Raw genomic sequence first — 72,089 nt, 5'->3', positions numbered from 1 at the left:
GTTAAAAAATATGGCACCGTTATGTTTAAAGCCACTGCTGATCCGTCCTCTTCTCGCCTCGTCTGCATCCCGTCCCTCTTTACTGTAAGCAGCGGGCCGGCTCTTCTCGTTCCTCCTCTCCTCCCCCCTGACATCTTCAGCCATCCCTTCTTACTGCACGGAGCGAGCTGATGACAGGTGACCTCGGCTCTTCTCTCTCCTTCTCTCCTCCCGCCTGATGTCTTCAGCCCGTTCCTCCTCAGCGCGCGGAGCGCGCTGACGTCAGCGGGATCCCTTCTCTCTCTCTCCTCCCGGATGACGAAAGAGCAGGTGAATACCGGTACACTAGGGAGCTGTATACCCTACGGTAAAAGGTATTTTCTATGGTACTGCACCTTATACAGTGCCAAGATGTCTTTCTCAAAATACCGTAATGACTCCTGAACTGACAGTTGGGGGGGGTGACAGGGGGACACAGAATCTTTGCAAAATTTGTACATTCCGTAAATAAATAAGCCCTACCCCAAAAGTAAGCCCTAGTGTGTTTTTTGTGGACAAAATTAATATAAGACCCGGTCTTACTTTCGGGGAAACACGGGTAGTAAAATAATTTTCAGGTCTTAGGGAACCCGTTATGGAATTTAATTAATTAAGGGAGAAAATGCCTACACTGGTAATCAGAAGAATAGAACACTAAGGCCCCATACACACGAGAGGATCCATCCCCTGGAATTGATCCGCGGACCGGCTCCAGCGGATAGATCCCCTGGTGTGTACAATCCAGCGGATCTGTTTCCGCGGATTTTTATCCCCTGGGATGGATTTCCAGCGGATAAAAATTTGAAGACATGCTTTCAAATCTATCCGCTTGAATCCATCCCAACGGATTGATCCGCTGGTCTGTACAGACTCACCAGATCAATCCGTCCGAATGAATCCCCCGCATGCGTCGTAATGATTCGACGCATGCGTGGAATTCCTTATATGACAGCGTCGCGCACGTCGCCGCGTCATCATCGCAGCGATGGCGCGACACGTCATCGCGATGGGATTTCAGCGCGGATTTAGATCCGATGGTGAGTACACTCCATCGGATCAAAATCCTCGCAAATCCTCGAGAGGATTTATCCGCGGAAACGGTCCGGTGGACCGTATCCGCGGATAAATCCTCTCGTATGTACGGGGCCTAACAGTTGTGGTCGGAATGCCATTCTTACAGACACTAAAAAAAGATCATTGGTGTAATGCCGCTAGCTTTGCCAAATGCCGTTGGCCTTGGAACCACGAAGGCAACATTAAATGGGAGGTCAACAAGCCACAATTCATGGAACACCTAGCAACCTCTGGAGGAACCCTGGTTAAGAACGGCTGGTCTAGAGTGACTGTAGTCCTTTCATAGACCCTGGTATCACTCTGGAGGGCTATGATAATGTTAATGTAACCACTGATGTAATTGTGAGCTGCTACAAGCAATATAGATATGTTTCCAGCTTTATTGGTATGATACTAGCCTCCATGTGCCAGTCCGGCATATCTAGGGATTGTGACCAAGGCAAACTAATGTTTGCACTACTTCTGTTACTTTACAGGTGTAGAATCAGACTTGGGCAATACTAGTAAACCGTGTAAAAAAAACAAAAAAAAGAGACGTGGTTGTTCATAATGTTTGCTGAATTAGGTGTTGGCATCACAAGGGAAAAGTACATGGATAATGGCCCACAGGCATAATTTGATATTGTTTTTATTACCATCACTTTCTTTTATATAATGAATTAAGTAGTATCAGCTACTGATATAACAGCTGATAATACTGCTTAAAATTATTAATAATAATGTACTCTGTGTGATAATACTGTTTATTGCATTACGCCCTTTGCCTATCTATTCCTATTATATGCTGTATCAAACAATAAGGGCTGATTTGCACCTATGCATTGCAGGAATGGACATGTTAATGAAACGTATGTTAAGTGCCCTGACACATTGTGACGTGATTCATTTTGAATAGCTCCCCAACTTAATAGGGCAATGCACATGAGTCATAATGCTCTAAAGCACATAAGAATGCACCAGGGGGCTTTGCATCAAAAAGTTTGTGGCAATCTCAATGTTTATTATTTAGGATGTTTTGGTGCTTTGGCAGTTGGTTGCATTCAGTGGGCTGGCTTAAAGTAGGGTGACTAGACATCCCCGGTTTCCGGGGACAGTCCCCGGGTTGAGGACACTGTTCCTGGACAAAGTCTGTCCCCGGATTGGATTTGAACAGGGCCTGGGGCAATTTCAAAGACAGTGGCCCGGATTCTCAAAGGAGTTACGCCGGCGTATCTCCAGATACGCCGTCGTAACTCTTAGGCCCCGCGGACCAGTTTCAGCAGACATGTTCGGTCGTCTGTACAGCCGAGCGGACATGTCCGAGCGGCCGCCATCCCTCGCATGCGTCGAATGACTTTGACGCATGCGTGGAAGCATTGAACTGCCAGGGCCGCGCACGTCGCCGCGTCATCGTCGCGGCGACGGCACGGTCTCGTCGCCGCGTATCGAGTACGCGCGGATTTCTGTATGATGGTGAGTACAGCCATCATACAGAAATCTCCGGGCAGACATGTACGCTGAAAACGGTCCGGCGGACCGTTTTCATCATACATGTTTGCTCGTCTGTACGGGGCCTTAGTGCGGCCCGTCGCAACTCGGCGCCTGATTCATAGAATCAGATACGCCTCACAGTTGCCTAGATACGAGCGGCGTAAGTCTCTTACGCCGTCGTATCTTAGGGTGCATATTTACGCTGGCCGCTAGGTGGCGCTTCCGTATATTTCCGCATTGAATATGCTAATTAGATAGATACGACGATTCACTAACGTACGTGCACCCGGCGTATCAAGATACGTCGTTTACGTAAGACATACGCCGGCGTAAAGTTACCCCTCATAAAGCAGGGGTAAGTCATGTTAGGTATGGACGTCGGAAACGTACGAACAGCGTCGTGTTTTACGTCGTTTGCGTAAGTCGTCCGTGAATGGGGCTGGACGTAAGTTATGTTCACGTCGACTAGGCATTGAGCGGGCGTAATTTAATTTGAAAATTCGACGTGATACTGAGCATTCGCGCGCATGCGCCGTTCGAAAAAAGCGTAATTTACGTGGGGTCATGATTAGTTTACATAAAACACGCCCCCCGTTCCTCATTTGATTTAGGCGCGCTTACGCCGGCACATTTACGATACGCCGACGTAACTTTGGACGCAACGGCTTTGTGAATACAGCCCTTGCCTCTCTAAGTTGCGGCGGCGTAGCGTAACTACGATACGCTACGCCCGCTTACATTTACGCCGCCCTACGAGAATCTGGGCCAGTCAGTGCAGAATAAAAAAAAAAAATCGGGAATACACACCCCCGCTCTATCTTGGGCAGGTAGGGGGGTGAATTTTTTTCTTTATCTGTGCCCCTTTCTGATGATTATGTGCTGGTTGAAGCGGAGGGAATATTTCTTTAGTTTCAGGTGCATGCTTATTCAGCTCCGCTCACATGCTCTTCTGCCTTGGCTCAAGTCCCGGCCAGCTGCCTGCCTATCTCCTTGCCTTATCTGTCCGAGTGATCTTCCTCCGCTCCCCACCCAGTAGTAGTTAGGGCCGGAGAGTACGACTTGACAGGCTGTGAGGCGGGCGGCGACGGGCAAGAGAGTTGTTGATTGCAGCCATTGCTAGTAAAAAACAAATATGTCCCCGGATTTCATTTAATAAATCTGGCCACCTTAGCTTAAAGCGGAGTTCCACCCAAAAATGGAACTTCCGCTTTAACAGGTTCCCGACTGGCTTCTGTACATATACGGTGGCAGAATGGCACAGCTGGGCAAAGTAACGTATATATACGTCACTTTGAAATTCCCACCATGCGGGCGCTGACAGCACACGCGTGTCATTGCCGCAAGCTCCGTGACCGCGGTACCCGCGGACTCGTTGTCCGCCAGTGTCCCGCGATCGGATCACAGAGCTGCAGAACGGGGAGAGGCAAGTGTAAACAAGCATCTCCCCGTTCAGCCTAGTGACACTGTCATTCATAGTCTGTTCCCTCTCATCGGGAACAGCGATTAGTGACGTGTCACTCGTAGCCATGCTCCCTAACAGCAAGAATCACTTCCTGGGACACACTTAACCCCTTCAGCGCCACCTAGTGGTTAATACCCTCAGTGCCAGTGCCATTTTCACAGTAATCAGTGCATTTTTATAGCACTAATCTCTGTAAAAATGACAATGGTCCCAAAAATGTGTCAAAAGTCTCCGATGTGTCCGCCATAAAGTCGCAGTCACGATAAAAATCGCTGATCGGTGCCATTACTAGTAAAAAAAATAAAAATATTAAAAATTCTTTAAACTATCCCCTATTTTGTAGATGCTATATATTTTGCGCAAACCAATCAATATACGCTTATTGCGATTTTTTTTGGTCAAAAATATGTAGAAGAATACGTATCGGCCTAAACTGTGGAAAAATTGTTTTTTTTTATATAGATTTGTTGGGGATATTTATTATAGCAACAAGTAAAAAAATAGTTTTTTTTCAAAATTGTCGCTCTATTTTTGTTAATATCGCAAAAAATAAAAACACCAAAAGAAATCTCTATTTGTGGGGAAAAAAGGAAGTCAATTTTGTTTGGGAGGATTTTTTTGGTGACACCAATGAAGGTGGGTGTATGGGATTATTTATTGCAGCCACTGAGCACCAATGGGGAAGGGAGTGGGATTATTGCTGCCACTGACACCAATAAAGGGGGGTATTTATTCCTGCAACTGAAGACAAATAAAAGGGGGGAGATTTATTGCTGCCATTGAACACCAATAAGTGGAGGGGATTTATTGCTAACACTGCCACTGAACACTAATGAAAGGGAAGCTATTACTGCCACTAAATACTTGTATGGCAACACATTACCATACAGGCTGTGGTGAGAAGGTGACACAGCGGCAGTATGCAGGTGAGTAGACAGGCCCTGGAGGATGGAGTGTAGCACCCACCTGACCCCCAGAGGCAAGTCAGCAACCTACCAGAGACCGTGCAGGCTAGTATTTCACCTCAGGGTTGAGTCCATGGGGGATAGTGGAATACTTTGGGCATCCATCATTTTTTACAGATGGTATTTGGCAGCAATTGACCAAAAGGAGCAAGGGTTTGGGGCATCAGATACCCAAAGCACAGCTCTGTGCACATACTCTATTCTCTGCTCCCTGCTTACAGAATCAATGCCTTTAAAGTAGTTGTATACCTGCAGTTTTTTTTATAATTTGTTTTTAAACCTGTAAGGCAAAAGGCATGCATTATGGCATGCCATACTAGCTCATTATGAAATACTTACCTTAGAATGAGGCGTTGGCAGGTGATCCCGGTCCACGCCGAGGTAGCTGACATTTTCCCTCGGCGTGACTTCCGGATATCGTGGCTCCGGCTCTGTCAGTGGCCGGAGCGCGATGTTGTCACTCCCGCGCATGCGTACGGGGGGCTTCTTTCCGTCAAGGTCCGGCGGCATCTGTTGGACCTTCAGCCGGGCATTCAGAGCGCATGCGCCGCTGACTTCAGGGGCTGGATGCAAAGGGAATATCTCCTAAACCGTACAGATTTATGAGATATTCTTTTCAGCTACAGGTGAGCCTTATTATATGCTTACCTGTAGGGCAAAGTAAAAAAAAAAAGGGTATACAACCGCTTTAAGCCAAGACCATAATTTTTGTAATTTAGCAGTATATTAGTGAGTAGAGAGTACTTTCTATTCTCCAAGCGAGTACCAGCTCTCAGCAAGGTCCCAGCTGCTCACAGCTATCCAGGACACCTCCACCAGCAGATGCTCTTCCCCGGGGACCCCCTAGCTTGTGTATAGCTTACTCCAGTGCCGGCCCAAGACATTGTGCTGCCTGGGACCAAGAATGAAATGCTGCCCCCCCAGAAAAAAAATCACGCCAACCAAAAGGCCCCCACATTCATTATTTTATATCATGATAACTAAGGCCGGGTACACACGAACAAACATGTACGGTGAAAGCGGTCCGTCAGACCGTTTTCACCGTACATGTCTGCCAGAGGGCTTCTGTACGATGGTTGTACACACCATCGTACAGAAGTCCGCGCGTAAACAATACGCGGGGCGTGTCCGCGTCGTCGCCGCGACGATGACGCGGCGATGACGCGGAGACGTGGGCGGGCCTGCCATTTAAAGGCTTCCACGCATGCGTCGAAGTCATTCGACGCATGCGAGGGACGGCGGGCGCCTGGACATGTACGGTAGGTCTGTACTGACGACCGTACATGTCCGAGCGGGCAGGATTCCAGCGGACGGTTTTAAAACACGTCCAGGAATATTTGCCCGCTGGGAAAAGGCTCGGCGGGCAAATGTTTGCTGGAATTCGGCCCGCTCGCGCCCACACACGACCGAACATGTATGCTGAAACTGGCCCGCGGACCAGTTTCAGCATACATGTTTGGTCGTGTGTACGGGGCCTTAAAGGGACCCGTCATGGCTCTATACATGTATAAAGGAGTATAAAGAGGACCTGTCATTTTTCTATACATGTATAGGAGTATAAAGAGGACCTGTCATGGCTCTATACATGTATAAAGGAGTATAAAGAGGACCTGTCATTTTTCTATACATGTATAGGAGTATAAAGAGGACCTGTCATGGCTCTATACATGTATATAGAGGACCTGTCATTACTCTTTACATGTAAAGGAATATCAAGAGGACCTGTCATGGCTCTATAAATGTATATAGGACTATAAAGAGTACTTGACATGGCTCTATACATGTATAAAGGAGTATAACGAGGGCCTGTCATGGCTCTATAGATGTATAAAGAGAACCTGTCATGGCTCTATACATGTATAAAGAGGACCTGTCATGGCTCTATACATGTATAAAGAGGACCTGTCATGGCTCTATACATGTATATAGAGGACCTGTCGAGAATCTTTACATTTAAAGGAATATAAAGAGGACCTGCCATGGCTCTATAAATGTATATAGGAGTATAAAGAGGACCGGTCATGGCTCTATACATGTATAAAGGAGTATAACGAGGGCCTGTCATGGCTCTATACATGTATAAAGAGGGCCTGTCATGGCTCTATACATGCATATAGGCATATAAAAAGGACCTGCCATGGCTCTATACAAGTATCCAGGAGTATAAAGGGACCTGTGAATTGCCGGCGGCCACAATGTCTTTTGCGCAAATTAATCAATGTACGCTAATTGTGTTTTTTATCGGTACCAAAAATATGTAGAAGAATACATATTGGCCTAAACTGACGAAAATTGTTTATTTTTCAAAATTTTGGGGATATTTATTATAGCAAAAAGTTAAAAAAATATATATATTTATAGCACAAAAAATAAAAACCGCAGAGGTGATCAAATATCACCAAAAGAAAGCTCTATTTGTGGGAAAAAAAGGACATCAATTTTATTTGGGTAGCGGAGCTGGCGGAACGGGCTGGCGGGCATCAGTATGCTGCCCCCCTAAAAGTGCTGCCTGGTACCCATGGTACCACCCGGTCCCATCATAGGGCCGGCCCTGGCTTACTCCATTTCAGGCAGGACGGCTCCAGACCTTTATTCAAGGCTGTCCTTCAAACACATAGGTAGGTTCTCCTCAGGCAGCACACCTAGAAGGACAGCAAGATTGACAGCACTCTGAAGCCTGCAGAGGAAAAGACCTCTCCTCAAAGTTAATCAGAAGATTGATATCATTCCCCAGCATGCAACACTGTTAACAAAACTCCTAATAGTTGGAGAAATCCACAAATATTCATAGTGCAGGTCTATTGCTTCTCATCTCTCTATTACCACTCTCTTATATTAGGTAGGAGTAAACAATCATCTTGAAATTAGGGATACCAAAGCCAACAGCGCCATCTATCAGTTAAGCACTACCTAGATACAGCCAGGCCGTATTAATTTTATCTGGTTTATCTGGTTTATCTGGTTTGATTTACTCAGTTTTGGTATACTGAAGGTGCGTTTACATTTGTGTTATTCACTTATTTTTAACCACTTGCCCACTGGGCACTTAAACCCCCTTCCTAACCAGACCAATTTTCAGCTTTCAATGTTCTCACATTTTGAATGACTGTAGCACCACTACCCCCGGAGGAGCTGCTGGTTGTTTTGGGTGGCACATTTACCTCGTGGCTCTTTTAAATTCCTAGGGGTGCATGATGCATTTAGTAGAAGTAAAGGAATGTCCGCAACAGGTGCTCTTTGCTGTGCTCTTTATCACCCAGCCGGGTAAAAAAAACAAAAAAACAATAAAACAGTAAAGTTGAAGGAAGAAAGGAGAATAGCAAATTCAGGCGTAATGATAGGGAAACAGTCCTGCTCCCAAGCGTAACACTTCTCTGCGCCACTCCTGCCGGAGTGGGATTAGCGTACCCGGACAGGCCTCTCTCACTGACCTGGCAGCCGCAGTATCACTCGAACATTTGTAGGATAAAGTCCCTGTCACAGACCCTTCTTAGTGAACTTGAACTTCAGGAAAAGTCTCTGCCACTGACCCTCCTTGGTGAACCTCAGGGAGACACCTCTGCCACAGGCCCTCTCTGATTATAAGGCCAGATTCATGTAGAAGTGATGCTACCTACTGCGCATGCTCCGTTTCGAAATTCCCGCCGTGCTTTGCGTGAAGTGACGTCATTTTTTCGAACGGCAACGTGCGTAGCGTACTTCCATATTCCCAGACGTCTTACGCAAGAATTTTTTTTTTGAATTTCGACGCGTGAACGGCGGCCATACTTTAACATGGGCTGTGTAAAGTTAGGGCAGCTAAAACGACGACTAACTTTGCGACGGGAAACTAGACTAGCAGCGACGTAGCGAACGCGAAAAACCGTTGTGGATCGCCGTAAGTACTAATTTGCATACCCGACGCTGGTTTACGACGCAAACTCCCCCCAGCGGCGGCCGCGGTATTGCATCCTAAGATCCGACAGTGTAAAACAATTACACCTGTCGGATCTTAGGGCAAACTATGCGTAACTGATTCTATGAATCAGTCGCATAGTTAGGAAGCCCCTAAAACAGAGATACGATGGCGTATCAGGAGATACGCCGTCATATCTCTTTTATGAATCTGGCCCATAGTTACAGAGGAGATCCTCCTTGATTACGAATTATGCCTGGGTCTCCTTCAACTTGTCACCCGGGTACCGACTGACAGGTGATCAATCCCTCAGTGTCCGGCTACCTTGATCCCCGGTGGTTTGTCAAGGCCCTTTTGGACCGCCAGCCTAGGGTGACCACGTGTCCCGGTTTGCCCGGGATCGTCCCGTAATTTAAATTTTTGTCCCGTGTCCCGGGAGCCTTCAAACCGGGACAATAGAGGGTCCCGGAATCAACTGCCTCACCTGCCAGTTTGCCACACTCACTGCCGCTGCTGCCACAGTGCCGCTTGTGATTTAATCCTTCTAAATCACTGGTTGCTAGGGACGCCCCGCTTGGCGTGTAGCAACCAGTGACGTCACCCGTGTCCTGCTCTCACTGACGCTCCGACTCCACCCCCACCTCCTCCTCCAGCGGCCAGCCACGGTTCTTGCAGCAGAGAGAGCAGCAGCGCAGCATCGTTAGGGCAGACCTCTTCCTCCCCCGCTCCAGGCCTCGGTTGTTCAGCTGCTGCAGCTGCTGGATTCGATCCGCCGTCCGTGACCGACCGACTCCCGCCCGCTGCCTGCGTCGACTCTCACACTCGCAGTCGCACATCTGCCGGTCTGACCAGGGCCCAGACACTGCAGACAGGCTCCTCCCGGCTCCCGCCCGAGCGGCCCGATTCACTGCCTCCTCAAGTCCTGACTCCTGACTGAGATTGGAATCAATATAGAAGACCACCAACGCTGGCTGAAGACTACCCTGTGCCACCACTCCATCTCCATACAAAAGGTGAGCAAATCGCGGCAATTAACAGTGACAGCATCTGATGGGGCACAGTAGCGACAATTTATGGGCACACTGGCATTTGATGGGGCACAGTAGCAACAATTCATGGGCACACTGGCATTTAATGGGGCACAATAGCGACAATTCATGGGCACACTGGCAGCATCTGATGGGGGCACAGTAGCGACAATTCATGGGCACACTGGCATTTGATGGGGCACAGTAGCGACAATTTATGGGCACACTGGCATTTGATGGGGCACAGTAGCGACAATTCATGGGCACACTGGCATTTGATGGGGCACAATAGCGACAATTCATGGGCACACTGGCAGCATCTGATGGGGGCACAGTAGCGACAATTCATGGGCACACTGGCATTTGATGGGGCACAATAGCGACAATTCATGGGCACACTGGCAGCATCTGATGGGGGCACAGTAGCGACAATTCATGGGCACACTGGCATTTGATGGGGCACAGTAGCGACAATTCATGGGCACACTGGCATTTAATGGGGCACAATAGCGACAATTCATGGGCACACTGGCAGCATCTGATGGGGGCACAGTAGCGACAACTCATGGGCACACTGGCATTTGATGGGGCACAATAGCGACAATTCATGGGCACACTGGCAGCATCTGATGGGGGCACAGTAGCGACAATTCATGGGCACACTGGCATTTGATGGGGCACAGTAGCGACAATTCATGGGCACACTGGCATTTGATGGGGCACAGTAGCTTCAATTCATGGGCACACTGGCATTTAATGGGGCACAATAGCGACAATTCATGGGCACACTGGCAGCATCTGATGGGGGCACAGTAGTGACAATTCATGGGCACACTGGCATTTGATGGGGCACAGTAGCGACAATTTATGGGCACACTGGCATTTGATGGGGCACAGTAGCGACAATTCATGGGCACACTGGCATTTGATGGGGCACAATAGCGACAATTCATGGGCACACTGGCAGCATCTGATGGGGGCACAGTAGCGAAAATTCATGGGCACACTGGCATTTGATGGGGCACAATAGCGACAATTCATGGGCACACTGGCAGCATCTGATGGGGGCACAGTAGCGACAATTCATGGGCACACTGGCATTTGATGGGGCACAGTAGCGACAATTCATGGGCACACTGGCATTTAATGGGGCACAATAGCGACAATTCATGGGCACACTGGCAGCATCTGATGGGGGCACAGTAGCGATAATTCATGGGCACACTGGCATTTGATGGGGCACAGTAGCGACAATTCATGGGCACACTGGCATTTGATGGGGCACAGTAGCTTCAATTCATGGGCACACTGGCATTTAATGGGGCACAATAGCGACAATTCATGGGCACACTGGCAGCATCTGATGGGGGCACAGTAGTGACAATTCATGGGCACACTGGCATTTGATGGGGCACAGTAGCGACAATTTATGGGCACACTGGCATTTGATGGGGCACAGTAGCGACAATTCATGGGCACACTGGCATTTGATGGGGCACAATAGCGACAATTCATGGGCACACTGGCAGCATCTGATGGGGGCACAGTAGCGACAATTCATGGGCACACTGGCATTTGATGGGGCACAATAGCGACAATTCATGGGCACACTGGCAGCATCTGATGGGGGCACAGTAGCGACAATTCATGGGCACACTGGAATTTGATGGGGCACAGTAGCGACAATTTATGGGCACACTGGCATTTGATGGGGCCCAGTAGCGACAATTCATGGGCACACTGGCATTTGATGGGGCACAATAGCGACAATTCATGGGCACACTGGCAGCATCTGATGGGGGCACAGTAGCGACAATTCATGGGCACACTGGCATTTGATGGGGCACAATAGCGACAATTCATGGGCACACTGGCAGCATCTGATGGGGGCACAGTAGCGACAATTCATGGGCACACTGGCATTTGATGGGGCACAGTAGCGACAATTCATGGGCACACTGGCAGCATCTGATGGGGGCACAGTAGCGATAATTCATGGGCACACTGGCATTTGATGGGGCACAGTAGCGACAATTCATGGGCACACTGGCATTTGATGGGGCACAGTAGCTTCAATTCATGGGCACACTGGCATTTAATGGGGCACAATAGCGACAATTCATGGGCACACTGGCAGCATCTGATGGGGGCACAGTAGCGATAATTCATGGGCACACTGGCATTTGATGGGGCACAGTAGCGACAATTCATGGGCACACTGGCATTTGATGGGGCACAGTAGCTTCAATTCATGGGCACACTGGCATTTAATGGGGCACAATAGCGACAATTCATGGGCACACTGGCAGCATCTGATGGGGGCACAGTAGCGACAATTCATGGGCACACTGGCATTTGATGGGGCACAATAGCGACAATTCATGGGCACACTGGCAGCATCTGATGGGGGCACAGTAGCGACAATTCATGGGCACACTGGAATTTGATGGGGCACAGTAGCGACAATTTATGGGCACACTGGCATTTGATGGGGCCCAGTAGCGACAATTCATGGGCACACTGGCATTTGATGGGGCACAATAGCGACAATTCATGGGCACACTGGCAGCATCTGATGGGGGCACAGTAGCGACAATTCATGGGCACACTGGCATTTGATGGGGCACAATAGCGACAATTCATGGGCACACTGGCAGCATCTGATGGGGGCACAGTAGCGACAATTCATGGGCACACTGGCATTTGATGGGGCACAGTAGCGACAATTCATGGGCACACTGGCATTTAATGGGGCACAATAGCGACAATTCATGGGCACACTGGCAGCATCTGATGGGGGCACAGTAGCGATAATTCATGGGCACACTGGCATTTGATGGGGCACAGTAGCGACAATTCATGGGCACACTGGCATTTGATGGGGCACAGTAGCTTCAATTCATGGGCACACTGGCATTTAATGGGGCACAATAGCGACAATTCATGGGCACACTGGCAGCATCTGATGGGGGCACAGTAGTGACAATTCATGGGCACACTGGCATTTGATGGGGCACAGTAGCGACAATTTATGGGCACACTGGCATTTGATGGGGCACAGTAGCGACAATTCATGGGCACACTGGCATTTGATGGGGCACAATAGCGACAATTCATGGGCACACTGCCAGCATCTGATGGGGGCACAGTAGCGACAATTCATGGGCACACTGGCATTTGATGGGGCACAATAGCGACAATTCATGGGCACACTGGCAGCATCTGATGGGGGCACAGTAGCGACAATTCATGGGCACACTGGAATTTGATGGGGCACAGTAGCGACAATTTATGGGCACACTGGCATTTGATGGGGCCCAGTAGCGACAATTCATGGGCACACTGGCATTTGATGGGGCACAATAGCGACAATTCATGGGCACACTGGCAGCATGTGATGGGGGCACAGTAGCGACAATTCATGGGCACACTGGCATTTGATGGGGCACAGTAGCGACAATTTATGGGCGCACTGGCATTTGATGGGGCACAGTAGCGACAATTCATGGGCACACTGGCATTTGATGGGGCACAATAGCGACAATTCATGGGCACACTGGCAGCATCTGATGGGGCACAGTAGCGAAAATTGATGGGCACACTGGCAGCATCTGATGGAGCACAGTAGCGACAATTCATGGGCACACTGGCAACATTTGATGGGGCACAGTAGTGACAATTAATCGGCACACTGGCAGCATCTGATCTGATGGGCACAGTAGCGGCAATTGATAGGCACACTGGCAGCATCTGATGGGGCACAGTAGCAACATTTCATGGGCACACTGGCAGCATCAGATGGGGCACAGTAGTGGCATTTGATGGGGAACACTGGCAGCATCTGATGGGGCACAGTCGCGACAATTGATGGGCACACTGGCAGCATCTGATGGAGCACAGTAGCGACAATTCATGGGCACACTGGCAACATTTGATGGGGCACAGTAGTGACAATTAATCGGCACACTGGCAGCATCTGATCTGATGGGCACAGTAGCGGCAATTGATAGGCACACTGGCAGCATCTGATGGGGCACAGTAGCAACATTTCATGGGCACACTGGCAGCATCAGATGGGGCACAGTAGTGGCATTTGATGGGGAACACTGGCAGCATCTGATGGGGCACAGTAGCGACAATTGATGGGCACACTGGTAGCATCTGATGGGGCACAGTAGTGACAATTCATGGGCACACTGGCAACATTTGATGGGGCACAGTAGTGACAATTAATCGGCACACTGGCAGCATCTGATCTGATGGGCACAGTAGCGGCAATTGATAGGCACACTGGCAGCATCTGATGGGGCACAGTAGCAACATTTCATGGGCACACTGGCAGCATCAGATGGGGCACAGTAGTGGCATTTGATGGGGAACACTGGCAGCATCTGATGGAGCACAGTAGCGACAATTCATGGGCACACTGGCAACATTTGATGGGGCACAGTAGTGACAATTAATCGGCACACTGGCAGCATCTGATCTGATGGGCACAGTAGCGGCAATTGATAGGCACACTGGCAGCATCTGATGGGGCACAGTAGCAACATTTCATGGGCACACTGGCAGCATCAGATGGGGCACAGTAGTGGCATTTGATGGGGAACACTGGCAGCATCTGATGGGGCACAGTAGCGACAATTGATGGGCACACTGGTAGCATCTGATGGGGCACAGTAGTGACAATTCATGGGCACACTGGCAACATTTGATGGGGCACAGTAGTGACAATTAATCGGCACACTGGCAGCATCTGATCTGATGGGCACAGTAGCGGCAATTGATAGGCACACTGGCAGCATCTGATGGGGCACAGTAGCAACATTTCATGGGCACACTGGCAGCATCAGATGGGGCACAGCAACAATTGCTGGACACACTGGCAGCATTTGATGGGGCACAGTAGTGGCATTTGATGGGGAACACTGGCAGCATCTGATGGGGCCTAGGGCCCTCTTTTGATCTTGCACACGGGCCCGCTGATTTCATGATACGCCCATGCCCCCAAAAATGTAAAAAAACATATATTTTTTAGGGGTGGGGGGGGGGGTGTCCCTGAATGGCAGTTTGGAAATGTGGTCACCCTACGCCAGCCCCTCAATGGCGCTCCTCAGACAGACTCCTCACCGAACAGCACTACCGTTTGGGATCCTCAAAGGTGGGAACCCAGCCGCTTACTGAGTCCCCGTCGCTGCTCAAATGTTCCTGGCCAACTTGGTCCTGGAACCAGGAACACCACGTGGCACGCATGCCCCGGCCAGGTAGGCCATAACACAGAGGTGCCGTTATGTGGCCACCCTAAAAGTGGGTGCCACACTGGACGAAGGAGAACCCAGAACCAATGGCGTCTGCCCCATAAATACCCCTTCCCAGCATGCACAGCGAGGCCAAACCCTCCTGATTGGCTGCTGGGGAAGAGCACCCAAATCTTGACTCCACTGCTGCCACATACTGCACAGGGGTGGCAAGAACACCCCAGGACAACAGAATAAGCCCACAGCACAGCAAAGCTGAGACAGAGACCCTGATTTGCACATAACCATTTGGATCAGAGTTTAACTACACTCTGATCTCCCTCTAAATTTATGTAAATTATTTGGTCTGTGTGAAAGTTATAGGCCCAGATTCACAGAGAGCGGGCGCACATTACGCCGCCGTAGCGCAAATAAAATACGCTGCGCCGACACAGCGCAGAGAGGCAAGCATGGAAATCACAAAGCCACTGCTCCCAAAACTGCGCTGGGTTTCGAAGGCGTAAGTCGGCGTAGGTGGAAGTGGGCGTGAGCCATGCAAATGAGGCGTGACCCCATGCAAATGATGGTCCGAGCGCCAGACAGATACGTATCACGAATTGCGCATGCGCCGGGACGTGGGCGCATCCCTCTGCGCATGCTCACAACTACGACGGAACAACTGCCTAATATACGCCGGATCACTGCATACGCCATGAATATAGTCTACGCCCAGCCAGACACATGTCCAACGTAAACAACGTAAAATACGCCGGCTTGAGTTCCCTGATGCAGACCTTTGCATGTCTGATGCTGGGTTACACCTGCTTTATGGGGCTTAACTTTACGATGGACATACAACTTACGCGCACATCGCGTAGCCTGCGTCAGGCGCACGTACGCTCGTGAATCACCGTATTTCCCTCATTTGCATATTTAAATGGCTAAACAATGGGAGCGTCCAGCCTAAATGTGCACCCACGCTACGCCGGCAAGTTACGTCGGCGATTTGAAGCCTGTTTTTAGGCGTATATTAGTTTGTGGGTCCGGCGCACAGATACAACGGCCATAGATATGAATCCGGGCCATAGAGTCTACAACTATGGTGCCAATCATTGATACTTGATCACACCTGATCTCACCTGAGCCATCCCTCCCCCTCGTTTTTTACTTTTTTCTCCAGCAGTAGCTGTTATAACTGCAGCCAAAGAGTTTAGAATTGTGTCATCAGCCTGTGATAGTACTTGGTCCCTTGTGCTTTTAGGTGGGTTCACAATGGTTTGCTGTGTTTTGGCCCATTGCTGTTGTATCCACAGTTTTCCTGCGTTTTACCCACAATCCTATTGATTTCTATTAGGTTGTGTGTTTTTTCTGCATTTTCTGAAAGTGCACCAAATTCCTGCATGCTGCATCTTTGGCGCACTGTCAGAAAATGCAGCAAAAACCTGCAACCTAATATAAATCAATAGGGCTGCAGCTAAAACTGCAGATACACAAGCAGTGCGTCCAAACTGCAGCACACCAGTGTGAGCCCAAAGACTTGAACACACAATACCCACCCTCTGTAGAACTTGGTCTGATCAATACTCCTGGCATTAATTTCACACACACAGCCATACCATCCCAGCTCAGGAGGAGTGGGGGCTCCAGGGATTTAGTTGACTATGCAGGCCCTGTTTCTTCTACCCAGAATCCTGGAGGGAGTGGCAGGCTGCTGGTGGCAAGTGGCACACTGTATCTGGTGGCAGGCTGCATGTGGCAAGTGGCACACTGTATCTGGTGGCAGGCTGCTGGTGGCTAGTGGCACACTGTAGCTGTGGCAAGTGGCACACGGTATCTGGTGGCAGGCTGCTGTTGGCAAGTGGCAGTCTGTATCTGGTGGCAGGCTGCTGGTGGCAAGCGGTACACTGTATCTGGTGGCAGGCTGCTGTATTATGGTGAGTTGAACTATTTCACTATATATTACAATGTAGTGAGTGAGTGAGTGAGTGAGTGACTTGTATAGCGCAACAAATGCGAACTTAATCGCCTCAAGGCGCTTGACATCCAGAGTCGTATCGGTCCTTCAGAAGTGGTGGGTCTTTAGTTTTTTCCTAAAGGCCCGATGGTTTTCCTCCAAGCGGATGGTAGTGGGTAGAGCATTCCAGAGCCAAGGTCCTTGGACCGAAAATCTGCGTTCTCCCTTCGATTTGTAGCGGGATTTAGGAATTTGGAGAAGGTTTTGATTGGTTGACCGGAGCATGCGCTTGGTGACGTAGGGTTTTATTTTCTCGCTTAAGTATTGGGGAGCGTTCCCCTGTATACATTTGTGGGTGAGGCAGAGTGTCTTGAATGTCACCCGATCCTGTACGGGCAGCCAGTGGAGGGACCTCAAGACCGGGGAGACTGATTCCCACGGCTTTTTACCAGTTACCAGTCTGGCTGCCGTGTTCTGGACGACTTGTTAACGTGACATCTGGTATTTCGGTAGTCCTAAATAGAGGGAATTTGCGTAGTCGAGTCGTGAGTCGATGATAGTTCCAACCACTACCGCTCTGTCCTCTTCCGGGATGAAGGGGATGAGTCTACGTAGCATGCGGAGGAGATGATGAGAACCGCTGACGACTGATCCTATTTGTGCATCCATCGTCATGTCTGAGTCAAAGATGACTCCGAGACTTTTGACTTTGTTGCTTGGCGCGATGGTTTGTCCGAGGATGGTGGGTGGTGTCCATGTGGTCCTAGAAATGGATTTCCTATTTGCGTGAAGGGTGAGTAGCTCTGTTTTGGATCCGTTGAGTTTGAGGGAGCTTTCAGTCATCCAATTGTCGATCAGTGTGAGGCATTTTCCAAGTTCATGAAATTGTTCTTTTTTGTTGGTGATTCGAAGGTAAAGCTGCGTGTCGTCAGCATAGGAGTGGTAGCGCAGGTCCTGTTTGCTGATGATTTTGAGGAGCGGGCGGATGTAGATGTTGAAGAGTACGGGTGAGAGGGGCGATCCTTGCGGGACTCCGCATGTAACGGTCCGTGTATCTGATGTAAAACCTCCAAGTTTCACGGTCTGAGTGCGATTTCCTAGGAAAGATGCGAACCACGGTAGGGCCGCGTCAGAGACTCCTGCTACTTCTTTGAGTCGTGTGAGCAATATGTTGTGGTCTACCGTGTCGAAGGCTGCGCTAAGGTCCAGCAGCACTAGGAGACAGGATTCTCCATCATCTGCTGCTTCGAGGGCGTCATCCCATATCTTGAGAAGAGCCGTTTCTGTGCCGTGGCCTGGGCGAAAACCTGATTGTAGAGGATCTAGGAGTTTGTGATCGTCCAGGTGGGGCTGAAGCTGTTGTACTACTGCTTTCTCCATGATCTTGGAGATCGTGTTGAGGCTTGTTACCGGTCTGCGCTGGTTTGGGTCTTTCGGGTCGAGGTTGGGTTTCTTTAAGAGGGGTTTTATTATGCCTTGCTTGAGGTTGTTCGGGACTATCCCTTCCCTGAATGATTGGTTTATGATGTGCGTTATGGTGGGTGCCAAGATGTCCGTGCATTCTTTCAAAAGTTTTGTAGGAATGATGTCATTCGGTGATGTGTTGTCTCGGAGGCTTCCGATGATGTTTTTTGTGGTGTCGATTGCAATTGGGACCAGCTCAAAAATCGTCGATCGTGGATTATTTATGTTGATTTCTTCTTCTTGTTGTATCTGAATGTGGTTGGTGTGTTTTTTCTGTTGAACTGTTGCCCGAATCAATTCGATTAGTAATTGAAATAATGGAATTTGATCATCCTAATGCCATATGAAGCATAGTGTTCAGGATGATTTTAAGTGTTAAAGGGGTTGTAAAGTCAAAAATATTTTCCTCTTAAATTAAAGTCTGCCAGGAGCTGATAAAGTAAAAAGTAATGTTTTGCATTGTAACTAGTTTGATACCTGTTGAAATCGAGCTTTTTTATTCACCTCCGTCACTCCTGAATCATTATTCTCACTGACTTCCTGGTTTGCGGTGCACATTCATTCTTGCTACATCACGGCCTAATGGGAACTACAGTTCCCATTAGGCTTAGCCTCCATGCCTGCGAGGGATAAGAGAATTTCTTCACGCAGTGCTGTAGTCATAGGGAGGGATGAGCACATTCTGCTTTCCACCATGCAAAATGGCTCAGATGCTGGTGGAAAGCAAGAAGAGGAGTGACAGGAAATGGCATTTTCAAACCTGAATTACTGTATTTTGGTGGTCAAAAAGAAAAACGAGGTAAGTGATATTTAAATGCTCTAGCTTACAGCAATCAATTGATCTAATAAAAAATGAACCTTTAGTGTTCCTTTAACACCAGCCTTTTTTGGGAAGGGGAGGGGGGGTTTGGCAGTTTGGAAATGTGGTCACCCTATTTTGCTGCTGGTGAGAGACCACATAGTAGGTGGTATTGGTGGTGTTGCTGCTGCTGAGAGGCTGCTCGGGTGGTATTACTGGTAAGTATATTTAAAGGAGCACTAAACATTTTTTTTTTGTAAAATAACAAACATGTTATACTTACCTCCACTGTGCAGCTCGTTTTGCACAGAGTGTCCCTGCACCCTGTCTTCTGGGGTCCCTCGGCAGCTGTCTCGGCTCCTTCTCGCAAGAGCTTTCCACCATCATGCGAGCTCTGCAGCACCAGGACAATGGAAATGCCCAAAAAATTACCCCATTTTGAAAAGTAAACACCCCAACGTATAATCTATGAGGCACTATGGGCCAGATTCTCAAAAGAATTACACTGGTGTATCTACAGATACACCGGCGTAATTCGAATTTCCCACCGGCGTATCATTGTTTTCTATCCAGAAAACATGATACGCCGGATTTACGATAAGATCCGACTGGCGTAATAATCTTACACCGTCGGATCTTAAATGTAATGTTGCGCCGGCCACTAGGTGGCGTTTAGGTCGATTTCTCATTTGACTATGCAAATGAGCCTGATACGCCGATTCCCGAACGTTTTTGCGCCGCCTCGTCGTCGTTTACGTTGTTTCCGTAAGCGTAAACTTACCCCTGCTATATGAGGGGTAAGTTTACGAAGGTCCGTCGTATGCCATGTTAAGTATGGCCTCGGGACAGCGTTGTCTTTTTCCGTCGTTTACGCAAATGACGCTCACGTTCATTGACGTTTTCCGACGTGAGTTGGAGCATGCGCATTGGGCTATTTTTACGGCCGGGGCATGCGCAGTTCAATCGGCGCGGGGGCGCACTTAATTTAAATACAAGCCATCCCCTTTGAATTACGCGGCCTTACGCCGGGCCATTTACACTACGCCGCCGCAAATTACGGAGCAAGTGCTTTGAGAATACGGCACTTGCAACAGTAAGTTGCGGCGGCATAGTGTAAATGGCTTACGCTACGCCGCCGCGGATTCTACGAGAATCTGGCCCTATGTGTCATTTTTTCCACAAGTTTTTGGAATATGTAAAAAAAAATGAAAACGCATTTTTTTTACACAAAGTTGTCCATTTATAAGATATTTCTAACACATAGCATGTACATAGCAAAAATTACACCCCAAAATAAATTCTGCTACTCCTCCTGAGTATGGGGATACCACATGTGTGAGAATTTTTCACAGTCTGGCCACATGCAGAGGCCCAACATGCAGGGAGAACCATCTAGGGACATACATTTCAAATCTAATTTGACTACCTATTACACTTTTGTGAGGCACTGTAGTAACACAAATGAGCACTGATGTGGCATGGATGTGACACGGATTACCACTGATGTGGCACGGGTGATCATTGATGTGGCAAAGATGACCACTGACCTGTCTGCAGCCTTTGACACCGTGGATCACTCCATCCTGCTTTCCAGACTCGAGTCCTCTTTCGGGCTGAGAGATACCGCCCTTGCTTGGTTCCGTGATTTTTTAACAGCTCGCACCCACCAAGTTAAGATGGGCTCTTTTCTATCCCCGATTACCACAGTGGAGAATGGGGTCCCTCAGGGATCAGCCCTGTCCCCCATTCTCTTCAACATTTATCTTAGGCCTTTACCCGACATTATTGCTAAACATGGTCTCTGGTTCCATTTGTACGCGGACGACGTCCAGTTGGTAGCCGATGATCTAACTTACCCTGACATGCCCTTAAGATTGGCCAATTGTCTGCGCGACATTTACCACTGGATGACCATCAACAAACTGTGCCTCAATGGTAACAAAACGGAGGTCATGATAGTCGGAAAAGGCAAGACTGACTTTCTTCAAAATTGGCCCACTGAGTTGGGCTTGACACCTAATCCGAAAGATAAGGTGACGGTCCTGGGGGTTATCCTGGACGAAAAACTAAGTATGATTCCCCAGGTTAGACAATCGGTTTCGAGAGCCTCCCATTTTCTACGACTTATCCGCAAGGCAAAACATCTCCTGACCCAAGACCGGAGGAAAGACTTAGTCCAGGCACTAATTATTTCTCGCCTTGACTTTTCAAATGGAGTCCTACTAGGCATTCCAATGAAATGGTCTAAGAAACTGCAGCTGGTGCAGAATCAAGCAGCCAGGCTTATCTACAATCTCCAAAAGCAAGACCATATCAGCCCTGTGCTCAAAGAACTTCACTGGCTCCCTGTTACAAAACGGGTCAATTTTAAAATCCTCTGTCTGATCTACAGGGGCTACCACCAGCTGGGCCCACAGTTCCTATCAGATCTGACTCCACACTATATACCTAGACGCTGTCTTCGCTCAGCCGACAAAGCTCTACTCATTGGCAATACTGACAGGCTAATTTCTATAGGAGGAAAACGGATTGGCTCCGCGGGGGCGACTCTCTGGAACCAAATCCCGCTTAACATTCGCATCTCCCGAAGCCTATATGCGTTCAGGAAGAAGCTGAAGACCTGGCTATTCTGCCAAGCATTTCAATCCTAGGCCAATTTTTCTTCGCTGATTTCTTTTTTTTTTCCTCTCCCTTCTCTTTTAATTATGCTCCCCACGCCAGAACATCCGGGCTATTTTGTCACAAAGCGCTTTGGCACCACCGACCGGTGGTATATGCGCGCTTCCCAAATAAATAGTAATAAATAAATAAATAATTTGGCATAGATGTGTCACGGGTGATCACTGATGTGGCACGGATGATCAATAATGAGTCATGGAATGGGGATGTATAAGCCATGGATAGAGCATGGATGGATGGATAAGCCATGGATGGGAGCAGGGCCGGCCTTAGGTGTTCAGGCGCCCTGTGCGAGCTAATCCTGTGGCGCCCCCACCATCTTCACCCCTCGCCCCCTGGTCACCAAAACATACACATAGAGGGAAAAAAATGCCACCGCGGGTGTAAAACAATCGTGGAGGGGGGTGCCGGTCTGACACCCCCCCTAGTGTGTGGTACCCGGGGGCGGCTCACCCCCCCTTAGTATGCCTCTGGGTGGCCGCATGGGGCCCCTGTTGCCAATGGCGCCCTGTGCGGCCGCACAGCTCGCACACCCCAAAGGCCGGCCCTGGATGGGAGCATGGATGGAGCATGGATGGAGCACGAATGGATGAATGTTCCATGGATGGAGCACAGATGGAGCATGGATGGATGGATGAGCCATGGATGGAGCACACATGCAGCATGTATGGAGCACAAATGGAGCATGGATGGATGGATGAGCCATGGATGGAGCATGCATGGATGGATGAGCCGTGGATGGAGCATGCATGTAGCATGGATGGATGTATGAGCCATTGATGGAGCATGGATGGAGCATGGCTAAATGGATGAGACATGGATGGAGCATGCATGGAGCACGGATGGAGCATGGATTGATGGATGAGACATGGATGGAGCACACATGGAGAATGGATGGATGAGACATGGTTGGAACATGGATGGATGAGACATGGATAGAGCATGCATGAAGCACGTATGGAGCGTGGATGGAACATTGCTGGAGGGATGAGACATGTATGGAGCATTGATGGAGCATGGATGGATGGATGGAAGACGCATGGAGCATGTATGCAGCACGGATGGAGCATGGATGGATGGATGAGACATGGATGGAGCATGTATGGATGCATGAGACATGGTTGGAGCATGCATGAAGAATGGATGGAGCGATGAGCCATGGATGGAGCTCACATGGAGCATGTATGGAGCATAGTTTGATGGATGAGACATGGATGGAGCACACATGGAGAATGGATGGATGAGACATGGTTGGAACATGGATGGATGAGACATGGATAGAGCATGCAGGAAGCACGTATGGAGCATGGATGGAACATTTCTGGATGGATGACACATGTATGGAGCATTGATGGAGCATGGATTGATGGATGGAACACGCATGGAGCATGTATGGAGCATGGATGGATGGATGGAGCATGTATGGAGCACGGATAGATGGATGGATGAGACATGGATGGAGCATGTATGGATGCATGAGACATGGTTGGAGCACGCTTGGAGCGTGTATGGAGCATGGATAGATGGATGAGACATGGATGAAGCACACATAGAGCATATATGGAGCATGGATGAGCCATGAATGGAGCACGGATGGATGATCCATGGCTGGGCACAGATCGGCGCTGTGGAAACTTCAGATCCAGACCTACAGCATTGCTGCACCCGGCTCACCCTGTCTCCTAACACGCTGCACTGATTGGCGTGAGGAGATGGGAGGAGGCGAACCGGACAATCTCCAGTTTTCTGGGGGGACGTCATAGTATGCCCTCCCAGGATTATCAAGCCGCTCCGTAGCCGTCATTCGGCTATGGCGAGGTTGTTATGTGATTAAATTAATTCTATTATTCTACACTTGCGCCTGATATTCTCTGTGACAGTTCACATATTTCTGGTCACACCTGATCCTGACGCAGGGTGACTACAGAATCTTCTTTAAATGGGATTATTCTTGTCATATGCATGGCTTTCTTGGTTTTATCTCAGTATATATGGCGGTCACCTTATTTTTTTTTTTTAAAGTGGACACCATTGGTTTTATTAAAGGGCTTGGATGCCAGTGAGGAATACTTTTATTTAAAGGGGGAATTTGGGATTTGTAAAAAAAAAACAAGCTAAGTAAGGCCTAATACACAACAAAAGCTTAAAGAAGTCCTTAATGCTCAAGGGGGTTATGAAGGGAGAATGTTTACATCAAAGCCTGTGACCTTTTGTATTTGTGTGATCATTAAAGCGGTTGTAAACCGCATATATAATTTTTTCTTTTTTTTTTACCTGCAAGGCAAAATGCATAATCAGCTAGTATGCACCGCATAATAGCTGATTATGAAATACTTACCTCAAAACGAGGTGAACAACACTTACCTGGTTCACGCCGAGCGAGATGTCATCTTGCTCCGGCGTTTTTTCCGGGTATCGCCGCTCCAGCGCTGTGATTGGCTGGAGCGGCGCCGCTCCAGCACTGTGATTGGCTGGAGCGGCGATGACGTCACTCCCGCGCATGCGCGCGGGAGATTTAAAATCGGCAAGGTCCGGCGGCTGCCGGATCTTCCGCCGTGGATCCCCCCTGCGCATGCGCCGCCCGCATTGCGAGGGGAATATCTCCTAAACCGTACAGGTTTAGGAGATATTCTTTTTACCTACAGGTAAGCCTTGTTATAGGCTTACCTGTAGGTAAAAGTGCAAATTTAGGGTTTACAACCGCTTTAAACTCTTAAATCTTAAAAGCACATCCTATCTTTTAAAAAAATATAAAAAAATTAAATGTACCCATGGTGAAAATAGGAAAACATTGCATGCAATAAAAAATTATAATTAATAAGTATTGCAACCGCGATTAGCAGATCTTGTGTGCAACGCACAACCTCCTGCAGACTATTCCTCCAGCCCTTAGTAATGGAGCTGGAGGATAGTATTAATAGACTATGGGCTAGATTCAGAAAGGAGTTACGTCGGCGTATCTCCAGATACACCATCGTAACTCCGAATGCGGCCCGTCGCATCTCGGCGCCTGATTCATAGAATCAGATACGCCTCAATGTTGCCTAGATATGAGCGGCGTAAGTTTCCTACGCCGTCGTATCTTAGAGTGCATATTTACGCTGGCCGCTAGGGGCGCTTCCGTAGATTTACGCGTTGAATATGCAAATGAGATAGATACGCCGATTCAGAAACGTACGTCCGCCCGGCGCATTGATTTACGTCGTTTACGTTAGTTTTTTTCCAGCGTAAAGTTACCCCTGCTATATGAGGCGTAGCCAATGTTAAGTATGGATGTCGGACCAGCGTAAAATTTTGCGTCGTTTATGTCGTTTGCGTAAGTCGTACGCGAATAGGGCTGTGCGTAATTTACGTTCACGTCTAAAGCAATGACTATTTGCGGCGTAATTTGGAGCATGCGCACTGGGGTACTTTCACGGACGGCGCATGCGCCGTTCCTTAGTAACGTCAATTACGTGGGGTCACGACTATTTTGCATACAACACGCCCCCTACCAGCCTATTTTGAATTAGGCGGGCTTACGCCGGCCCATATACGCTACGCCACCGTAACTTCGGGCGCAAGTTCTTTCTGAATACGGGACTTGCCTGTCAAAGTTACGGTGGCGTAGCGTATATGAGATACGCTACGCCCGCCTAAAGATAGGCATTTGTATCTGAATCTAGCCCTATGAGTGTGGAGACTTCACTGCACTTGCGCTCCATCTAGAACTACGAGTTCCTCTGCTGTGGTTGGAAGATGGGACTTGTCTTTGTGAATTGATAATATAGTTGTGCAGGTACAGCCATGCAGAGCCACAGCAAAAATGTATTTAATTCAAAGCCTGAAGGGAAAAGCACCCTGCAAATCAGGTAGAAGGGTGAGGCCGCGTACACACGGTCGGACAAAACTGATGAGAATGGACCGAGGTTCAGTTTCATCGGTCCAAACCGACCGTGTGTATAGCCCATCGGTCCAACATTTTAAAACATGCTTCAAAATCGAACCGATGGACCGCTGCCCGATCGGTCCAAACCGATGGTTAGCACACAAAAGCATCGGTTCAAAACCCGCGCATGCTCAGAATCAAGTCGACGCATGCTTGGAAGCATTGAACTTCGTTTTTTTCAGCACGTCGTGTGATTTACGTCACCGCGTTCTGACCCGATCGTATTTTGAACTGATGGTGTGTACACACATCAGACCATCAGGCCACTTCAGCGGTGAACCGATGAAAACGGTCCGTCGGACCATTCTCATCGGTTTGGACCGACCGTGTGTACGCGGCCTTACAGTTATAGTTGTGGTGGTGGGGTGCTGGGGAATATCACCATGTTACACCCTTAATATGGATGTAACACAAAATACGCTGCGATAGGTAGTCTTAACCTTCGAAGCTGAAGTTTAGGTATGCAAATTTTTGTAGCAGTGCCTACTACCGTGATTTCCAGCTACCATGGATGGGCCAGGTATGGCATGTGGATACTTACGTTGATCCAAGCTTGATAAATGTAACTGTGAAAAAATATGCCTACCTAAAGTTCAGCTTTAAAGACAAACTGAAGTATGCCTTAAAAGTTGGAATATTAACCCATGATTTAGTCTGTGCCTCTGTAGTCTGCGAACAAAGCTCATTGACATCTAGGGCAGGGGTGTGTTGGACAGCTGCGGATAGACTTCTGATATTCGTCAGATCTTTATCTGGAGCCTACTAAGGGCTTTTCTGTTGAATTGCCAATTTCGGCTATCCTGCTGGAACCCTGCATGTTATTTTAAAATACCAAAAATGCCCATTTTAATGGGAGGGCCCGTGGAACCCCAAATCCCTTAGAAAGTATGAGATACCCTTGCTTCACCTCCCCATGCACCTCTTTTGTCCAAATCACCCTATGTCTATAAGGCCGCGTACACACGATCAGTTAAACCGATGAGAAAAGTCTGATGGACCGTTTTCATCGGTCCAAACCGATCGTGTGTGGGCGCCATCGGTTATTTATCCATCGGTTTAAAAAAAGCCAACTTGTTTTAAATTTTACCGATGGATTCCTAACTGATAGAAAAACAACGATCGTTAGTAGGCATGACCATCGGTTAAAAATCCACGCATGCTCAGAATCAAGTCGACGCATGCTTGGAAGCATTGAACTTCGTTTTTTTCAGCACGTCGTTGTGTTTAAGTCACCGCGTTCTGACACGATCGTTTTTTTAACCGATGGTGTGTAGGCACGACTGACCATCAGTCAGATTCATCGGTTACCCGATGAAAACGGTCCATCAGACCGTTTTCATCGGATGGACCGATCGTGTGTACAGGGCTTTAGGGCCATAGGGTGACAGAGAAATTATATCTTGGAATACTTAAAATGGGACAGTAATATTCATTATATCTCTCAAGAAATATGAAGATGTTATTTGGGCATTCCAGTAAGTTCATTGTAACAGGCCGACCGTCTATTGCTTAAAGCGGGGGTTCACCCTAAAACATCTATATACCGTTACATCCAGCATATTGCTGATATCAACAGTATGCTGGATTTTTAATTTTTTTTTGCTGTACTTATGTTTTTTTTCGTTCTTTTCACCCGGCTTCCGGGTTCTCCGGGGAGTAGGCGTTCCTAAGACGAGGCATAGATGATTGACGTGCGGGTAAAGCGCGTCACGCCTTCCGAAAATATCCGAGATGGGACTCGGCACTTTACGGCGCCTGCGCAGTCAGCTCTACACGGCAGGCGCAGGCACCGTAAAGAGCCCAGTCCCCCTCGGATATTTTCGGAAGGCGTGACGCGCTTTACCCGCACGTCAATCATCTATGCCTCGAGCACAGAGCGTCTCCTGGGAGGATCAACACTGCTAATGTCATCACCCCCAGACACCTGTCTGTTGTCTGTTGTAATGTTAATGAATCCAGACTAACTTCTAAGGATCCTTTCATGGGGGCTTGGGCTAATTGACCCTGTATTGTATGAAAGGATTCCTGTGATAATGTGTATTGAAGTTCAGGAGACAGCCAGGCTGCTAAAAGGAATTAGGAAATTAGCATGTTAATTAGGTCTGGTCACAGGTGTATTTCCAGAGTAATATGATGCACCTCCTCTTTTAACTGTATAAAACATGTGGTCTTTTCAATAAAGATTGTCAGTCCTGCTTGGAACCTCAAGACAGAGCTTCGTCTCGTAATTGGGGGAGAATTATTCTTATGGGTCTTGTTCGCCTGAATGGAGTGTCTGGTAGCTGGCTTGGTGTTCGGGAATGGAATATCCTAAACAGCTTTAACCCCTTTCATACACGGGGTGTCGTTACACCCATGTAGTTAAAATGTATTTTTCATTAAGAAACAAAGACTACGTATATAACTTGCATAAGAAAAGTTTATTTTGTAAGTTGTGCAAAGCAAGAAAAAAAGTCCTTAATGTACAGAAGACACTGGTGACAGCAACACAGCTGTTGTTCACATCACTGGGAGATGGAGAATGTTGGCTCACACATATATGAACTTGATAATAATGTGATTATTCTTATAAATATCAGTTGTTCCCATCAAAATAAAACAGAACAATATTCTGATTCCAGATAAATAAGTATACAACAACTTTTGTTAATATACTCCATCTGACTATAAAACATTCACAAAAATCAATCACTATTGTTTCTTAATTGAATTCTCTTTGCTTGTTTGAGTAAGAGCACTTTACACGTCGCCATTCGTCTTGTGTACTGTGTTACCGAAAAAAACAGTATCGGTGTGTTTCCATCCCAATACAATTGTGAAGGACAAAGAAATAGTATATATTTTAAAGGACAGAGTGATATATAAAAAAAAAAGGCTTCCAGTTTGCTTGAGCAGTCCCAATCTCTTCCATTCCTTACAGTGTCCACGGTGTGTTTTATTTCCTTCCTGCAAAACATAAAACAGAATGTCGTCAGAAATCATCAAAATCTCGAGGCACCCCAGTCTAAAAAGTGGTGCACTGTCACATCAGAAGCCACCATTTCACATCATAGCCACCAGTCCATAGTCCCACACTTCCTACACACCAAACCTTCACCCCCCCACTTTCCCCCTTTCATATCACAATCTACAGACTCCCATCCCTTTCACATCAGAAAATTTAGCAGTGGGTAGGAGGCATAGCAAAATAAACAATTGAATCCTCCACCTCTGAATACTGTGGCTGGCTTAAATTCCTCCCACCTGATCTAGTGTCATGCTTTTTCATAGTGTTGGTGACTGGCCCAGAAACGGTGCAGTACCCCGGTTGAGAAACGCTAGCCTGGGATACCAATCAGCTACCTACAGCAGACCTCTAGGCAAATATAAATGACCCTTTATTTATAAGTCAATTCCTTCCTATTTCATAAAATTATTTAAAGTGGACCTTCATCCCATCTATGATTTCACGTGATTCCCTCTGTTCCCTGTTGCACAATAAGGTATCAACATTTTTTGTAGGGGTAAATTAGGTACCTTTTCAGCAGGTCCTAGCTCTGCACTATGGGGTTTTTCTCTGAGGCGAGAATGATGTCCCCGTCTCCTTCCCCTCTTCCTAACATTTCCTGGAAAGTCACACTTTCTAGAAGGTTTTGAGTACATTTTTGCTGTACTGAGCATGTGCCATCGTGGGCCATCTCAAAGAACTGGGAATAGACAGTCGGCTCCCTGATAACATCAGGCATCATGGCTAAGACGGAGGGGTGGCTTACACTAAACAATGCTAGTCTATTTTTTTGGGGGTACAACCCACTCCAATGGTGGCCCTATTGGCAGCCTATTACTCAACATCCCTCAATTGAAAAATCAAAGGAGCTGGATGTAAAATTGTCCACTAAAAGGCACCCGCAAACAGTAATTTTTTAGGTATTTTGAAAGCTGTCGGTGCTGGCTGTCAAAATACAATATTCACAGCAAGAGAATTTTGTACGCTGTGTTGCGTGCAAGCTAAGTGGAAAAAATCTATAAGTGCATGGCTAGCTTTAGTGGCACCCAGTTTACAACTGTAGGCCTTAAAAAGTGCATCTTAAGCCCCCTGTCCCAACTTTAGCAGCAAGCTCTGGATTTTAATAGCGGCAGTGCTATCAACTTTCCACTAATTTGGCATTGGCATAATCTGCTAAAGCCTTCAGTGTGCAGTTTTCAGTATAGTCTCTTTTTATCTTGCTTTACCTGTGTACTTGTAAACTATAAAGGTATCTAGCTAAACTGGAGGATGGTTTTATTCCATGTAGGCCAAAATAGAACTTGATCATGTATAAGAAAACATAATAAAACCTTCATGCATTTGTTTGCAGGTTTGGGAGGCAGAAATATGTCCAAGCAACACACGATTAGAATGGGAACCAGTCGGCTGCTCATAAGTAAGTGTATACTATATGTAAATTTGATTTATTTTTTATTGTTTCCAAATCTATCAATTTTCATTTAAATGTTTTATTAAAAAGCCTCTATGAATGTACATGACTTGCTGAACATTCGCCATAAAGCAATCAAGATTTCAAATCTATCTGTCAACCTCTTCTGTGTCTATTTAATAAAGCTTTTACCCAAAATGCATACAGCTTTTACCCAAGATTCCATAAAAAAAATTGTGTATCTTGGATGAAAGTGTGTGGATCTTGGATTCAAATTGTATTAAACAAATTCTTTTGTTTTCAAACTGTTTTGATTCTGGCAGGGATATACAAGTTAACCTAGACTACTCAATAATCACCTTGGGATGCTGGCGTGGTCGTAGGAGTGGTCGTAGAAGTGGTCGACGCTGTTGTTCCTTTTTGTGTGCTTGTTGAGCCACCTTGAACACTGTTGCTGCAGATAGAAAGCAGGTGTTTTTTTGTAATATATTGCCATTATAGACAAAACACTGATCATGACAGATTATAATAAATGGACATTGGCATATAGCTGTATAAAGACTCAGGCCTTTCACATTCAACAGCAGGGAACATTCAACATTTATGATTTTTGAATATGATTTTTGAAACACTGAATATGTTATTCAGTGGAATTATTGTATTTCACTGGGAGGGTTTGATATAATATATTTATATATCAATTAAAGCTGAACACCAAACAAAAACTATTTTGGACATTTGCACTGTAAAAAAAAAGTGGCCACTAATGAACACGTTTGGCTACTGCATGATCTCTATGAAGGAGGAGAAATTGTGACATTCATCTGTACCTCCTCCATTCACAGAATACCCTAAATTTTGTGAAAGGAATGCAAGACTTATTCTGAATGGAAGCATTACCGAGCAACCAACCTGCTATGGTCGGTGTACTAGAGCCATAGTTACATAGTTAGTCTGGTTGAAAAAAGACACAAGTCCATCTAGTTCAACCAATTAAAGCGGGAAAAAAATGATACAATCCTATACCCACAGCTGATCCAGAGGAAAGCAAAAAAAAAAAACAGCAAAGCACGATCCAATTTACTTCGGTTGGGAAAGAAAATTCCTTCCTGATCCCCCAATAGCAATCAGATATTCCTGGATCAACTGGATCAACTTTACCTATAAAGCCAGACCTGTTCCGGTTTCATTACCTACCAGTTTCAGTTGGTAAATCAATTGGCCGAAAAGTACAAACTTGAAAGGTAGATTGGGAGAAGATAGTTTTGATTCTACTTTAAGTGTTATGTATATTTCATTGAGTGATTAGACATACACCAATATTCTGCAACATAATAGGGTCATCTTTTTGACAGTAATATTGAGGACAGTGGTATACAAAGCTGTCTGGGTACATGCCACCTTTTGCAGTAAGTCTGGACCAGGTACCACAGTAGACAATATTCCCACCATTCTTCATTCGCAATGTAGTTTCTTACCTGTCATCCAAGAGTTTGCGGTATATTGCAATCTCGCTCTCTAATTTTGTCTTGGCATCCAGCAGATTATCATAGTCTGCAGTCTGGCACTCTATCTCTGCCCTGATATGTTCCAGTTGCTCCTCAATGGCAAGAATCTGATTCTGGAGCTGGGCAATCTTTGCACAGTATTGCCCTTCTGTTTTTGCTAAGGTTTCTTCTAGAGATTTTTTCTGTTGAATGAAAAAAAGAGCACAGATGAACCACTGACCTAAGGCTGAATTTGCATATGGATAAAATTATATCTGAGAGAAATAAATAAATAAATTTGATGTGAAATGTAGTTATGTTTCTGATATTTGTCCCAATAAAAGCCCATTGCTATAATTAAACCTCACAAACATTAAGGGCTGCCTGAGAAGAAATTATGTAACCTTTATCATTTCTATTGCCCATGCCTCTGATCTTCGCTCACTTGAATGGCAAAAGCATTCCGAAGAATCTTCAGCATCCAGGACTTTTAGGAGTATCAGATGCCTGGTCGCCCTCTGCGCTTTGTGGTTTCACCCATTTGCCTACTGGGCCCAGTAGTAGCATAGAGCCAACATAAACACAATACGAACCAAACATCCAACACAACTGGAAATGGTGGATGCTGAAGATTCTTCTGCAGTAGTAGCTCTTTGGCAGACCAAAGATCAATGAAGCAGGGCAGGGTATTAAGCATCTTGATTTCAAGTTTTTTATTATGGCAATAGTTTCTATGATCACTTCCCTTCCTTTTTCAATGGTTAACAGAAACAATTTGGCCAAATGTTAATACACTATGAAATATTTCAAGGTATCCCACAATGGTGGAAATACAGAAACTGTGAATATGGTGAATATCCCCAGCGTGGACATATACAGCAATTAAAATATAATGGGTGTCTTAACCTTTTTCAGGTAGAGACTTTTTTTATGATTCATTACTCCTTATATCTTCTGACTAAATAATTAATTTCTTTTAATTCTTTACCATGGCAAGTTGTGACTGAAGCTCAATCTCCAAGGCTTGAAGTGACTTCTTTAATTCAGAAATCTCACTCTTAGTGGTCGACACTTGTTGTTGTCCAACTACTATTTCCTTCTTCAAACCTTCACTCTAGGACAGCAATGAAAATTAACAATTAAATGCATTTTTCCAAAATCATTAACCAGAGTTACACAGGTATATTCTTTACTCACAGTTCTTTTTTTATACTCCCATCACTCTTTTTTGAGTCCATTTTGCATCCTATAGTAGTCAGGACCCCAGAATATTAGCTATAGCATTAAAAACCTTACCTCTTGGAGTGCCCCACTGACACAAGTTCCCCAAAATGAAAAGAAGATGGACAACGCCATTACATAATAAAGTAGCTATGTAACATGGCAGTTGAATGGCAATATGGCCTGTAGCAATCAGACCCTCAGCTATGCTCTAGACAGGTCTCAAGGCCCATTCAACACAAGGCAACACATCCTGCAGTCAGTAGTTTTAGCATGTTGTATTATGCTACGTATGCTGATAATGTGCTGCATTGCTTATACATGGCCCATATTGAAAGCATGCCAACCAACAACAACTTCTATCTTCCTCATCATCATTATCCTAATGAGGTCTACAGAAATGGTAAGTTAAGCAGGTACCTCTACACTTTTTTTTGCTTGGCCATTGCCAGATGTTTCAATGCAAACCTGAAAGGTCTGTTTAGTATATATGTACATAAGATGTCCTAATTCGCTACTCCTTAGATCCCTAATACCTAAGCTTTGGCTTAGGGGCTCCATGCCCACTTTTAGAGTTTGCCACCTGGGCCTTAGACCCCACAGTTAGTAGTCTAGGAGTTTCAAGTAACATATCTCCTACAGCATATTTCTAGTCATAACTACATCTTTCACATGCCAACTGACCATTTCCTCTAATAAATTTGCAGACTCTATCAGTTTTCTATAGCATTACATATACTTAGCCAGATTCAGGTACGTTTACGCCGGCGTATCAGTAGATACGCCGTCGTAACTCTTAATCTATGCCGGCGTTAATTTAAGCGTATTCTGGAAACCAGATACGCTTAAATTAGGCTAAGATAAGAGCGGCGTAGGAGACTCCTACGCCGTCGTATCTTAGGGTGCAATTTTCCCGCTGGCCGCTAGGTGGCGCTTCCGTTAAGTTCGGCGTAGAATATGTAAATGACTAGATACGCCGATTTACGAACGTAGGTGCGCCCGGCGCATTTTTTACGTCGTTTACGTATGGCTTTTTCCGGCGTAAAGTTATTCCAACAAATAGCTGGCCTAGCCAATGTTAAGTATGGCCGCCGTTCCTGCGTCGAAATTTAAGAATTTTATGTCGTTTGCGTAAGTCGTCCGTGAATGGGGCTGGACGTAATTTACGTTCACGTCGAAACCAATACGTCCTTGCGGCGTACTTTGGAGCAATGCACACTGGGATATGTACACAGACGGCGGGTCACCAAACATTAACATAAAACACGCCCCCATCCTCATTTGAATTAAGCGCGCTTACGCCGGCCCCATTTACGCTACGCCGCCGTAAGTTAGGAGGCAAGTGCTTTGTGAATACAGTACTTGCCTCTCTGACTTAAGGCGACGTAGCGTAAATACGATACGCTACGCCACCTTAAAGATACGCGCCCCTACCTGAATCTAGCTAACTGATTATAATGCGTGACCCCTTGGTGACATGTCATAACATGGGTCACTTTTCAGTATCTCTATACCTCACAGTTGACAACCACTGCTTTCGATCTATTTAAAATAAATTGAATTAAAATATAAAATATTTCTTACATTTTTCTTAAATTGATCTTCTGCCTCCTTGCGATTTTTCTCAGCCAAAGCCTCATACTGCTCTCTGAGTTCGTTCATTTTCTTTAGCAGATCAGTTCCTGGAGCAGCATTCATTTCTACACTGACATCACCAACAGTGGTTCCTGTTTGTCCTTTAACCTCCTACAGATTGATTAAAAAGAAATATGTTTATTTTTTTTCATTATCATTGCATCATTACAAAAACCAACAAATCTCATTAGTATTGGTGAGACTTCTTTAAAACTTACATCCTCATGGTTCTTCTTAAGAAAAGCAATTTCTTCAGTAAGGCCTTCAAACTGAGATTCCAGGTCAGTTTTGGACAGGGTCAGGTCATCTGCTATTTTGCGTAGGCCAGCAGTATCGGCTTCTACTGATTTGCGCATAGCAAGTTCATTTTCGTACCTGACAAGAGGAACAAATGGAGCTCAATGCAATACAATGCAATGTTCTGTTGTAAAAATATTAAAACAAAAAGTTATTTACAATGTATTTTAAAGTGTTGTTACTGACCCAAACAGAACTATTTTTCATGATATAAAGTAGGGATGAGCTTCGTATTCGAGTCGAACTCATGTTCGAGTCGAACATCGTATGTTCGATCGTTCGTCAAAATACGAACAAAATGGGTCACCAAATTCGAGTTACGTTTCACAGACCATAATTCACTGCGGCATCGTTGGCTGATGATTGGCCAAGCATGCACTATGACCCACATGCTTGGCCAATCACAGCTTGCAAAAAACGGAGAGCCATAATTGGCCAAAGTCAGGGTGGCTTTGGCCAATTATGGCTTAGGGGGTTTAGTACACGCCCCACACTATAAAAGGCCGCCTGCAGGTCGGCCTTGTGTAGTGTGTTTCGGTGGTTAAGAGGACAGAGAGAGTGTAAATTTTTGCAGGTAGATAGAGCAGGCAGGCAGGCTACTCAGTTAATGTTACAGTGTGTAGAGGATATATATACATCCCAGGTGTTGTACATATATTTATACACTGTATAGTTTAGCTAGATCAGTTCTTCCTAATTTACTGGCAGGCAGGTGATTGTGCTAGCTGCAGTACATGGTTTATGGCCTGTGTCCTCTGTAGTTTGCACCTAAAGCTACTTGGTGTGTACTGGCCGTGTGCTCTGTAGTTTGCACCTAAAGATTCAGGAGCAGTGGTTTTTATGATGCTTAAATGAGAAAAAAAAAAATAATGAAGAATTAATTTAAATATTGTACCTGCTGGGTGTCTATAGTATACTATAGACACCCAGCAGGTACAATATTTTAAAGGAATTTTTCATTTTTTTATTTTTTTTTCATTTAAGCATCATTAAAATCACTGCTTCTGAAAAAACAACCGTTTTTAAAAACTTTTTTTCCATTGATACATGTTCCCTGGGGCAAGACCCGGGTTCTCAAAGACGTTTTACAACAATAACTTGCATATTAGGCTTTAAAATGAGCACTTTTGAATTCGAACGTTCAATTCCCATAGACGTCAATGAGGTTCTAAATGTTTGTGCGAACGTTCGGTCTGTTCGAAGGTTCTGGTGCGAAACGAACGGGGGGGTGTTCGGCTCATCCCTAATATAAAGGTGGTATTCCTACTATAGTAGCTGAGGTTTTACCTTCAAGATTATTATTTATTATTAGATGAAACATTAAATTGCATGTTCTATCTCGTCAATGTGTGGACCTGTACTTTGTTGACTGTGAAGAACAGAAGACCAACCCAGTATCAATTAATAAATCTCTAGAAACTTTATTGTATCTGCACATTAGTCGTTTCATTTTGGGCATCATTGAAATACTGGGATGACGACCTCTCATTTTCGGGTTAACATTATGTTTCCTCTCCCTGCAGTGGCAGCACTTCCCGCGATGGTGACTTTCCTGGCTGCCAGTATCACTTGGGGTTTCTTAAAAATTGAAAGTAGCCTGCTTTATTTCTGAATACATGTTGCCACGTTAGCTGTCATTGTGAGGATCTATAAAATCAGCACTACCATGGCAGCATAAACAGAAACAAGCAGAATGTGGGTGGCTAATCTGTATAGCAGGCAGACAAGAAAATAAAGTTAAAGCGGAGGTCTGACGATTTTTTTTTTTAAAAGTCAGCAGCTACAAATACTGCAGCTGCTGACTTTTAAAATAAGGACACTTACCTGTCCAGGATGCCCACAATGTCGGCACCCCGATGCCGACCTACCGCTCGGCTCTAAGATGCCGCCGCCGCCCTCTTTGGTAAGGGATTCAGGAAGTGAAGCAGCTACTGCGCATTCACGTGTCGCGCTGCGCGATCTGACTGGTCCCTGCTGTCTTCTGGGACCTGTGTGTTTCCCAGAAGACAACGGGGGGGGGCACCGGACGTGGCGTAGATACCCGCAGATAATGCGGCTATCTTTGCCCGGAAGCGGGTGCAGATACCTGTTTTAGGTATCTGCTCCCCCCTCCCCCCTGAAAGGTGCCAAATGTGATACCGGAGGGGAAGAGGAATCCGCACAGTGGAGGTTCTATTTTTGTGTGGACCTCTGCTTTAAGACAAAAGTCAATGGTGGCGCTGCCATTACAGTGCCATGGATTTCAGATCAAAGCTGCCTTACTAAAAAATCTGTACAAAGGAAGAATAGAAATACAAGTGATGAGGAATAATGAGGCATGCCTAAGATGCTACCATGTTTATTTCAAATATATTTTTCTAGTGCTGTTTTAGAGCCTAAATCTCTGCACCCTGCCCAACTATCACCACCATCACTTTTATACATCCCCCTTCCCTCCACAGCATATTTTATGCTTTTTTTTTCTATACTCTTTGGGCCTGCTATGTGTTGTACAGGGTTCTCCTTCTCTGGGCGTGGGCAGTCCACAATATTGCAGAGAGTGGCAAGGTCATCATCATGTCAGCACCGCCCTCTGCACTGTAAGTGCAGGGAACTGTGGTGACACTCCTCAGGGGAGGTGACTACATGACATGCCGACCAATGATTGTGCTAGTTTGACATTTATTGAACTAAACTTACTTCAGCTTGAAATCATCTGCTGCCAATCTGGCGTTGTCGATCTGCAAAACTATGGTATGGTTATCTTTGCAGGCTGCAATAATCTGTAAAAAAAAAAAAGGAACACCATAAAAACTTGTACTTGTTAAATAATATGTTACCCTAAAAATAAATATTAATGTTTTTCTAACATGATTAGAATCACTCAATACAAGCAGAATGTGAAGTTTAACATATGTGCTTTCGGAACATTCTTCCTTTTTTTTTTTGTACAAGCAAAAATATTATATTGCTCAATGTATTAGTCCTTAAATGTGGTGGCTGCATTCATTTTCTGTTTACAGGCTCTTTTCCATTTATTTTCTCCTGGTGGTCATGCCAGAAACATGCATCCTGGCCCATGGTTGCAATGCTCACTTGCTGTACTGTATCTATGGAGGAGCAGCATTGTCACTTCTAGGGCATGGTTCCAGAACACCTCGCCCTCTCTTCTTCTCAATAACATAGAGGGTAGGTGTTTTGTAGTCCACACAGTAAGCTGGGAATAATGTAACTGATAAGAATGCAAAGCAGACAGATAGCACAGGAAGTTATCTGCTAACAAGATTTCTGACAGGATCAACAGGAATATTTTTGCGCTTATCAAACAGATATAGCAAAACATATTAATTCTTCATTGGATCAATAATAACATTTTGTAATGCGCGGTGTGGCTAGTGGGATTTAATAAAGTCGTCAATTTAACCAATAAGCTGTCACAGCTTGTATTAGTGTGATAAGAAAATTATATAATTGATTCTTTAAAAAAAAAAAAAAATCAGTTTATTGCCTTGAAATCTCAGTTCACATCAAAGTTGGCGTACTATTCGCATAATTCCAAATTTGGCTCACTGAACAACAGGGGTTTCAAACTGGCGGCCCTTCAGCTGTTGCAGAACTTCAATTCCCATGAGGCATTGCAAGGCTGACAGTTACAAGCATGACTCCCATGGGACTTGTCGTTCCCCCAACAGCTGGAGGGCCACCAGTTTGAGACCCCTGTTGTACAATATCAACTAAAAATATGGCTAGTAGGTTATTATCGTTTCCTAAATTTCAATTTAAAGCCCACCTCTAATAAAAAAATATATATATATATTTTTTTAGCTTTGTAGACAGCGAAAAGTAAGAATTGCTCATCTTTATTCTTTTTTTAAGTGAGTAACTCAAAGTACTAAGACCCAAGCATCGCCATGACAGCCAGATAGCTAGCATTTTTAGAGGGAAAGTACAACAATGGAAGCCTACATATTTCTTTCATGACATATGTAATGTAAAACACTCAACCTTAGACATGAGAAGAACTGAAGAAAAAAAATGTTTGTATTATTTGTATCTATAGTGATAGTACTGCTATGGTTAATTTACTTTATATTCCTTCTAAATTACATTAATTTTATCGTTGCCAGTTTATTAAAATGAGAATTCACTTCTATGGCAAACTTACTTTAGCCTTCAGATCTTCAATGGTCTTAAAGTAAGGGGAGTAGTCTTTTCCTGGTTCTCCTTTGCTGCTACCACCTCTTTGCTTCTCTAGGAAGTCCTTAATCTTTTGTTCAAGATCAACATTTGATTGCTCTAACTGTCGGACTCTATCCAGGTAAGTAGCCAAGCGGTCGTTAAGGTTCTGCATAGTTTGTTTCTCATTCATGTTGGAAAGCCCATCACCACCTCCATAACCACCACCTGCACCACCACCAAAACCTCCCCCGGCAGCACCACCACCAAAGCCTCCTGCTCCTCCAGCCCCAAAACCTCCAGCTCCTTGACCAAAACCTTGGCCAAAGCCACCTGCACCACCACCTTGGCCATATCCACCACCCTGGCCAAATCCACCACCCTGGCCAAATCCACCACCCTGGCCATATCCATCACCACCTTGGCCAAATCCACCACCTTGGCCAAATCCACCACCTACTTGGCCAAAGCCACCACCACCACCACTACCACCCACACCACAGTATCCACCAGCACCAGCATTCATGCTTCCAGTGCTCGTCATCTGAGAAGATTGTTGATAAAAAGACATGTTCAAGCAAAGGACTCCTTATCCAGAAAAAAACAGAACAGCTCCGATAAGAGAGTGATATCTGAACACATTTAATTCTTTATATATGGAATCTAAGGGTGTGTCCTAGATGAATATTTATGTATTTATTAAACAATCCTTGGATGGCTTGTCAAGTTATGTTTTATTTTGCAAGCAGTAGATAGGTTGCCAAGTTATTGCCAATTTTCATCACTTAAATCAATAATTACTAATGATCAGATTGCATGATTCTACGTGTTGGTCTTCTCAGGCTTTTTTGTTTGCAGCGTTAGCATGATTTTTGGGTGGAGTACTGGGCATGGTCAGGACATGAGCACAAACAGTAACAGTAATAATTGCAATGCCGCCCATGTGAAAGTGCCCTTAAGTTAAACTTTTTAACCTTGATGGATTGCAGTATTTAAAAAAAAATGTCTATATAAAGCCCAAATCTACTTTCAATATCAGACTGCAGGAGGCATTGCTATAGACTGACAGGCAGCCCAATGAAAAAGTATGCACAGCATATTACCAACACTGCTGCTAATTGTAGGGCAGTGGCAGGGCTGCCGATAGGGGGGTACATGTAGCCCTATGGAGCCTAAGGCCTCACACTCTTCCAGCAGGGCCTGGGGCTGCACACAGAAGCATCTTCCAGGCAGCTCTGTGCAGTGGTAGTGTTCAGAGGTGCAGAGACAATGGATAGCACCATGTAGGACCAGCACAGGGGACAGCAGGCGGCTGTCAATCACAAATCCCTGCAGATAGGGCCCAGGGAACTCTGTACTTGTCTAGGTGGGTGATGGCATCCTCCCTGCCAGTGACCCTGTGTAATTCATCATTACCAGCATCACACCTTTTCCCCACCTCAGCTCTGTGGTACTGTCTAAACTGACAGCTCTCTAAAAAGCGATCTGCAGGTACGGCGTTATTGGATCAGAGTATACAACTTCATTTACTCTCTTACCCAGGTCAATCTAGTGAAATCCCTGAGACAGGCACTGCTGGGTAGTGTGATAGAGACGGCATCAAAATCTCAGAGGCGTCTTATATCATTAATATTTATTTCAGCCAAGATTATTATTGCAAAATCCTGGAAGATGGCGGCTTTACCATTCGCGCATCTTAAGAACAAGCTTTCCTGGATTATGCTAAACGAACGTATGTCTGCACTATTGCAAGATAAAATGCAAATGTTTGATAGAGTTTGGGACCCCTGGGTGAAATACCTGACGGGGGATCCGAGATTCTTGCCTGAGTAGGGCTGTCTCGGGGTGGTGGGGTTGGAGCACGGGGTCACTTTCTTCTTCCTCTATTCTCTTTACTTTCTCTTATCTTCTTTTTTTCTTTTCCCTTTCCCTTTTTCTGTCCTTTCCTTGTTATTATAATGAAGTGAGAGTCATCTAATTTTTTGCTCCCTAACCTCTGCGTAGTGAGTATTTCTACGGAATGTATTCTGATCTCAGGGAGTGGGGGGGAGATCTTACCACACAGCCACTTACCCCGATTTGCTTATATATGCAGCAGTTAGTTGATGGGTCTAACATATATGTTTGTCTAAATAATTCTTTAGGGATGACTGTTGTTGATCTTTAACGGTTGGAGGATCTATTTCTAAATGTCACAAGGTAGTGGATCCAGCCCATGTGTAAAAATTTAAATGAGCTTTGAAGTCATTGTTAAAGATGAGGATGTCTTACTTACTCCGCTTCATAATGATTCTAGCTTGTAACTTGGCTGTAATGGAGGTTTCCATTCATTGTTAGGATGACTAAGGACTTTACTTACATTTTGTATTTATTTTCTTGGTAAAAACTTCAATAAAAAACATTGAAACAAAAAAGCGATCTGCATTCATAACGCTTTTAGAGGTGTTTGACAGATGGTAAGGAGGTAATGTCATACCTGCTCACCACCTGTTTAAACCCCATTTTGCTCACCACACTTCCCTACCCCCTTCTCTCTCACCCTCACACCCTCTCTCCCCTTCTATTTCCCTCTCCCCCCCACTTCCCCCTTCCTCTTTCTCTCTTATCTCGCCATCTCCCATTTCTCTCTCCCCTTCTCTCTCCCTCTCACTTCTCCCTCCCTCTTTTTCTCCTATCTCTCCATCTCCAATTCTACCTTCTCTTTTGCTCACCCCCCTCTCTTTCCACTTCCCTCCCCCCTTCTTTCGTCTCCCTCCTCACTTCTCCCTCCCTCTTTCTCTCTTCTCTCTCCATCTCTCATTTCTCTCTCCCCCTCTCACCCTCACACCCTCTCTCTTTGCACTTTGTGAGTCTGGTCAAGGAACACAGGGAGGACTTGAAGGTATGGCATACTTTTTTGGAATCCTTTAATGGCCAGGCGTTGTGGATGTCTGGGCCAGTGAGCAATTTTGACCTAGAATTGTTCACGGATGCTGCTGGCTCCTCTGGTTTTGGAGCGTTTTTCCAGGGTCAATGGAGTGCGGGTCCGTGGCCATGGTCATGGGTGGAGGCCGGGTTCACTAAGAATTTGGTACTGCTGGAACTGTTTCCAGTGGTGCTGGCGGTGGAGCTATGGGGGGCGTCTTTCAGGGATCTGAAAGTTCGTTACCATGGGGACAACATGGGAGTGGTGCAGGTCATCAATAATTTCTCGGCTTCTTCTCCGCCTGTTATCAGGCTGTTACAGCACTTGGTTTGGCGCTGTTTGCAGCTTAATGTATTCATGTATGCAGTACACATTCCGGGGGTTGATAATGTCATAGCTGACGCGTTGTCTAGCTTCCAGTGGGACAGGTTCCGAGAGTTGGTGCTGGAAGCGGAGCAGCAGGGGGTACCTTGTCCCGAATGGTTGTGGGAAATAGCATTGACTTTGTAGCGGGATGGATCCAGAAGTCGGTGAGCGTGGCTACTTGGTCGACTTATACGAAGGTATGGCGGGAGTGGCTGGTTTTTGTTCAGGAGACGGGTGAGGAGCCCGAGGGGGACCAGGTACGCTGGCTGGTGTTGTATTATGTTTGCCAGGTTACTGGAGGGGGGGCTTCTGCTTCTGGTGTGAATAAAACGTTGTCTGGTCTAGCGTTTTGGTTTAAATTACAGGGGCAGACTGATTTTACTAAGGATTTTTGGGTGCGCCAGGCGATGAAAGGGTACAGGCGGGCGGTGGTCCGGAGGGATACCAGGAGGCCTGTTACATTTGAGGTCTTGGGTGGCATTGTGGAGCAGCTGGTACATGTGTATTTGTCTGTTTATGAGGTCGCTTTGTTTAAGGCGGCTTTTTTGTTGGCATTTTTTGGGGATTTTCGTATAGGGGAATTGGTCAGTCCTTCTAAAAAGGTTCAAGGGGGCATTGGAAGGCATGAGGTAGTGTGTGGAGAGGAGGATTTACTGTTGTTTTGGAGGCGGTCAAAGACGGATCAAGCGGGAAAAGGGAGGTTGGTGCGTGTGTTTGCGGTGCCAGGTTCTAGCTTATGCCCAGTGGGGGCGGTTAAGGCGTTTGTGGGCTTATGTCCGCAGATGTCTGGCTCCTTTTTGGTTCATTCAAACTGATCTCCCCTGTCATGTTTCCAATTCGTGGTGGTTTTCCGGAAATGTTTGGGGGGCCTGGGTTTGGTTGAGAAGGAATTTTCATCACACTCGTTTAGGATAGGGGCGGCGACGGAGGCAGTCAGGAGTGGTATGGATGGGGAGGGGGTTAAAATGATTGGTCGGTGGGAATCCGGAAGGTTTCAGTTGTATGTTCGTCCTCACTTTGTGGTGGGGTTATGAGGCGGTTTGGGAAAATGTAGTGGGGGTGCATTCTTTTGATTGTGAATTGTTTGAGCAGGTTGTCATAGTATGCTATTTGTCCTATTTTACTTTCAGGTGGAGTGACAGGTCAGGTCTGGATATTGGGCCACTCATATGTGTGCTGGGGGGCTCGGAGAGGTGATGCTAGACCTGAGGGCAGGCAGTTGGGATTTTCCAGACAGGAGGCCTGTGTTATATGGTTGGGTGTCCCGGGTATGCTTTGGGGGAGGATGTTTCCCGAAGTGCAGCGCTTTGCGCAGAGGGATAGGCCGCCTGACGTCTTGGTTTTGCACATGGGGGGCAATGATTTGGCATTTTTTTTTAAAACTGCTTTGCGGTGCCTGCAGCTGCCACTGCCGAGTCTCTCACTCTCTCTCATCACCAGGGCCGGACTGGCCCAGCCTGGTAGGCTGCCTGTCCTGAGGCAGCTTTGAGCTGTAGCTGACTGCAGCGCTCCCCCTCTCTCCTGCGTGTATGACACTGGGCATCTCTCGCTGTGTGTGAGAGCTGGGTCTGTGTTCAGCTGTGCTGCCTGTGCTAGACCTGCTTGTGTGATAGTAGATAGTGATGGAACACTGATTGAATCAGTGTTTTGTCTATCACACAAGCCCGTCTAGGGGGGGACCTTGCTAGAGCACACTGCCCTGCCGAACACAGACCTACAGCTCCTGTTTGTTCTATGACACACATTGGGAGAGGAGATACCTGCTGTGTGTGATCGAGGCAATGCCATGGTGAGTGCCATGCATAGTGGGGCTTCATTCATATACAAAAGTGGGGCTGCATTAATATACAAAGTGGGGCTGCATTAATATACAAACTGGGGCTGCATTCATATACAAACTGGGGCTGCATTAATATACAAAGTGGGACTGCATTTATATACAAAAGTGGGGCTGCATTTATATACAAAAGTGGGACTGCATTCATATACAAAAGTGGGGCTGCATTCATATACAAAAGTAGGGCTGCATTTATATATACAGCGGGGCTGCATTCATATACAAAAGTGGGACTGCATTAATATAAAAAAGTGGGACTGAATTTATATACAAAAGTGGGACTGCATTTATATACAAAAGTGGGGCTGCATTCATATACAAAAGTGGGACTGCATTCATATACAAAAGTGGGACTGCATTCATATACAAAAGTGGGGCTGTATTTATATATACAGTGGGGCTGCATTTATGTACAAAAGTGGGACTGAATTTATATTCAAAAGTGGGACTGAATTTATATACAAAAGTGGGACTGCATTTATATACAAAAGTGGGGCTGCATTAATATACAAAAGTGGGGCTGCATTCATATACAAAAGTGGGGCTGCATTTATATACAAAAGTGGGGCTGCATTTATATACAAAAGTGGGACTGCATTTATATACAAAAGTGGGGCTGCATTCATATACAAAAGTGGGACTGCATTCATATACAAAAGTGGGACTGCATTCATATACAAAAGTGGGGCTGTATTTATATATACAGTGGGGCTGCATTTATATACAAAAGTGGGGCTGTATTTATATACAAAAGTGGGACTGCATTTATATACAAAAGTGGGACTGAATGTATTTACAAAAGTGGGACTGAATTTATATACAAAAGTGGGACTGCATTTATATACAAAAGTGGGGCTGTATTTATATACAAAAGTGGGGCTGCATTCATATACAAAAGTGGGACTGAATTTATATACAAAAGTGGGGCTGTATTTATATACAAAAGTGGGACTGCATTTATATACAAAAGTGGGGCTGCATGTATATACAAAAGTGGGGCTGTATTTATATACAAAAGTGGGACTGCATTTATATACAAAAGTGGGACTGAATTTATATACAAAAGTGGGACTGCATTTATATACAAAATTGGGACTGCATTTATATACAAAAGTGGGGCTGCATTCATATACAAAAGTGGGACTGAATTTATATACAAAAGTGGGACTGCATTTATATACCAAAGTGGCACTGAATTTATATACAAATGTGGGACTGAATTTATATACAAAAGTGGGACTGCATTTATATACAAAAGTGGGGCTGCATTTATATACAAAAGTGGGACTGCATTAATATACAAAAGTGGGGCTACGTTCATATATACAGTGGGGCTGCATTCATATGTACAGTGAGGCTGCAATGATGGGCACTGATGAGGCTGCATTGATCTCTTGTACCATGTCTTCAGTCTCTGACCATCTCTTGTACCATGTCTCCAGTCTCTGACCATCCCTTGTACCATGACCATCCCTTGTACCATGTCTGCAGTCTCTGACCATCCCTTGTACCATGTCTGCAGTCTCTGACCATCTCTTGTACCATGTCTGCAGTCTCTGACCATCTCTTGTACCATGTCTGCAGTCTCTGACCATCCCTTGTGCCATGTCTGCAGTCTCTGACCATCTCTTGTACCAGGTCTGCAGTCTCTGACCATCTCTTGTACCATGTCTGCAGTCTCTGACCATCTCTTGTACCATGTCTGCAGTCTCTGACCATCTCTTGTACCATGTCTACAGTCTCTGACCATCTCCTGTACCATGTCTGCAGTCTCTGACCATTCCTTGTACCACGTCTGCAGTCTCTGACCATCTCCTGTATCATGTCTGCATTCTCTGACCATCTCTTGTACCATGTCTGCAGTCTCTGACCATCTCTTGGACCACGTCTGCAGTCTCTGACCATCTCTTGTACCATGTCTGCAGTCCTTGACAATCGTCTACAAAATAGATTTATGGCATTTATGTTTAAATATTTTTGACTAGTAATGGCGGCGATCATTGATTTTTTAGCGGTACTACAACATTGCAGCGGACACACCGGACACCTAATTGAGTTCTGTAAGCAACACCTTATTTTCTGGCAGTGCCCCTCCCGAGACTAGACTCTGGATCCGCCCTTGGTGCGATATCAAAGTTGATGTGGGGCGGCTGATGTCAGAATTTCCTGGCATGGTCATCGTCTGGTCGGACATGGTGGCGCGGACGACATGGAGGATGGCCAGGTCTGTTGAGGGCGTTAATAGGGCCAGGAAGAAGATAAATAGTGAGGTGAGTAGGTTTATTGTGTGGAACGGGGGTTTGGCTGTTAGGCACCTGGAATTAGAACGGGAGACTTGGAGGTATCTTAGGAGTGATGGGGTTCATTTGAATGAAGTGGGTATTGACTTTAGGGTGTTGGGGTTGCAGGATGGAATTCAGAGAGCCATTCGAGTGTGGGAGGGGCGCCCAAGGGTAAGGTGGTTCCCCTTTTGTGCAGTGGCGGGTGTTGGTCTTGACAGGAGAGGGAAGATATTGCAGAAGGAGGAGTTTTGGGGACCCATCGTTGTTATGGGTCTCGATAATGGTTTCCAGCTAACGGAGGTTAGCTGGGAAGTGGTAATGGGGCACTGCGGTCAGTGGCTGTCTCTGAGCCAGCTTGTCGGCTTGAGGCCTATCAATACACTGGGAAGGTACCGCAGCGCATTATGGTTTTTCCCCACATAGGGGTATAGAGTTCCTGCTTAGACCAACACTAGATAGATTTATAGTTTGTTAACAGAGTTTAAGTTATTTATGTTATTTGGTTATTTATATATCTTTATATATATTTGTTTTAATAAATAAGGCTGCTACGGCCTTTTATAACTCCAACACTGGTGTGGTCTCAATTAATATACTGTAGTTAAGAAGAATGGTATGGGTTAGAGTAAAGTGTGTATAATTCCATCTGTTATACAGCAGTCGTGGGCATTCCAAGCCCTTTAGGGACATAAATTACACATTTAATTTCTTGACTACCTATCACTTTTTTGAAGGCCCAAAAAATTACCCCATTTTAAAAAGAAAACACTCCAATGTATAATCTATGAGGCACTTAGGCCCGGATTCACATACATCGGCGCATATTTATGCCGCCGTAGCGTATCTCCTTTACGCTACGCCGACGCAGCGCAGAGGGGCAATATATATATGGCGGTCACCTTATTTTTTTTTTTAAGTGGAACATGTAAAAGATATTTGGTTGTTTTAGCTATGGTGGATACAAAGGTGGCTCCCTTGGGCCCTTAAGTTGTACACCATTAGTTTCATTAAAGGGCTTGGATGCCAGTGAGGAATACTGTTATTTAAAGGGGGAATTTGGGATTTGTAAAAAAAAAACAAGCTAAGTAAGGCCTAATAACACACAACAAACGCTTGAAGAAGTCCTTAATGCTCAAGGGGGTTATGAAGGGAGAATGTTTACATCAAAGCCTGTGACCTTTTGTATTTGTGTGATCATTAAACTCTTAAATCTTAAAAGCACATCCTACCTATAAAAAAAATGAAAAAAATAAATGCACCCATGGTTAGGGTTGCCACCTGTCTGGGATTCACCGGGACAGTCCGGTTTTTACATCCTCTGCCCGGGTTTCTGACTGCCTGTCACCCGGACAACAGCCACCTGGGAACCCTCAAAAATTCTTATAACACCCACATAAAAACGTAATCAGGATTCAGGATCCATAACCTGTATAAGAATGTGACCTATCTTTACATATATTTAACTGTCTTGATGGAAACAGCCCTAATTACAAGGGACTTGTTTCTCCAGGCCGCATAAGTCGATGCATAAGTCGATGCTCTGCTTCTAGTCCCGGCTACTGGAGCCCTGCCAGGACTCTTCACTGTTTACAGAGAGAGCTGTGAGTGAGTGGGCGGGAAGAGGAAGGAGCTGCACGGTGTGTGAGGGGACAGCAGGACAGAGGGGGGAGAGAAGCTGGCCTGGCTGCACATTACCAAATTATTCATGTAAGTATTCCTCTCACAGTATGTTGTCAAGTGTATTTATGTCTCTTTGTGTGTATCTGAGTGCATGTATGTATCTCAGTGTGTGTGTGTGTGTATATATGTGTGTGTATCTGAGTGCATGTATGTATCTCAGTGTGTGTGTATATATGTGTGTGTATGTATATAATTGAGCACATGTACAGTATATATATATATAGTGTGTATGCATGTACCTGAGTGTGTATATAGGTATGTATGCATGTTTCTTAGTATATATATCTTAGGCCCCGTACACACGACCAAACATGTCTGCTGAAACTGGTCCGCGGACCATTTACATTGCGCGCGCTTACGCCGGGCAATTTTGCCGGCGCGCCCTCGCAATTTACGGAGCTACTGCTCCGTGAATCGAGGGCAGCGCAAAATATTTGCGGGGGCGCAGGGCAAAATCGTTGCCCTGCGCCTCCGCAAATAGAGCGCAGATCTCTTTGAATCCGGGCCACTGTGGGTAGACTGCGGGTAATGCGTCACTTCCCGGCCCCCCCCCCATTGTGTTCTGGAAAACACGTGGCTCCCAGAACACAGCGAGGACCAGTGAAAGACACTTAGCGCTGATCACGCATGCGCAGTAGGGAATCAGGAAGTGAAGCCGCAATGCTTCACTTCCTGATTCCCTCACCCATGACGGCGGTGGGGGCAGCAGAGTGATGAGCGATCGCTCGTCTTCTGCTGCTGACGGCGCTGGACTCCTGGACAGGTAAGTGTCCTAATATTAAAAGTCAGCAGCTGCAGTATTTGTAACTAATGGATTTTAATATTTTTTTTACAGTGGAGCTCCGCTTTAAGGTTAAGTTAATCTTTTGGAAAAAAAAAATTAAAATGACAATTTTTTTGCAGGTAAAAAATTTGCAAATATTTTTTTTCCTAAGAAATCTGTGAATAAAAGACACTGAGCCTTGTGGACGCCCACTGTCATGGGGGGGGGGTTATTGGGGGGAGAGGGGGTGGATGCTGAACATGTTACATTTTATGCCCTAAATACAGGTGTAACATGTAACTTGTTCAGAAGGGTGAACTCAGCCATTCATTTTAGTGACCAGGGGGTAGTAAAACCAGTGCTAGGGGAAGAGGGCTGTGCTGGGAGAAAGAATTTGGTGGGAGAAGGATTTGTGCTAGGAGGAGGAATTTGGGCTTAGGCGAAGGATTGGATGGAGAGGATTTGTGCTGGGGTGGGGGCATTTGTAGGGGAAGGGCTTGTGCTAGGAGGGAGATTTTGGGGGGAAGGATTTGTTCTAAGGTTGATTTGGGGTGGGTGGGAAAATATTTGTGCTGGGGGTGGGGACTGGGAGGGGGTTGTACTAGAAGGTAGAATGTGGGGGAGCTACAGCTGCTGATTAGCATTTTCTTACAGGGTCTAGTGCTGCTGTCAGAACAGGACTTCATTTGCTTGGATCGAGTTCATTTTTTTTTTGTTCAGCCCACTGGCTGAATAAAAAGTAACTGTGTATGGTCAGCTAACAGACTCCTGCACTATTCACACTATTGTACATTACATACTTCTGACCAAAAGTGATCATTGTCTCCACAGTTGCTGGTTGCTAATCAGTCCCTGGCTTTTTTAACGACGGTCTTCTTTAAAGTGGAGTTCCACCCATAAATATAACATTACATCAGTAGTTTAAAAAAAATGTCATTAGTCCTTTACGAAAAAATTTTTTTTTTAGATGCCTTCAAAGTGTTGTTGCTAGGCAGAATAGTTAATCTTCCCACTCCCTGCACCTAGGTGCTTAATGCTTCCTAACCTACACCGCACAGACTCCTGGGAATGTAGTGGGTGTAACTTTCCAGGAGTCTGTGCACTCCCCAGTCTCAAAGAATCATGTGACTTGGACAGCACAGGTGCTGAAACCTGATCTGACACTGCTTGTGCAGCACTGAGCATGTGCGAGATTTGCAAGGCTGAAATCCAGGAAGTCATACAGTCTGGCTTCATGATGCCCACACTTAAGATGGCCCCAGTCAATTTCTATTTTATAAAGTCTCTAAATGCTGTAACAACCTAACAAAACGGACCTTAGTTTACAGACTAACTTTACTAGAATACATTAAGCTTGTGTATTACAGGGGTATTTATATTTAAAAAGTGAAATTGTGGGGGCGTGGCCTGGACATGGCTGAGTGAAGCTGCTTTTCTCTTGAGCTCCCGGCCTTGTCCTCCCCTATACCGGCTAAAAACGCAGAAAAGTCGGCATGCAATCAGCCAAAAAGCGCAGCATTAAAGCCAACACCCGGGTGACCAGATCCAACACACCGGCGAGGGATTTACACCGATATTTCAAGCCGCAGCAGCAGACTTCACCTGGAGCCAGGGAGACGACACCACGAGGCACAGCTCGGGCAGCCCTGGCCGCCGCGCGGGAGAACGACGAGTGGGCCCTGTCCCCTACTGATCCAGACCCTCCATCCGGGCCGGTGGTGATACCGAGACCCCCAGATCTACATATGGATTCCCCACCCTCTTCCCCGGGAGGCTCTTCGGCGGAGCGGGAGATCAGAGCCCTGCTGCAGGCCCTACCCACGCGGTCTGACATAGAAGCCCTGATTCTAAAGTTGGAAGAGACTCATCGACGTGATTTCCAGGAGGTGAGGGCGGAGGTGTCCTCCTTGTCGGAAAGGGTGATGTCGGGCGAAGTGTCGTTCACGGCCCTAGAACAGCGGGTTTCGGGCCTGGAGCGGGCGAGAGACCACTATAGAGATGCGGCGATCGCCCTGCAGCTCCACCTGGAAGATGTGGAGGACCGGAGCCGCCGCAACAATCTGCGGCTCCGGGGAATACCCGAGACGGTCGGAGCAGAGGACCTGGACGGGAGGCTCCAGGAGCTGTTCCGCGAGGTCCTGGAGGAACCGCTGGCAACGGTGGAAATAGACAGAGCGCACCGCGCCATGGGCCCCAGAGTGGAGGACCAAGATAGGCCCCGAGATGTGATTTGCAGGCTGTTGAGATATGCCCAGAAAGACCGCATCGTCAGAGGGGCATGGGAGCGCGGCACGGTGTCGGTAGATGGGGCCCCGGTCACAATCCTACCAGACCTCTCCAGAGCAACTCTCCGTCGCAGGGCGATGTTGAAGCCTGCGTTGGAACTCGCCAAGCAACTGGGCTTCACCTATAGATGGGGCTACCCGCTCGCGGTGACATTCAGGAAGGATGGCTCGGCCTACACACTACAGTCCCCCGCGGACTTGCCTGGATTGTTCCGGTTCCTGGGAGCGGAACCGGTGCCGATACCGGACTGGCTGCAGATCCTGCCGCGTGCACCAGGAAGATCTGGACCCTCCAGCTACAGAGTGGCAGCACAACCTCGCCAGAGAAGACAGGGCAGACGACGACAGCGGGCACCATCGGGAGACGCTCTACAGGGGTAACGTGAGTAGGCCTTGAGCCGAAGCCCGCCGTTCACTTTCCATTCCCATACCCCTGTACACAAGACACATTACCCCTGACATTGCCAGGAGACACCTGAACTCCCCCTACATATAAGTTGGCAGCCTTGCCCGTTGTGCCATTTGGCTGTAACGCCCCCCCTATTCTTTATTACATGGCACCTTTACATCAAACTGACTGTGGATGGCGGGTAGCACCCGCAGGCACTGTATATACTAGATTTGCCCCCCATCAGGAGCCCGCATTTGATGCGGGTCAGAGGGAGGGGGTGGAGGTTGGCAACTACCCTTGTTGAGTGCCTTAGTAGGCCCAGATTGTGCCGGGCCCTCGCCCATTTGGAATGGGCACTACCTATGGAGGTGAGCGGTTCCCGCGCTACAGGGGTGCACCGGAAGGAACCCGTACATGATGGAGATGATCTGCCCCTGCGACATGTCTCTGGGTGCACCGGAGCCCACTGCCACCAGATAAGGAAGGGATATGAGTGCCAAGCTGAACAGTGTTCTAGGGGTCCCCCCCCAACCCCACTGGCTTGCGGCTGCTCTGAGACACCCCCCGAGATTACGGGAGAGAAACGGGCGGCTCGTATATGAGGACTTAAGAAGCAACGCACTATGTCGCTTTAGAGGCTGGGGCCTGGACTTTGAGTCCGGTGGGGTGGGGGGGTTATAGCATAATGTATGGAGACTGAGCAGTGGCACTGAGAGACGTGGGGGGGAGGATGCTTACTGGAAATTGTCTGATACAGGGTCATGCATAAATGTTGGGGACGGTGGTACATGGGGGCGGGGGGGAGGGGAGATGGATGGTACGGCTGCTTGTTTAAACGATCTCACCCACTAGATATGTTAGTGATTTCGTGGTGTTTCACATCGGTTCTTCCTCCAGCGAGGGGGAGCTAATTAGCACCCCTTGTTGGGAGACATGTTGGGCTATACCACCAGTTCTGAGTTGATAAATGCCTTATGGCCCTCTGCTTAAATGCTTTCTTGTCTTATCTCCCTAATATCGCCTTCCTATAATTGATATGTTTACCTGGGCATGTGTATTATATGTGATTGCAATGTAGACTTGAGCCCCAACAGCATCAGCAGCCGGGGGGGGGGGGCGGGGACCTGGGAGCTCGCTTTACTGGTCCTGTCTACCCACCTACCCACCTAGGCCTGCGCTCAATTCCCAGTGTTTCACTGGTGAGTGCTTTTAGCTGTTTGAGCTAAATTAGTTCTGTTTCTCCGGCCACACACACTTGTGTAGGCCTCCTAATCTAGATATCTTTCTGTCTCAACCCGCTCTTAAACCCCCTGTTCTCCTTATTCCCCCAGTCACACGCAGACGCGAAGACTGACCCGACCCCCCCGACCCCCCCTTATCCACCCACACCAAGGGGCTTGCCCCACACTGACTCGCGGTCATGGGCAGACTAACCGTGGTATCGCTGAACGCTAAGGGATTAAACATCCCGGAAAAGAGGAGAATGCTCCTGCACGATATGCGACGCCTGGGGGCGGACGTGATTATGATCCAAGAAACACATTTTAGAGAACGAAATCTGCCCTTGCTGAAAAATAGACACTACCCCACGGTTTACCACTCCAATTATGCGAAAGCAAAGTCGCGAGGGGTTTCTATACTTCTCTCAGCCAGGGTTCCATGGCATCACGGAGACGTTGAATTAGACATAGATGGGCGCTACGTATTTTGAAGGGCAAAATTAGTCAAACGCAGGTTACCCTTGCGAACCTATATGCCCCAAATGACCACCAAGACTCATTCATATCCAGACATCTGAACAAACTACTACGCTTCGCGGAAGGCCAGTTAATTGTGGGAGGAGACCTTAACATCCCCCTGATCCCGACAGAGGACACATCGACGGGTACCTCTTCTAGTTCCAGAGAAACTCGGAAACGCATACACGCGGCGTTGCATTCGGCCCAACTTATGGACGCTTGGCGTCTTTTTCATCCTGGGGAGAGGGACTATACCTTCTACTCCAGGCCCCATGGGTCCTACTCGCGGATCGACTACCTTTTTGTACCCCACAGACACCTAGACGCGATTAAGGAGGTAGAGATCGGATCTATTACTTGGTCAGACCACGCCCCAATTAAGCTGGTGTATGCCTTGGCAGCGACCCAATCAACTCAGAGACGGACTTGGCGACTCAATGAGAGTCTACTGCAGGATTCAGACACCATGACTGAAGTGATCAGGGAAGTAGGACATTATTTTGAAACTAACGCTACTCAGGATAGTGATGCAGGGGTGGTGTGGGAGGCTCACAAGGCGGTCGTGCGGGGGCTCCTTATTAAGCATGGAACTAGATTGAAGAAACTGAGAACTGAACAGCTTAATGCACTACTAGCTAAACTGCAGCTACTGGAAGCCCAACACAAACAGGCCCCAACACCCCAAGTAGGCTCGGAACTGAACACCATCCGTCGGCAGATCACTGACTTATTACACTATAAAGCCAAGGCAGCGATGCAAATTTGTAGGCGAAATGTCTATGAGTCAGGGAATAAATGCGGAAGCATGCTGGCTCAAGCGATCCGCGCGCAAAACATGGCGTCGTACATCCCGCACATAGTCACACGAGAGGGGAAGAAGGTCTCAGTCCCACAACAGATTTCACAAGAATTTAAATCCTTCTACTCTAATCTTTACAACCTTCCCTCCACGCATGCGGACATTGACCCGGACTTGACATCCACATACCTAGAAGCATCCTGCATGCCGACACTAACGACGGACATGAGAGAGACACTGCAGGAGCCAATTACTTTGTCAGAGATCCAAACAGCACTGAAATCCGCTAAACCGGGCAAAGCTCCTGGCCCGGATGGCCTCACCACCGCGTACTATAAATCCCTACTCCCGACCCTGGGGAACCGGTTAGTGAGCCTATTCAATACGGTGGGTTCGGAGGGCGCGTTTCATATAGACACCCTACAGGCGCAGATAGCGGTAATACATAAAGAAGGAAAGGATCCCAGCCAGTGCGGCAGCTACCGCCCCATCTCGCTGCTAAATACCGACATAAAATTGTTTACAAAAGTAATTGCTACCAGATTTCAGCGTTATCTCCCTGACCTCATTCATCTGGACCAAGTGGGCTTTGTCCCAACCAGAGAGGCCAGGGACAACACGACCAAGGTGCTGAACCTGATACATGTAGCCAACAAGACAAAGAAACCCTGTGTTTTTGTAGGAACGGACGCCGAAAAGGCGTTCGACCGGGTGAGTTGGCAATTCATGTTTCGCACCTTGAAGCACGTAGGAGTGGGGCGGAGGATGCTTAGCTGGATAACAGCAGCATACACAAACCCAACGGCCAGGGTGAGGGCGAACAGCACGCTGTCTGACACATTCCCGATTACCAACGGGACCAGACAGGGCTGCCCACTGTCACCTCTCCTGTTCGCGCTGACCCTGGAGGCCTTTTTACAACATGTGAGACAGAACCCGAACATCACCGGGATACCGGTAGGGGAGGGTAATTACAAAATCTCGGCCTACGCCGATGATATGCTATTTTCCTTGACCAACCCGTCGGTGTCCCTCCCGAGCCTGATGCAGGAATTTGACTCATACGGCAAACTAGCCAACTTGAAAATTAATTTGACAAAATCCGAGGCGATGGGGGTAGGGGTCCCCCAACAGCAGCTGACGCGACTTAAACGAGACTTTAAACTAAAATGGACAGACGTGGCATTGACATACTTGGGGACGCGCATTTCACCAAAACTCTCTGACATATACAAACTTAATTCCCCCCCCCTACTTAAGACAGTTCAGCAGTTACTGAATGGATGGACTACGGGACTACATTCGTGGTTTGGGAGGAACAGTATTTTAAAGATGACCATCCTTCCGAAATTTGTTTACTTACTGCAGGCACTCCCCATTCGTATTCCGACGTCATACTTTAAGCAAACGCAGGCAGCATTTGGATTGTTTCTATGGGCAGGGAGACGTCCCCGGGTACATAGAGCCGTGCTTTCCCTACCCAAATTGAGTGGGGGGCTCGCTATGCCAAACATAAGAACGTACTTCCAGGCAGCACAATTAAATCGACTTATAGACTGGTGCCGTCACGATCTGCTTAAACTCTGGCCGCGACTGGAACAGGCGCAGAGCGAGGTCCTATTGAAGCGTGCCCCGTGGTGCCATACCTTACAACAAAAGGACGTACAATATCACCCGATTATAGGGAACACTATTAAGGTCTGTGCCAGGCTACTGACACAAGGTCGCCTTGCATCGGAGGCCTCACCCATGCGTCCAATCTTGGGCAGCCCGGGCTTTACACCTGGACTTGGGGATGCCAGATTCGTCGCCTTGCGCGAGTCGGGACATTTTCAGGCCTCACATTTCAGCGAATCGAGCCGGTGGAAGACGTCAGCTCAGCTGATGGACCACTCGGGAACCTACCAGCTAGACTTTATGAGAACATGTCAGCTCAGTCACTTTCTGAGAACCATGACTCCCCCTCCCGCGGGTCAGTCCCTTACATATTTGGAAGAGTTGTGCGTGGAGACGGGAGCGCTACCTCATGCGCTCTCACTGCTACACGCGTTGCTAGTTGAGCCACCGGAGGGATACCAGATCCCGAGCCTTGGTAAATGGGAGCGAGATCTGGGAAACAAATTTACAACCAATAGGAGACGGCATATCCTTATGTTTACGCACAAGTCCTCGATTTGTGCCAGGGTCCAAGAGACCAATTATAAACTGCTGACGAGGTGGTACAGAACCCCGGCCGTACTGAATAAACTGTTTCCAGACACATCAGACCTCTGCTGGAGGTGCCAGGTGGAAAGGGGCACCTTGATGCACATTTTCTGGTCCTGCCCACGCATTAGACCATACTGGGGGAGATCAGATGAATTACCCAAAAATTTACGGACCGCAAGGTACCGGATGACCCGGCATATTTCCTTCTCCATACGACGGACACCCCTGCGCGGATCTATAAAAAGTCCATTGTTCGGCATTTGTTGGACGCAGCTAGAGCCTGCGTCCCGCTATGCTGGAAATCCCCACACCCACCGACATTAGCCATGTGGCTGAAGAAGGTGGATGAGATTAGCTGGTTGGAGGATCTAGTCTTGTCCAAACAGGATAGAAACAAGCTATACGCCCAAACGTGGCAAATGTGGACAATGTTCAAGTACTCAGAGGAGGGCCATGTCCTCAGAGGTGAACAACCGATCCCCCAGGCAGATTGAATACTCCACATTCGCCCCCAGAGCTCTCCGGACTTGTCTAGGGGGTCCGTAACGGGAAACACTGTCAACCGGCAGTGGATGTCCATGATCGCGAGCCCCCCCTCCCACTCCCCCCCACCTCATTCCCTCTTCCACTCTACCCTCTTACTCCCCCTCTCTTCTCTACCTGCTGGACTGCTCATCGAGCAGATCCCGCAATCTTTCCTTTGTTTCCTCGACTCATTTCGCTCCTAGAAAACGGGAAAAAGCGGGAGGCTGAGCCACGAATCCATGATATAATGTTGTAGAAAGTGCCACATGAATACTGTTGAGATACATATCCATTTTCTGTTGTTATTGTTATGTGCGCCTGTTGGCACCAGCAGATGTACTGTTTTTGTTGTGGTCCATGTGGACCGGCCTCATGTGGTATATAAATAAACAATAAAAAAAAAAAAAAAAAAAGTGAAATTGTGGCTGGAACTCTGCTTTAAGGTAGGCTCAGACAGAGTTAGCTGTCTGTTTATTTTCAGTGCACATAAAATTATATGTAATGGTAGCGTTTCATTTTTTTTTAAATAATAGTGCTGATGGGTATGCATATCTGTGAGACTACTTCTTGTGGCACAGCAATCAAAGCCTCTTTTATGAGTTCACAAGGGTTTGATTTATTAAACCATACTCCATTCACTGTTCTCTGTAATTGGGCCAGCACCCAGTGTTCACCGTGATGTGCTGTGCATGCCACATTACTGCTCAAGTTTGGGTGCCCAAGGTCTTGTATAGTTCTAGCAACACCTCTGTATTATACCCAGGCCCACCAACCCCATAAGGTAAGCAATACTCCACTCCTGGGCTGATTTAACCTAACATTTAAACAGGCTGTTTTGCAAAGTATTCATTGATTTTTTTTTTTTGAAGAATTGTCCATCTCACTACCCCCCCTGTTCACTCCCACTCCAAGGTCTTTAACAATTCTATCGTCTATAGTGTATACTAAAAAAAAAAAATGACGTGCGCCAGTAAAGTGTTCGGGTTTGGCTTGAAGAAAAGGTGGCAACCCTACCCATGGTGAAAATAGGAAAACGATGCATGCAATACATTTTTTTAGAGCCTGCAAAGTATTGCAACCGCGATTAGCAGATCTTGTGTGCAACACACAAACTCCTGCAGACTATTCCTCCAGCCCTTAGTAATGGAGCTGGAGGATAGTATTAATATACGGTACTAAGAGTGAGGAAACTTCACTGCACTTGCACTCCATCGAGAACTACGAGTTCCTCTGCTGTGGTTGGCAGATGGGACTTGTTGTCTTTGTAAATTGATAATATAGTTGTGCAGGTACAGCCATGAAGAGCCACAGCAAAAATGTATTTAATTCAAAGCCTGCAAATCAGGTAGAAGGGTGACAGTTAGAGTTGTGGTGGTGGGGTGCTGGGGAATATCACTATGTTACACCCTTAATATGGATGTAACACAAAATACGCTGCGATAGGTAGTCTTAACCTTCGAAGCTGAAGTTTAGGTATGCTAATTTTTGTAGCAGTGCCTACTACCGTGATTTCCAGCTACCATGGGGATGGGCCAGGTATGGCATGTGGATACTTATGTTGATCCAAGCTTGATAAATGTAACTGTGCAAAAATATGCATACCTAAAGTTCAGCTTTAAAGCCAAACTGAAGTATGCCTTAAAAGTTAACCCATGATTTAGTCTGTGCCTCTGTAGTCTGCGAACAAAGCTCATTGACATCTAGGGCAGGGGTGTGTTGGACAGCTGCAAGTAGACTCCTGGTATTCGTCAGATCTTTATCTGCAGCCTACTAAGGGCTTTTCTGTTGAATTGCCAATTTCGGCTTTTTTGCTGGAACCCTGAATGTTATTTTAAAATACCAAAAATGCCCATTTTAATGGGAGGGCCCGTGGAACCCCAAATCCCTTAGAAAGTATGAGATACCCTTGCTTCACCTCACCATGCACCTCTTATGTCTAAATCACCCTATGTCTATTAGGAGCATAGGGTGACATTTAAATGATATCTTAGACTACTTAAAATGGGACAGTAATATTCATTAACAATATCTCTCAAGAAATATGAAGATGTTATTTGGGAATTCCAGGAATTTCAATGTAACAGGCCGACCGTCTATTGCTTAACAATGCTAATGTCATCACCCCCAGACACCTGTCTGTTGTCTGTTGTAATGTTAATGAATCCAGACTTACATGGGGGCTTGGGCTAATTGACCCTGTATTGTATGAAAGGATTCCTGTGATAATGTGTATTGAAGTTCAGGAGACAGCCAGGCTGCTAAAAGGAATTAGGTAATTAGCATGTTAATTAGGTCTGGTCACAGGTGTATTTCCAGAGTAATATGATGCACCTCCTCTTTTAACTGTTTAAAACGTGTGGTCTTTTCCTGCTTGGAACCTCAAGACAGAGCTTTGTCTTGTTATTGGGGGAGAATTATTCTTATGGGTCTTGTTCGCCTGAATGGAGTATCTGGTAGCTGGCTTGGTGTTCGGGAATGGAATATCCTAAACAGCTTTAACCCCTTTCATACACGGGGTGTTGTTGCACCCATGTAGTTAAAATGTATTTTTCATTAAGAAACAAAGACTACGTATATAACTTGCATAAGAAAAGTTTATTTTGTAAGTTGTGCAAAGCAAGAAACAAAGTCCTTAATGTACAGAAGACACTGGTGACAGCAACACAGCTGTTGTTCACATCACTGGGAGATGGAGAATGTTGGCTCACACATATATGAACTTGATAATAATGTGATTAGTCTTATAAATATCAGTTGTTCCCATCAAAATAAAACAGAACAATTTTCTGAGTCCAGATAAATAAGTATACAACAACTTTAGTTAATATACTCCATCTGACTATAAAACATTCACAAAAATCAATCACTATTGTTTCTTAATTGAATTCTCTTTGCTTGTTTGAGTAAGAGCACTTTACACGTCGCCATTCGTCATGTGTACTGTGTTACCGAAAAAAACAGTATCGGTGTGTTTCCATCCCAATACAATTGTGAAGGACAAAGAAATAGTATATATTTTAAAGGACAGAGTGATATATGAAAACAGGCTTCCAGTTTGCTTGAGCAGTCACAGTCTCTTCCATTCCTTACAGTGTCCACGGTGTGTTTTATTTCCTTCCTGCAAAACATAAAACAGAATGTCGTCAGAAATCATCAAAATCTCGAGGCACCCCAGTCTAAAAAGTGGTGCACTGTCACATCAGAAGCCACCATTTCACATCATAGCCACCAGTCCATAGTCCCACACTTCCTACACACCAAACCTTCACCCCCCCCATCCCCTTTCCCCCTTTCATATCACAATCTTCAGACCCCCCATCCCTTTCACATCAGAAAATTTAGCAGTGGGTAGGAGGCATAGCAAAATAAACAAATATGGATCCTCCACTTCTGAATACTGGGGCTGCCTTAATTTCTGCCCGCCTGATCTAGTGTCATGCTTTTTCATAGTGTTGGTGACTGGCCCAGAAACGGTGCAGTACCCTGGTTAAGAAACGCTAGCCTGGGATACCAATCAGCTACCTACAGCAGACCTCTAGGCAAATATAAATCACCCTTTATTTATAAGTCAATTCCTTCCTATTTCATAAAATTATTTAAAGTGGACCTTCATCCCACTTATGATTTCACGTGATTCCCTCTGTTCCCTGTTACACAATAAGGTATCACAATTTTTTGGAGGGGTGAATTAGGTACCTTTTCAGCAGGTCCTAGCCCCGCACTTTGGGGTTTTTCTCTGAGGCGAAAATGATGTCCCCGTCTCCTTCCCCTCTACCTAACATTTCCTGGAAAGTCACACTTTCTAGAAGGTTTTGAGTAAATTTTTGCTGTACTGTGCATGTGCCATCGTGGGCCATCTCAAAGAACTGGGAATAGACAGTCGGCCCCCTGATAACATCAGGCATCATGGCTAAGACGGAGGGGTGGCTTACACTAAACAATGCTAGTCTATTTTTTTGGGGATACAACCCACTCCAATGGTGGCCCTATTGACAGCCTATTACTCAACATTCCTCAATTGAAAAATCAAAGGAGCTGGAGGTAAAATTGTCCACTAAAAGGCACCCGCAAACAGTCATTTTTTAGGTATTTTGAAAGCTGTCGGTACTGGCTGTCAAAATACAATATTAACTGCAAGAGATTTGTACGCTGTGTTGCGTGCAAGCTAAGTGGAAAAAATCTATAAGTGCATGGCTAGCTTTAGTGGCACCCAGTTTACAACTGTAGGCCTTAAAAAGTGCATCTTTTAAGCCCCCTGTCCCAACTTTAGCAGCAAGCTCTGGATTTTAATAGCGGCAGTGCTATCAACTTTCCACTAATTTGGCATTGGCATAATCTGCTAAAGCCTTCAGTGTGCAGTTTTCAGTATAGTCTCGTTTTATCTTGCTATTAAGGAATCTAGCTAAACTGGAGGATGGTCTTATTCAATGTAGGCCAAAATAGAACCTGATCATGTATAAGAAAACATAATAAAACCTTCATGCATTTGTTTGCAGGTTTGGGAGGCAGAAATATGTCCAAGCAACACACGATTAGAATGGGAACCAGTCGGCTGCTCATAAGTAAGTGTATACTATATGTAAATTTGATTTATTTTTTATTGTTTCCAAATCTATCAATTTTCATTTAAATGTTTTATTAAAAAGCCTCTATGAATGTACATGACTTGCTGAACATTTGCCACAAAGCAATCAAGATTTCAAATCTATTAGTCAACCTCTTATAAGTCTATTTAGTAAAGCTTTTACCCAAAATGCATACAGCTTTTACCCAAGATTTCATAAAAAAATTGTGACTCTTGGATGAAAGTGTGTGGCTCTTGGATTCAAATGTTATTAAACAAATTCCTTTGTTTTCAACCTGTTTTGATTCAGGCATAGATATACAAGTTAACCTAGACTACTCAATAATCACCTTGGGATGCTGGCGTGGTCGTAGAAGTGGTCGTCGATGTTGTTCCTTTTTGTGTGCTTGTTGAGCCACCTTGAACACTGTTGCTGCAGATAGAAAGCAGGTGTTTTTTGTAATATATTGCCATTATAGACAAAACACTGATCATGACAGATTATAATAAATGGACATTGGCATATAGCTGTATAAAGACTCAGGCCTTTCACATTCAACAGCAGGGAACATTCAACATTTATGATTTTTGGGAGTAAAGGGCTTGATATGTTATTCAGTGGAATTATTGTATTTCACTGGGAGGGTTTGATATAATATATTTATATATCAATTAAAGCTGGACCCCAAACAAAAACTATTTTGGACACTTGCACTGTAAAAAAAAAAAGTGGCCACTAATGAACACGTATGGCTACTGCATGATCTCTATGAAGGAGTAAAAATTGTGACGTTCATCTGTACCTCCTCCATTCACAGAATACCCTAAATTTTGTGAAAGGAATGCAAGACTTATTCTGAATGGAAGCATTTCCCGAGCAACCAACCTGCTATGGTCGGTGTACTAGAGCCATAGTTACATAGTTAGTCTGGTTGAAAAATGACACAATTCCATCTAGTTCAACCAATTAACGCTTTAATGATACAATCCTTTATACAGAATCCTATACCCACAGCTGATCCAGAGGAAGGCAAAAAAAAAAACAGCAAAGCATGATCCAATTTACTTTGGTAGGGAAAGAAAATTCCTTTCTGATCCCCCAAGAGCAATCAGATATTCCTGGATCAACTTTACCTATAAAGCCAGACCTGTTCCAGTTTCATTACCTACCAGTTTCAGTTGGTAAATCAATTGGCCGAAGAGTACAAACTTGAAAGGTAGATGGGGAGAAGATAGTTTTGATTCTACTTTAAGTGTTATGTTGATTTCATTGAGTGATTAAACATACACCAATATTCTGCAACATAGGAGGGTCATCTTTTTGACAGTAATATTGAGGACAGTGGTATACAAAGCTGTCTGGGTACATGCCACCTTTTGCAGTAAGTCTGGACCAGGTACCACAGTAGACAATATTCCCACCATTCTTCATTCGTAATGTAGTTTCTTACCTGTCATCCAAGAGTTTGCGGTATATTGCAATCTCGCTCTCTAATTTTGTCTTGGCATCCAGCAGATTATCATAGTCTGCAGTCTGGCACTCTATCTCTGCCCTGATATGTTCCAGTTGCTCCTCAATGGCAAGAATCTGATTCTGGAGCTGGGCAATCTTTGCACAGTATTGTCCTTCTGTTTGTGCTAAGGTTTCTTCTAGAGATCTTTTCTGTTGAATGAAAAAAAGAGCACAGATGAACCACTGACCTAAAAAACAGGCTGAATTTGCATATGGATAAAATTATATCTGAGAGAAATAAATAAATACATTTGATGTGAAATGTAGTTATGTTTCTGATATTTGTCCCAATAAAAGCCCATTGCTATAATTAAAGCTCACAAACATTAAGGGCTGCCTGAGAAGAAATTATGTAACCTTCATCATTTCTATTGCCCATGCCTCTGATCTTCGCTCACTTGAATGGCAAAAGCATTCCGAAGAATCTTCAGCATCCAGGACTTTTAGGAGTATCAGCTGCCTGGTCCCCCTCTGCGCTTTGTGGTTTCACCCATTTGCCTCTAGGTCACTATTGGGCCCAGTAGTAGCATAGAGCCAACATAAACACAATACGAACCAAACATCCAACACAACTGGAAATGGTGGATGCTGAAGATTCTTCTGCAGTAGTAGCTCTTTGGCAGACCAAAGATCAATGAAGCAGGGCAGGTAAGTATTAAGCATCTTGATTTCAAGTTTTTATTATGGCAATAGTTTCTATGATCACTTCCCTTCCTTTTTCAATGGTTAACAGAAAGAATTTGGCCAAATGTTAATACACTGAAATATTTCAAGGTAACCCACAATGGTGGAAATACAGAAACTGTGAATATGGTGAATATCCCCAGCGTGGACATATACAGCAATTAAAATATAATGGGTGTCTTAACCTTTTTCAGGTAGAGATTTTTTTTTGATTCATTACTCCTTATATCTTCTGACTAAATAATGAATTTCTTTAAATTCTTTACCATGGCAAGTTGTGACTGAAGCTCAATCTCCAAGGCTTGAAGTGACTTCTTTAATTCAGAAATCTCACTCTTAGTGGTCGACACTTGTTGTTGTCCAACTACTATTTCCTTCTTCAAACCTTCACTCTAGGACAGCAATGAAAATTAACAATTAAATACATTTTTCCAAAATCATTAACCAGAGTTACACAGGTATATTCTTTACTCACAGTTCTTTTTTTATACTCCCATCACTCTTTTTTGAGTCCATTTTGCATCCTATAGTAGTCAGGACCCCAGAATATTAGCTATAGCATTAAAAACCTTACCTCTTGGAGTGCCCCACTGACACAAGTTCCCCAAAATGAAAAGAAGATGGACAACGCCATTACATAATAAAGTAGCTATGTAACATGGCAGTTGAATGGCAATATGGCCTGTAGCAATCAGACCCTCAGCTATGCTCTAGACAGGTCTCAAGGCCCATTCAACACAAGGCAACACATCCTGCAGTCAGTAGTTTAAGCATGTTGTATTATGCTACGTATGCTGATAATGTGCTGCATTGCTTATGCATGGCCCATATTGAAAGCATGCTAACCAACAACAACTTCTATCTTCCTCATCATCATTATCCTAGTGAGGTCTACAGAAATGGTAAGTTAAGCAGGTACCTCTACACTTTTTTTTGCTTGGCCATTGCCAGATGTTTCAATGCAAACCTGAAAGGTCTGTTTAGTATATATGTACATAAAATGTCCTAATTCGCTACTCCTTAGATCCCTAATACCTAAGCTTTGGCTTAGGGGCTCCATGCCCACTTTTAGAGTTTGCCACCTGGGCCTTAGACCCCACAGTTAGTAGTCTAGGAGTTTCAAGTAACATATCTCCTACAGCATATTTCCAGTCATAACTACATCTTTCACATGCCAACTGACCATTTCATCTAATAAATTTGCAGACTCTATCAGTTTTCTATAGCATTACATATACTTAGCCAGATTCAGGTACATTTACGCCGGCGTATCAGTAGATACGCCATCGTAACTCTGAATCTACGCCGGCGTTAATTTAAGCGTATTCTGGTAACCAGATACGCTTAAATTAGGCTAAGATACGAGCGGTGTAAGTCTCCTACGCCGTCGTATCTTAGGGTGCAATTTTCCCGCTGGCCCCTAGGTGGCGCTTCCGTTAAGTTCGGCGTAGAATATGTAAATGACTAGAAACGCCGATTCACGAACGTAGGTGCGCCCGGGGCATTTTTTTTACGTCGTTTACGTATGTCTTTTTCCGGCGTAAAGTTATTCCAACAAATAGCTGGCCTAGCCAATGTTAAGTATGGCCGCCGTTCCTGCGTCGAAATGTAAGAATTTTGCTTTGTTTGCGTAAGTCGTCCGTGAATGGGGCTGGACGTAATTTACGTTCACGTCGAAACCAATACGTCCTTGCGGCATACTTTGGAGCAATGCACACTGGGATATGTACACGGACGGCGCATGCGCCGTTCATAAAAAAAGTCAATCACGTCGGGTCACCAAACATTAACATAAAACACGCCCCCCCATCCTCATTTGAATTAGGCGCGCTTACGCCGGCCCCATTTACGCTACGCCGCCGTAAGTTAGGAGGCAAGTGCTTTGTGAATACAGTACTTGCCTCTCTGACTTAAGGCGGCGTAGCGTAAATACGATACGCTACGCCGCCTTAAAGATACGCGCCCCTACCTGAACCTAGCTAACTGATTATAATGCGTGACCCCTTGGTGACATGTCATGACATGGGTCACTTTTCAGTATCTCTATACCTCACAGTTGACAACCACTGCTTTCGATCTATTTAAAATAAATTGAATTAAAATATAAAATATTTCTTACATTTTTCTTAAATTGATCTTCTGCCTCCTTGCGATTTTTCTCAGCCAAAGCCTCATACTGCTCTCTGAGTTCGTTCATTTTCTTTAGAAGATCAGTTCCTGGAGCAGCATTCATTTCTACACTGACATCACCAACAGTGGTTCCTGTTTGTCCTTTAACCTCCTACAGATTGATTAAAAAGAAATATGTTTATTTTTTTTCATTATCATTGCATCATTACAAAAACCAACAAATCTCATTAGTATTGGTGAGACTTCTTTAAAACTTACATCCTCATGGTTCTTCTTAAGAAGAGCAATTTCTTCAGTAAGGCCTTCAAACTGAGATTCCAGGTCAGTTTTGGACAGGGTCAGGTCATCTGCTATTTTGCGTAGGCCAGCAGTATCGGCTTCTACTGATTTGCGCATAGCAAGTTCATTTTCGTACCTGACAAGAGGAACAAATGGAGCTCAATGCAATACAATGCAATGTTCTGTTGTAAAAATATTAAAACAAAAAGTTATTTACAATGTATTTTAAAGTGTTGTTACTGACCCAAACAGAACTATTTTTCATGATATAAAGTAGGGATGAGCTTCGTATTCGAGTCGAACTCATGTTCGAGTCGAACATCGTATGTTCGATCGTTCGTCGAAATACGAACAAAATGGGTCGCCAAATTCGAGTTATGTTTCACAGACCATAATTCACTGCGGCATCGCTGGCTGATGATTGGCCAAGCATGCACTATGACCCACATGCTTGGCCAATCACAGCTTGCAAAAAACGGAGAGCCATAATTGGCCAAAGTCAGGGTGGCTTTGGCCAATTATGGCTCAGGGGGTTTAGTACACGCCCCACACTATAAAAGGCCGCCTGCAGGTCGGCCTTGTGTAGTGTGTTGCGGTGGTTGAGAGGACAGAGAGAGTGTAAATTTTTGCAGGTAGATAGAGCAGGCAGGCAGGCTACTCAGTTAATGTTACAGTGTGTAGAGGATATATATACATCCCAGGTGTTGTACATATATTTATACACTGTATAGTTTAGCTAGATCAGTTATTCCTAATTTACTGGCAGGCAGGTGATTGTGCTAGCTGCAGTACATGGTTTATGGCCTGTGTCCTCTGTAGTTTGCACCTAAAGCTACTTGGTGTGTACTGGCCGTGTGCTCTGTAGTTTGCACCTAAAGATTCTGGAGCAGTGATTTTAATGATGCTTAAATGAGAAAAACAAAAAAATGAAAAATTCATTTAAATATTGTACCTGCTGGGTGTCTATAGTATACTATAGACACCCAGCAGGTACAATATTTTAAAGGAATTTTTCATTTTTTTATTTTTTGTTCATTTAAGCATCATTAAAATCACTGCTTCTGAAAAAACGACAGTTTTTAAAAACTTTTTTCCATTGATACATGTTCCCTGGGGCAAGACCCGGGTTCTCAAAGACGTTTTACGACAATAACGTGCATATTAGGCTTTAAAATTAGCACTTTTGAATTTGAACGTTCAAGTCCCATAGACGTCAATGGGGTTATAAATGTTTGTGCGAACGTTCGGTCCGTTCGAAGGTTCTGGTGCGAACCGAACGGGGGGGTGTTCGGCTCATCCCTAATATAAAGGTGGTATTCCTACTATAGTAGCATAGCAAAAAAATATATAACACTGAATAGCCTTGGCTGTCAGGAGAAACATGCAAGCTGAGCTTTGGCATTCAAGATTATTATTTATTATTAGATGAAACATTAAATTGCATGTTCTATCTCGTCAATGTGTGGACCTGTACTTTGTTGACTGTGAAGAACAGAAGACCAACCCAGTATCAATTAATAAATCTCTAAAAACTTTATTGTATCTGCACATTAGTCGTTTCATTTTGGGCATCATTGAAATACTGGGGTGACGACCTCTCATTTTCGGGTTAACATTATGTTTCCTCTCCCTGCAGTGGCAGCACTTCCCGCGATGGTGACTTTCCTGGCTGCCAGTGTCACTTGGGGTTTCTTAAGAATTTAAAGTAGCCTGCTTTATTTCTGAATACATGTTGCCACGTTAGCTGTCATTGTGAGGATCTATAAAATCAGCACTACCATGGCAGCATAAACAGAAACAAGCAGAATGTGGGTGGCTAATCTGTATAGCAGGCAGACAAGAAAATAAAGTTAAAGCGGAGGTCTGACGATTTTTATTTTTAAAGTCAGCAGCTACAAATACTGCAGCTGCTGACTTTTAAAATAAGGACACTTACCTGTCCAGGATGCCCACGATGTCGGCACCCCGATGCCGACCTACCACTCGGCTCTAAGATGCTGCCGCTGCCCTCTTTGGTAAGGGATTCAGGAAGTGAAGCAGCTACTGCGCATTCACGTGTCGCGCTGCGCGATCTGACTGGTCCCTGCTGTCTTCTGGGACCTGTGTGTTTCCCAGAAGACAACGGGGGTCACCGGACGTGGCGTAGATACCCGCAGATAATGCGGCTATCTATGCCCAGAAGCGGGTGCAGATACCTGTCTTAGACAGGTATCTGCTCCCCCCTCCCCCCTCCCCCCTGAAAGGTGCCAAATGTGATACCGGAGGGGGAGAGGAATCCGCACAGTGGAGGTTCTATTTTTGTGTGGACCTCTGCTTTAAGACAAACGTCAATGGTGGCGCTGCCATTACAGTGCCATGGATTTCAGATCAAAGCTGCCTTACTAAAAAATCTGTACAAAGGAAGAATAGAAATACAAGTGATGAGGAATAATGAGGCATGCCTAAGATGCTACCATGTTTATTTCAAATATATTTTTCTAGTGCTGTTTTAGAGCCTAAATCTCTGCACCCTGCCCAACTATCACCACCCTCACTTTTATACATCCCCCTTCCCTCCGCAGCATATTTTATGCTTTTTTTTTTCTATACTCTTTGGGCCTACTATGTGTTGTACAGGGTTCTCCTTCTCTGGGCGTGGGCAGTCCACAATATTGCAGAGAGTGGCAAGGTCATCATCATGTCAGCACCGCCCTCTGTACTGTAAGTGCAGGGAACTGTAGTGACACTCCTCAGGGGAGGTGACTACATGACATGCCGACCAATGATTGTGCTAGTTTGACATTTATTGAACTAAACTTACTTCAGCTTGAAATCATCTGCTGCCAATCTGGCGTTGTCGATCTGCAAAACTATGGTATGGTTATCTTTGCAGGCTGCAATAATCTGTAAAAAAAAAAAAAAAAAAGGAACACCATAAAAACTTGTACTTGTTAAATTATATGTTACCCTAAAAATAAATATTAATGTTTTTCTAACATGATTAGAATCACTCAATACAAGCAGAATGTGAAGTTTAACATATGTGCTTTCGGAACATTCTTCCTTTTTTTTTTGTACAAGCAAAAATATTATATTGCTCAATGTATTAGTCCTTAAATGTGGTGGCTGCATTTATTTTCTGTTTACAGGCTCGTTTCCATTTATTTTCTCCTGGTGGTCATGCCAGAAACATGCAACCTGTCCCATGGTTGCAATGCTCACTTGCTGTACTGTATCTATGGAGGAGCAGCATTGTCACTTCTAGGGCATGGTTCCAGAACACTTCGCCCTCTCTTCTTCTCAATAACATAGAGGGTAGGTGTTTTGTAGTCCACACAGTAAGCTGGGAATAATGTAACTGATAAGAATGCAAAGCAGACAGATAGCACAGGAAGTTATCTGCTAACAAGATTTCTGACAGGATCAACAGGAATATTTTTGCGCTTATCAAACAGATATAGCAAAACATATTAATTCTTCATTGGATCAATAATAACATTTTGTAATGCGCGGTGTGGCTAGTGGGATTTAATAAAGTCGTCAATTTAACCAATAAGCTGTCACAATTGTATAAGTGTGATAAGACAATTATATAATTGATTCTTTAAAAAAAAAGTTTATTGCCTTGAAATCTCAGTTCACATCAAAGTTGGCGTACTATTCGCATAATTCCAAATTTGGCTCACTGAACAACAGGGGTTTCAAACTGGTGGCCCTACAGCTGTTGCAGAACTACAATTCCCATGAGGCATTGCAAGGCTGACAGTTACAAGCATGACTCCCATGGGACTTGTCGTTCCCCCAACAGCTGGAGGGCCACCAGTTTGAGACCCCTGTTGTACAATATCAACTAAAAATATGGCTAGTAGGTTATTATCGTTTCCTAAATTTCAATTTAAAGCCCACCTCTAATAAAAAAAATATATGTAATGTAAAACACTCAACCTTAGACATGAGAAGAACTGAAGAAAAAAAAATGTTTGTATTATTTGTATCTATAGTGATAGTACTGCTATGGTTAATTTACTTTATATTCCTTCTAAATTACATTAATTTTATCGTTGCCAGGTTATTAAAAAGAGAATTCACTTCTATGGCAAACTTACTTTAACCTTCAGGTCTTCAATGGTCTTAAAGTAAGGGGAGTAGTCTTTTCCTGGTTCTCCTTTGCTGCTACCACCTCTTTGCTTCTCTAGGAAGTCCTTAATCTTTTGTTCAAGATCAACATTTGATTGCTCTAACTGTCGGACTCTATCCAGGTAAGTAGCCAAGCGGTCGTTAAGGTTCTGCATAGTTTGTTTCTCATTCATGTTGGAAAGCCCATCACCACCTCCATAACCACCACCTGCACCACCACCATAACCTCCCCCGGCAGCACCACCACCAAAGCCTCCTGCTCCTCCAGCCCCAAAACCTCCAGCTCCTTGACCAAAACCATGGCCAAAGCCATCTGCACCACCACCTTGGCCATATCCACCACCACCATGGCTAAATCCACCACCCTGGCCATATCCATCACCACCATGGCCAAATCCACCACCTTGGCCAAATCCACCACCTACTTGGCCAAAGCCACCACCACTACCACCCACACCACAGTATCCACCAGCACCAGCATTCATGCTTCCAGTGCTCATTATCTGAGAAGATTGTTGATAAAAAGACATGTTCAAGCAAAGGACTCCTTATCCAGAAGAAAACAGAACAGCTCCGATAAGAGAGTGATATGTGAACACATTCAATTCTTTATATATGGAATCTAAGGGTGTGTCCTAGATGAATATTTATGTATTTATTAAACAAGCCTTGGATGGCTTGTCAAGTTATGTTTTATTTTACAAGCAGTAGATAGGTTGCCAAGTTATTGCCAATTTTCATCACTTAAATCAATAATTACTAATGATCAGATTGCATCATTCTACGTGTTGGTCTTCTCAGGCTTTTTTGTTTGCAGCGTTAGCATGATTTTTGGGTGGAGTACTGGGCATGGTCAGGACATGAGCACAAACAGTAACAGTAATAATTGCAATGCCGCCCATGTGAAAGTACCCTTAAGTTAAACTTTTTAACCTTGATGGATTGCAGTATTTAAAAAAAAAATGTAAAGCCCAAATCTACTTTCAATATCAGACTGCAGGAGGCATTGCTATAGACTGACAGGCAGCCCAATGTCTAATGCCACGTACACACCATCACTTTATGTGATGGAAAAAAAAAAACATTTTCTGTGAAGTAAAAAACGACGTTTTTGAAACTTCAATTTTCAAAAACTATGTTGCCTACACACCATCGTTTTTTCACAATGCTCTAGCAAAGCGAGGTTACGTTCACCACGTTTTTCCATTGAAGCTCGCTTCATAACTAGCTTCTGGGCATGCGCGGGTGTAAAAACATCGTTTTAAACGTCGTTTTTTGCTACACACGGTCAATTTCTGTGAATTAAAAAAGACGTTTTGAAAAACGACACATAAAATTGAAGCATGCTTCAATTTTTTTTGGTCGTTTTTCACAAGACATAAAACAACGGTTTCCCCCACACACAGTCATTTAAAGTGACGTTTTTAAAAACGTCGGGTTTTTTTCATCACATAAAGTGATGGTGTGTACGCGGCAAAGTATGCACAGCAAGCATGTTAGCAACACTGCTGCTAATTGTAGGGCAGTGGCAGGGCTGCCAATAGGGGGGTACATGTAGCCCTATGGAGCCTAAGGCCTCCCGCTCTTCCAGTGGGGCCTGGGGCTGCACACAGCAGCATCTTCCTGGCAGCTCTGTGCAGTGGTAGTGTTCAGAGGTGCAGAGACATTGGACAGCACCACGCAGGATGAGCACAGGGGACAGCAGGCGGCTGTCAATCACAAATCCCTGCAGCTAGGGCCCAGGGAACTCTGTCCTTGTCTAGGTGGGTGATGGGATCCTCCCTGCCAGTGACCCTGTGTAATTCATCATTACCAGCATCACACCTTTTCACCACCTCAGCTCTATGTTAGTGTCTAA

At 45.5% G+C, this 72,089-nt stretch overlaps 2 protein-coding genes across 4 annotated transcripts; both read right to left on the bottom strand.

The window, feature by feature from the left end:
- Positions 1-28,374: 28,374 nt before the first annotated feature.
- Positions 28,375-39,761, bottom strand: LOC120918298 (keratin-3, type I cytoskeletal 51 kDa-like). The gene is made up of 8 exons (XM_040329811.1): positions 39,155-39,761; positions 37,690-37,772; positions 34,932-35,088; positions 34,663-34,824; positions 32,846-32,971; positions 31,849-32,060; positions 30,730-30,824; positions 28,375-28,919 (listed from the first exon to the last, which is right to left on the bottom strand). The coding sequence occupies exons 1-8, from the start codon at positions 39,734-39,736 to the stop codon at positions 28,909-28,911; spliced, it is 1,428 nt and encodes a 475-aa protein (XP_040185745.1). The 5' UTR covers positions 39,737-39,761; the 3' UTR covers positions 28,375-28,908.
- LOC120918299 (keratin-3, type I cytoskeletal 51 kDa-like) lies at positions 28,379-70,824 on the bottom strand. Of its 3 annotated transcripts, XM_040329814.1 has the most exons (9): positions 70,670-70,823; positions 70,201-70,579; positions 68,916-68,998; positions 66,095-66,251; positions 65,826-65,987; positions 63,973-64,098; positions 62,961-63,172; positions 61,860-61,942; positions 59,526-60,063 (listed from the first exon to the last, which is right to left on the bottom strand). In XM_040329814.1, the coding sequence occupies exons 1-9, from the start codon at positions 70,759-70,761 to the stop codon at positions 60,053-60,055; spliced, it is 1,305 nt and encodes a 434-aa protein (XP_040185748.1). In that variant the 5' UTR covers positions 70,762-70,823; the 3' UTR covers positions 59,526-60,052. The 3 variants fall into 3 exon arrangements, with proteins under 3 accessions (XP_040185747.1, XP_040185748.1, XP_040185746.1); XM_040329813.1 differs by lacking the exon at positions 59,526-60,063 and adding an exon at positions 28,379-28,919 and having other exon boundaries at positions 70,201-70,824; XM_040329812.1 differs by having other exon boundaries at positions 70,201-70,824.
- Between the last annotated feature and the right edge of the window lie 1,265 nt (positions 70,825-72,089).

This window comes from Rana temporaria, chromosome 12 (genome assembly GCF_905171775.1).
Source record: "Rana temporaria chromosome 12, aRanTem1.1, whole genome shotgun sequence".
Classification (NCBI taxonomy): domain Eukaryota; kingdom Metazoa; phylum Chordata; class Amphibia; order Anura; family Ranidae; genus Rana; species Rana temporaria.
This window is presented reverse-complemented; position numbering and strand designations above follow the sequence as displayed.

Excerpts from the sequence above, each read along its gene's own strand:
- LOC120918299 (XM_040329813.1), bottom strand. The coding sequence starts at position 70,761 with ATGTCTTTTTATCAACAATCTTCTCAGATAATGAGCACTGGAAGCATG. Across the intron at positions 66,252-68,915 it reads GCAGATGATTTCAAGCTGAA|GTACGAAAATGAACTTGCTA; the intron begins GTAAGTTTAGTT and ends TCCTCTTGTCAG. Across the intron at positions 64,099-65,825 it reads AAGATCAATTTAAGAAAAAT|AGTGAAGGTTTGAAGAAGGA; the intron begins GTAAGAAATATT and ends TTGCTGTCCTAG.
- LOC120918298 (XM_040329811.1), bottom strand. The coding sequence starts at position 39,736 with ATGTCTTTTTATCAACAATCTTCTCAGATGACGAGCACTGGAAGCATG. Across the intron at positions 37,773-39,154 it reads TTGAAGATCTGAAGGCTAAA|ATTATTGCAGCCTGCAAAGA; the intron begins GTAAGTTTGCCA and ends TTTTTTTTACAG. Across the intron at positions 32,972-34,662 it reads AAGATCAATTTAAGAAAAAT|AGTGAAGGTTTGAAGAAGGA; the intron begins GTAAGAAATATT and ends TTGCTGTCCTAG.